Below are 72,089 nucleotides of genomic sequence, written 5' to 3'. Positions count from 1 at the left end.
GAAGGGAATATTTATTTGGCACAAAACTTGCAATTATTCCTAATTCTTGAAGCTTGGGGAGATCCTGAAATAAGATAATTTATATGTAGGCCTATATTAGAGATAGAAGATATCTTGAGTTTTGAAAACATGTTTCCCCAGATATGAAAATTTGCATAGATTCTAATTATTACTCAGTGTAGTATATAGAATACAATTGGTGACCGTTCACAAATACTTGTTAGGGGAGCTGATGCAAAAAAAAAGGGGGGGAGGAGACCTTAAATATTTTGACCCGGGGGGGGGGGCTAAAACAAAATGACCACGAATTTTACCGGGAAAATTGAGTTTATATGATTTTCTATGGGGTTGACCCATAATTTTAATGTTAAAAATTTTTTGCATCAGGCCCCCAACAAGTGTTTGTGAACGACCCCTAAATTTGTAAGGCATAAAATAAACGCATAAAGTAATGGCACTTTTTCTCTATTGTGAAATTTAAATGATAGGCCTACTATAATTATGCTATCTACTGAAGATACAAATGGAATCCAACATGCATTCGCTAATCACTATATTATGTGACACGTCACAGGGAATGAATAATGATTGATTGATTGATACGAGACGCTCCACACGCAGAATACGCTCTAATGCGAAATATCATATTATTTACTTTCAAAATCTCATCAATATCAATGAATTTCTCCTCTATCTATGAACCGATTTGCTTACTCGCCAACTTACTTCTCTAACGATGAAGAGTACGCTGCCGAGTAAATAACAATAGCTGCGGCGTAACTTTACTAGTTTAGTAACTTACGCATATTTGGAAGTCACGAAATTCTGAGATACTCGCCAACTTACTCCGCAAAGATGAAGAGTAAGTTGCCGAGTAAAATAACAATAGAACTTACTAGTCTAGTAACTTACGCCGATTTGAAGTCTCAAAATGCGAGATACTCGCCAACTTACTAAACTAGTAGCTTACTCCGAAGTTACGCGGATTTGGTGCACTCAGCGGATGATGTTGTGTGTGATGCCGCGCCTCATTGGTCCAATTGAGGGCATCAACCAGTCCCCTAATATCTTAAACATATCGGAGCGTGTTGACATTTTAGGCTTACTCGGCATCGTAAAAGAAATTATCTTAGCTTTAATTTGATTGATTTATCTTGATTATTGGTAAAAAAATCTATTAGTAGTTATACCAATGAAACGAACCCTCTCATTTTTCTATAGTTTTCCTCCTCGATTTCTATGTGTGAATACAGAATCATTCAAGTATCCTTGGTCTTTTTGTTACCGAATATGTGTGTGTTCAACTTTTTTTTTTTTATAAATGAGACTATCAGTGTGTTTATAGTGAATATACCGAGTTTTGAGTATACCGTATAGACGAATCCAACGAGCCAAGTGATGGTCATAATTCAGTCGGCCATTACTGTAACCCGTCTGCACCAAACAGGTGTTGTTACTGCACAATTGGGTGGGTAAAATCGATGTTGAATTGTGTTGTAAACTGTCATCATTCTTTTGTCTACGTGTAGCACGGGTGATGGAATGCAATTTAATATCCCCGCCTAGGCCACATCATTTCACGTATAGTTGTATTTCTATTCTATACCCGAGAAATGTTGGAGTTGCGTATAGCCTATATAGAAAAAATGAACCACTAACCGCGAAATATGGATATCCAACAAGCTTAAACTATAAATTAGCCCCCGAAAGAGGGCAGGGCTTGAAGAATGAGGGAAATTATGGGGTAAAAGTTTTAAAAAAGTAGAAAATATATTCTATGGTGATACTGGGCCCTTACCTTAAACCCTAAACCCCAACCCTAACCATAAACCCTAACCCTGAACCATAACCCTAAACCCTAAACCCTAAACCCTAAACCCTACGCTAACCTTAACCTTATCCCTAAACCCTAACTTTATACCCTAACCCTAAACCCTAAACCCTAACCCTAAACCCTAACCCTAACTGAAAACATTGTATTTTATATATTTTTATTTTATTCCGTTTTCAGACTAATGAAAGAACTGATTTGATTGGTTGATGTAAAAAGCCAGAATAAGCCAAGCGGACGGTCTATGACACACCAGATGGTCAAAACTGTAGCGCTCCCGTAGCGCTATCCGTAACGATACCATAGCGCTACTAAATACCCATTTTCCCGACACATCTACCATAGCGTTATGATGGCGATCCTGAATCGCAACTGAATCGTAGTTTTCCGACACATATACCGCCATTATATCAGCGCATATCTGGGCATGTTTTGAATGGCAGTGACAGTTTCTTATAACTGTCCAGGCTCTTACACAAGGTCCCGAGCTCACACTGTCCTAAATTTTGCGATCGGAGTAGCGCCTCTCTTAATTTAGTACTCTCAAGAGTTAAGTTAATGTGTTTTTTTCTCGCTAACATGAGCACCAGGAATGGCTCTAAGATCTCCTAACATCTATTTGCCTTTCTTTCCCAGGAGAATTAACAATTTGTGTTTTTTTATATAATTCCCGTCGATCATGCCACTGTTTTTCCAGAATTAACAATGTTTAATTGACACTTAAATCAACAGATGGTGTTCTTGTTGACCAGGCTTCGACGTAGTGGTCTTCCAGCTTTCCTAGCGGCCATCTTTGCTATTGGTTCATTGTTGACCTTCTTACATAACCGCAATTATAACAGAGCGCAACTGGATATTGAAGAACCGCCTACATGGAACTGCACAAAGCAAGTCACTCTTTTGACGCCATCTATGGTACCGTTTAACTCTTGGAGAGAGTATACACTACTGCAAGATATGTTCACGTCAAATATCAAAAATGATGTTCCAAGCTTTGAGTTATCCTGTCCAGTACAACGTTGTAATTTAACAATAGGTGCTACCTTAAGTGACAAACGCCTTTTGGGTAACAGTAATGGTGTTGTTATTAACATAGCTCCAAATTTATTGAAAAACAAATTAGATGCTACCATAAAGAAATTGAGTAATATCCTTCGTGATGACGTCACCTGGTTCTTTTTGGGAATGGAAAGTCCTCAAATGTTCACCTACTGGGATGCTCAAATAGCTAACATACAATATCATAATGAAATAGCGTATCATTCCCACTCATCTTTGTCAATTCCTTACGGACATTTTGTCGCATCCAAGCCGATGGACACTGTTCCTGGAAAAGACTGGACAAAAGACAAAACTCACCTGATAGCGTGGATGGCAAGTAATTGCGAGAACACTTTTTGGCCACGTAGCGAATTCGTGTATGATTTACTGAATTACATACCTATTGATATGTACGGAAAATGTGGCAACCTGTCCTGTTTACCCCCAATGTCTCCTGAATGTAACAATATGCTAAGCAAATACACATTTTATTTGGCTCTTGAAAATACAGAGTGTGACGAATATATTACTGAGAAATTTTGGGAGAATTGTATGAAACATAATGTTGTACCTGTTGTATAAGGAGGCCGAAGGGCTGCGTACGAAAAATTGGCGCCGCCTAATTCTTTCATTCACGTGGGGGACTTTGCAACTGCGGAAGAGCTTGCGCAATATCTTATGGCCTTAGATAGAGATGATCAAAAATACAACGAATTCTTTCAATGGAGGTTGAAGGGTCACGTACAAACCAACTATCCACCATTAAATCCAGACGTATTTTGCGAGATGATACCACTTCTAAGCTCTGAAACTCCAAAAACTAAACAAAAAGTATCAGAATCAAAGTATTTCAATTCATGCCGCGTTAAGGGCTGGGGTATGAACGTTTGGACAGTATTTATTTTGGGACATTAGAGCACATCAGACATATCGAATTGCATTCTGAATACGAAGAATGTCATTCTGATATCAAATAATTTTGATTTTTGAAATTCGCAATTTAATACACATTTTATGGCAAATCATTAAAAATTGATATATTTGATATTTAACAGTACTTGAAGTAAACTTTATAAATCTGATGATGTATACTTAAAGTGTATGTAGGTGGGATGAAAAGCCGACGATCAATTGAAAATTTTGACCTTTCGTATTTCCCAAAACACCCAAAAAAATAGGTGTTTTTGGGAAAAAATCCATATCTTCAATATGAAAGGTCAAAATGTTCAATTGACCGTCGGCTTTTCCTCCCTGCTACATACACTTTAAGAATATATCATTAGATTTATATAATTTACTTCGAGGACTGTTATATATCACAAATTTGAAAAATATCAAATTTTTATTATTTGTCATAAAATTTGTATTATATTGTGATTTAAAAAATGAAAATTATTTGATATCAGAAAGACATGCTTCGTATTCAGAATGCAATTCGATAGGTCTGAGGTGCTCTCATGTCCCACAAAAATACTGTCGAAACGCAATAAACGCTCATTTTGGATCCCTTAAGCTTACAGGACTTTTTGCAAAAGTAGGAAGCTACAGCAACTGGAGTCCGTGGAAATAATCAAAGGGCAATAAATACTTTGATAAATATAGTAATATATATATATATGTTAATTATGTAATTTTAAAAGTGGTCAATGTTTTGGGCCAACAATGGACTGTCTTCAGAGAACAATTTTCCCATTAGCCTTTTCGAGATATGGCGGACACTATAGGGTAGCGCTGCACGAAGTGGGTAAAGGCTTTTGAATTTGCCCGGTTTTACCCAGATTGAATACTGCCCTCCTATTGCTTGCGCCATACTTCGAAAAGACTAATAAGATTAGGCCTATAATATACACTTAGCTTACGTCACGAAAGAAGAGTAATAATTTAAAAAAAAAGGAAATCATCAATAACATTGAATACGGGTGAATGATCTTTGGTCTAGGTCAAAATATTCAATTGCATGGAATGCCCAATTCGGTAAAAATATTAGTTTTAGATTTTACCCGGGGCGGTCTCGTGTGATCAACTCCTCTTTAAGGGTGGTCTTAACCCTGGACACTTTCGGGCTTCATAACTGCTAAATTATTAGTCTAAAGAACATAAAAGTATACATTTTTAGAATGGAAATGACTTGATAAATTCATCTGTGAGGTCCAATTTGGGCCAAAATGCTCATTTTTGGAGAAAATAAAAAAAAAAAACTGGTTTTTTTGGCCCAAATTTTTTCGCGCAACGTAACAAAAATATTGTTTGGCCAAAAAAATTTTTTTAATTATTTTTAAAAACTAGATACAAATATTTAGGACCTGTATTTTTTTTTTTTTTTTTTGAATTTTGACCAATTTTAGGAAATTTGCACCAAAAATAGTCAAAAAATGCAAAATTTTCAAAAAAATCATAAAAAAGCCTGATTTTCGCCCAAATTTCAACCTGTTTTTTGGGATTTTCTCCAAAAATGATCATTTTGTCCCAAATTGGACCTCACAGATGAATTTATCAAGTCATTTCCATTCTAAAAATGTATACTTTTATATTCTTTAGACTAATAATTTAGCAGTTATGAGGTCCGAAAGTTTCCATAATTCCAGGGTTCAGACCAACCTTAATATGAAAAAAAATGGCGTCATTAATATGTTAATATTAATATCACTACGTCATACAGCATGTATTTAGTAGAGCAACAGCGCTAATGTTCCGTGACCATATCGTTGTAACAAATGTTTGAAAGTGTGACTTGCCTGAAGGTTACTGAACAAGATTTCTTTGGAGTTCTGGTAATTGTATGTAGTGGTCAATTAAGATTGATCAGGGGTCAAAAGTCGAAACATATTCCAACCCTGTGTACAATTATTTGTCTGGTCATAAGGAATCTAAAAATGTATAGTTTAATGCTGTATCTGCAAAGTTTATGGGCAGAACGTGTCAAAGGTCAACGCACTTTGGGCTGGAGCCAATTTACTAATACAGTTAACATTGTCCAGTTAAAATTGTACAATCTTAACCGTATTTGCCCCAGTCAAATGGGTGTTTGACCTTTGACACGTTTCTGCCAATCAGCGCCGTTCGCAGATAGAGCAAATTATTCTTTGGTTCACCTCAAATTCGGTTGTGACATCGGTGCTTTATCTCGGTTGCGTGCCGACAAACCGCCATTGTATGTGTGCCTTAGTATGAGAATCCGTAACCATTCTCCAGGCTTTTTTTTCTTATTACGGACATCAGTCGTGGAATTCTCCGACCGATGTCCGTATTAAAAAGATGTGAACGGGTATGGATGAACATGCATGTAGGCCCTACTCTCTACGCGATTAACGTTATGTGCGCGAGATGCCCACCTATACGTCACTACCACCAATGTATGTACATTTTTGGATTCCTTTATGGCCAGACAAATAATTTAACATACTTTTCAACAGGATTGAGACATTTTTCAATTTTGACCCCCTGTTTAACTTTAATTGACCCCCACCAAAAATTACCAGAACTTTTAACAAGTTGAGGGGGAGGGGCAGCCTAAGCCAAATTGTTCAGCATCCTTCAGGCAAGTCAAAAAATACTCTCGAACCTGAATGATTAAGATAACTATCTTGTCAAGTCGTGGCACTTAGACGCTTCTGTGCTATACAGTATCGGTCATTTCAAATGTTTAGTTTTAGTTTTGGTTTTGGTTTTGGTCACGTGGTTTCCTATTATCCTGCCTAACCACTTGACTCACAAGATATCGAATTATTTATTTCTACCTTTTGTTAAAAACTGAACATTTGTATCAGGCAGATTCGGTTTTCGTTTCAGTTTCTTATAAGTGGTGCTAAGAAGAAAATTGTTTGAAGTTACCTGATCTAAGTATACAAAAGAAATGTTTAAATTTCGTAGTGGAATATTCACGAGGAGAGAAATCGGGGCGGCAATCTACATTGAAAGACGTGGTTTACAAAATCGAATAAGCCATGGCTATTTGAGCTGTGAAAATATATAGACCTTCAAAATATTTGCATTCGACATTACAAAAGAGGCGACTGTTGTAATTGTATAGGTGCAGTAGCGTAGCCAGCGGGGGGCAGGGGGGCAGAGTGCCCCCCCCGACAAAAAAAATGAAAGAAAAAGTGCCCTCTGACAAAAAAAATGAAAGAAAATCAGGAGGGCAAAGGAAAAGAAAAAGGGCAAGGAGCCCCTTTTCTAGCAAAATTCAGGGCCAAAATAGTGTAAAATACAATTTTTTTCCGCGCTACGCGCGCAAATTGTAACAATAAAGCCGTTTTTTAGCCGGATAATGGCCGAAAATAGTGTAAAATACCATTTTTTTCGCGCTACGCGCGCACATCATCCAAATAAGGCTCTTTTCGGGAAGCTCGAAGACATACATTCTCTATGTATTGTATGATGCAACTGCAATTTTTTCGTCTGTGCCCCAAAAATTTTATTTTGCCCCCCCCCCCTGACCAAGAAAGCTGGCTACGCCCCTGTATAGGTGCTATAAACAAAATCGATTCATATCCTTAATCCCATGTACCAGAATCGATGGAAGGCCATTATATGACTTCTAATAACTGAAGCAATTTTTACTGGAAAAAGTAGAAGATAGAGGGGAGAAGAGATTGTGTGTGGTGCACAGTGTCATCGCCCCGATATCTTCATGGTAGAAATCGCCATGGTAGGTTGAATCCACAGCCACCCATGGCCATTTTATTCGGACCTTATGAGATGCATAATTAGCGAAGTGACCTGACTTAGGCTACTGACAATAGCCGGGGTAATTGATTTCTCGCTGTGTGAGTAAGCTTGTATACGACATTGCGGTCAATGGTTATACTGCCTCCACTTGAGTAGTGAGGGCAGCTATAGCCTACTGCGCGCTGTAGTCCATACAGGAAATTAGAGTTCTGGTCAGATTTTGAGTTCAAAGCGCACGGCCAATTTTCAAAGCGCACGCTAACGACTATCATATCTGTTCAACACGTATTTTCAAGAACACATCTGGTTTCTTGAGACGAAATCATTTACGGGAGATATTCATCATTTTCTAACCCGCTATCCAAAGATTTTCGTCTGATATCAAAATCGTGCATAGCAATTCACGTGTATCGATCCCGTGTATTCATTTTAGTGTCTCTGCTGCACCAAATAATTATTAGCCAGGCGATGTCGGTGTGTGGTGTGTGTGGGAGGGGGTGTGTGTGGGGGGAGGTAAGGGGGTAAGGGTAGGGAGAAAGAGAAACAGGTGGGAGAGAGCATTGGGAGCCCCTCTTAGAGAGGTATGGGTTGTGCTTACCGGGGATAATAAACTAATTCATAATCAAATCATCTCCATGCATCGTTTATGTTTCATACAAACAAACAAAGCCCCCACCCCCATCATTCAATATACGCGCATGTATATGATTTCTAGGCCTAGAACTCGGAGTGTAATATGCCACCTTCGACAGAGAGTATAAAATGTCGTCCGCGGGGATAGATTTTCGATATCATTCATGATAATAATTATGTTAGCACAATAGGCTATTGTATACTTCTGGTTATATACCCTATACTGTGTCATAATAGTGTTATGATTGCAGACCAGATCTGCTCTACTTTTTAATCCCTTGATTTTTGGTTTCTGAACAAAAGAGAAACCAAAACCTAAGATTTGAAATGAGGGAGTATGTTTGACAAAATGTTAAATGATGTTATAGGAATCGCAATAAACGTTACGAGTTGAAGTAGGCATTAGAGACCTTGCGAAATGAAGTTACTTTAACTTTAACTTTAACGTCTAGAGGATTATAGAGGATTATGTATTCAAAACCACCTTGGTTTTGAATACATAATCCGCTATAATCCTCTAGACGTTAAAGTTAAAGTAAAGTAACTTCATTTCGCAAGGTCTCTAATGTGGGAAAGAACGTAAACTTAATTGTTAATTACTTTTGATTTGTAAATTTCAGATATGTAAATAGAGGTGTTATGATATGACGAAGACGAAGACACTACAAATGTGAATGAAAAGTTTCTTTGATAAAAAAAATAATATCACAATAGCAATGTATATTTAAAATTAGAAATGGATTAGATGTCCATCGCTTTGACCGCTGGCTGTGCGGTAGATCAACGGGAGGATAATGGCGTATTTATTAATACGAATGTATGCTGTGTTCCGGAAAGAATAAAATAATTGTGAAAAACTTGATTTTTTGGCGAATGGGGTTCAGAATTTGTATGTAGGGTATCCAAGAAAAAGTAGTGTGAAGGTGATGTGCAGGTAGGGCTGTAGACGTCTAGAAAAATCTGGATATTTTCCAATATTTTTAGTTATGAAATACCGCGTGAAATGAAGCAAAAATATGTGTTTATTGTCAAACAATGATTAACTGTAGGATTAGCGTCACTTTTTGAATGAATGAGTTGTTAAAATATTACACATGGGACAGTAAATAATATTTAGCATAGTTTTAGATATAGTTTGTATCCAGCGGAAAATACCATAGAACAATAGAACTTCAGTGTTTTAGTGTTTCGTGTAAATATTGTCAAAAGCAGTCAAGTTAGCTCAATCGATAAGGCGTTCGACTATGGTGCGAGAGGTTGCGGGTTCGAACCCTGGTGGTGCCTAGTTTGTTCTCGTGTAAAAAATTGAGTTAGCTTGAAATTCCCCTGGACAATGAACTTACTGCTAATTTGTCTCGCTGTAACCCGTACGAAACTCGGGGAGCTGATCCTGGTTGCGATGGTTATTTGTGGAATGTCTATGGTGTGCTCTCTTGAAGCAGCAAAGTCCCTGAATTGTTGTTTAATGGTTTATGGAATGATGTGGGGTCAGCGATAACCTGTAAAGTGTGCTGAGCCTTGTGGATCAACGTCTAGGCGTTGTGCCTGTGCCTAGCGCACTAAAAATCACTGTGCTTTTTTTTAAAAATATTGTCTGGCTGGAACATCTGAGTATTCTTCTTTATCAGTGGTTTTTTTTAACTTGCTGGTCACGGCTACCGCGTAAGTTGGGTTATGATGTTACAGCTTGTTTAGCTTGGGCAAAGTTTGTCACTTGCACTGGGTGTATTGTAACTTGTTGTAATGAGGGATATTGTAGTGTTTTTGCCAAAATACTTTTGAATTCAAATTCTGTATATAGTTCTCTGGTAAAACACTATAACTAATTCAATATTGATATTACTTAAATAATTCTGATAAAATGTATGACTAACAAAAAAATAACAGAAAATTTACGTAATGTTAAATGTTTCGCTCTCACCTTCATCTATATAAATATAATGTGCATACAAACACCTGAGTTTTGAAAAGGGAGCACCTGGGGATTGAATGCTGCAAAATTGCAAACAACGCCCTCGAATCGCCACGACGAAATCATTTGATCTCAAAAAGTAACATTTTTCAGTTACAGTGTTTTGCCAACAAAGACCGCACAAACATGACGAAATGCTGAACGTTCGTGGACATTATTTCATGAATGGTCTTTTTTTCTTGCTGTACGTTTTTTCATCTGTATTTAACGAGGATATATACACAAGCACAGCCGTATGGAGAAATTGAGCAGGTATGTTGCATATCTATTAATGTATACTAAATCATGTATTGAGAACATATGTACATGTATTGAGAAAACAGGACAGCAGTCACTCAGTGTATTATGGTAATGATACATGTATATTATTCTATTTATCTGTTATTTCTCTCCTCTCTCTATCCCGCTCTCTCTCTCTCTCTCTCTCTCTCTCTTTCTCTCTCTCTCTCTCTCTCTCTCTCTCTCTCTCCCTCACTTCCTCTCTCTCTCTCTCTCTCTCTCTGCTTGCCAAAACATCTTTGCTCCCTTTGTACATACCCAATTTTTGACATCCATGATGCAGTCATGTCTACAGTAGAATTCACTACGACCTTTGCAGGACTTAAACCCCATTAAAAGCTATTAAACCAAGATAACATTCATTGAAAACAGCTCAACTGATTAAATCATATCTTCTCTGGTTAAATACACATAACATATGTTTCTGCTTTACACGTACAATGGAGCAATGAGCTGGGATTATAGTTTTAGTTGGGTGAACGATTATAAACCGAGCGCTTTATTCTGTGTGGGCTTTTGTTTACGAAATGAGACAATACGTGTTTATTGTTAACCAGCGTTCTTGAAAATGAGAAGCATGGTGGTTTGCAGACTTAACACGATTTGGAAATAATTTCTTCATATTTTTTGGTGTTATCTGTCGTTTACATATCCTTCCTAAAACACCAAAGTACGCATATTTCCAAAAATCTAAATTAGCTAAAAATTTAGGACATGTTACAAAACTATATTTTCTAGAACTTTAGAAGAGTACTTTTAATATTGGCCGGTTATTTTTCACACAGCGACGTTAACTAGGCAAATCCCCATACTTCTAACGTACGCTATTTGTAGAGGTCACGCGTCAATGGTAAGAGCACAGTAACTGCAGTATGCCCTATTTGCCAATATTGAAATGGTTTAGATACAAGCAGGAAAATTTGCATATTGACGTATAACAAGAGGAATACATTGTTACAGTTTTTAACAAGATTTGACCAACTATGAAATGTCTCCCCTGCATAAGCGGCCATTTGGGATTTATGCAAATTAGGCACTGTTTCACTACTTGGATTTTGGAGACTTTTAATATGTTTTTGTGTGAGCTTTTGGAAGATGGACGCATGTGAAATAGATTCTGTTGCAATTAGTGGTGGGTGATTTCATACATTGACTGGCTTATTTTTACATTTATAAAGAGTTTAGAGTTTAGTTTAGAGTTGTGCACCTAGGGCCAAAATATCATTTACCTATTAGCCCTGGTAACTGTTATTACTATTGATTGTTAAAACTCTTTGGACCCCTTAGGTTCAAATCTCCTTTTGCTTGTACAGCACAATGTCATTATATTCGTTTGTATTATGATTAGCGGTATTAAAATTAAAAAAAAAGTATTGACCTGCAAGCCATGTCAGCAACTGGTGACTTGCTGGCATCTTATTAAATATTAGTCAATAGTATTATTCCACAGACATTTAGATCGTTATAGATGTTAACGAATCCACTTTAACGAATGCACTTTAAAAGTTTATTTAAGGGATGGGGTATGAACGTTTGGACAGTATTTATTGTGGGACATTAGAGCATATCAGACATATCGAATTGCATTCTGAATACGAAGAATGTCCTTCTGATATCAAATAATTTTGATTTTTTGAAATTCGCAATGTAATACGCGTTTTATGGCAAATGATTACAAATTGATATTTTTGATATTTAACAGTACTCGAAGTAAACTTTATAAATCTGATGATATGTACTTAAAGTGTATGTAAGTGGGATGAAAAGCCGACGATCAATTGACAATTTTGACCTTTCGTATTGAAGATATGGATTTTTTTCACCAAACCACAAAAAAAATAAGGTCTTTTCCTCCCAGCTACATACACTTTAAGAATATATCAATATAAAATTTACTTCGAGGACTGTTATGTATCAAAAATGTGAAAAATGTCAAATCTTAATAATTTGTCATAACATTTGTATTATATCGTGAATTTCAAAAAATGAAAATTATTTGATATCAGAAACACATTCTTTGTATTCAGAATACAATTCGATATGTCTGTTGTGCTCTTATGTCCCGCAAAAAATACTGTCAAAACGCTCATTCCAGATCCCTTAATACGCCGATATTTTTTCCTGAAAGCATGATTTTGTTGGGATATTGTAACAGGGCGTTGGTCCGACACGCCGCCAGTTAGAATCTGAAATGCACTGCACCAGTCCGACACGCCGCTAGTCTGATTCTAAAATACACTCTGCCAGTCAGATACGCCGCTACTCCAAAAATGAAAACCACTGCGCTAGTCAGAAACTGAAAACCACTGAACTAGTCCGAATCTGGAAAACACTCCTTCAGTCCGACACTGCGCTAGTCCGAATCTAAAAAAAACACCACTTGCGCTAGTCAGAAACTGAATACCATTGCGCTACTCCGAATTTTTATTTAAAAAAACCACTGCGCTAGTCTGAATCTGAATTTAGGAAACACTGCGCTAATCCGATATTCGGACTAGCGCAGTGTTTTTCAGATTCGGACTAGTGCTGTGGTTTTCAGTTTCGGACTAGCGCTATGATTTTCTGTTTCGAACTAGCGCAATGCCGGACTGAAGAAGTGTTTTCCAGATTCGGACTAGCGCAGTGTGACGGATTTGGACTAAGGGCGTGTCGGATTGAAAAAGTGTTTTCATTTTCGGACTTGCGCATGCATTTTTCGGACTAGCGTAGTGTTTTTCATTTTCGGACTGACGCACCCCTAAGTATAAGGAATTTGTTTAATCGGCCTAGCGGCGTGTCGGAATAGAGCCGTGTCGGACTAGCGGCATGTCGGACTGAGCGGTTTACCCCGGAGTATTGATGGTATTTTCATGTCAAGTTTTAATCAATTAACGACTTCAAGAAAACTCTTTACATCATTCTATACGATATTTCCTTTTTTGGGTGAGTTTGGCCATTTTTAATCACGCTTTGGTTTATTTCGTCAGTGTGTTCAAAAATAATTTTACGACCACTCACACAAGTAAGAACCTCTTTCTATTGATGTGTACATTACCCAGTTTATGTTTTACTACATGTTATCCCCTCTCTTTTGTGAAATAAGCAGTGCCTTGGGCTATTCTATTTCAAATTCACACTACCCCTGTGGAAGATTTTAGAAATATCTTCCGAAGGGGGAGTATGTATTTCAAATGTTATTGATCAGGGTTAATTATTTTGAAAGCTATATCTTCCACAGCTGGAGTGAGTATTTCAAATAGAAGTTACCCAATTGTCTATTCTATTCAAAACTCATACTCCCTCTGTGGAAGACTTTAGCTAAATCTTCCAAAGGGGTAGTGTGGACATTAAATGGAATAACCAGTGCGGAGGCACGTCGCGGTAGACTGCATGGATTTGTGTACAACAGAGCATAAATCCTGAAAAGAAAAAGTTAACCTACTTTTAATTATATTCACTGTGCTGGGTCAGACCATGGAGGTATATAAATAAATGGAGAATGATCTAGCCAAGCATCTTTTGTACTACGTTGGTTATGACCAATTATTGTTGAATAGGCAATTTCAGGGGATATTGATTATGCTAAGCTGATTACATTGTTAAGTCTGTTTCACTGGTCATTTATTTCAATGGGGTGCTAAATGCAGTTACTTATAATGTTTATTGGAAAGTGCTCATGTTTCAGAAAATTTAATATCAAAATGTCATTTTCGCCAAAAAATTGCATTGAAATCAGTCTTTTGAATAAAATAAACACCCTATCTGTAGGCCTATATCTGTGGTCATATTGTGACCCCCTACATTTTGGTCATGATTCTTGAAAAATTAAATTAGGCTATGACCCCTATTTTTCTTTCCAAAAGTTATGACCCCCCCCGTATAGGCCTATTTGGAACCCCCCTCCAGAGAAAATGATGGCCCCTAATAATATTAATAATCATTTAGGCATAAATACTGATAATTATTTATTATAAAATGAGAAGTTTAATGATGATGAAAAGATTTTAGCTGAATTCCGAAGTACTTCCGGTAAATTTTACTCGCTCTTAACTCAATTGGCCCAAATTGGCCCAACATAATTTTTTCACAATCGGAAGGTAAAAACGTTTTGCTTTCATTTGCACTATATTTGAACTCCTCAGACCCCTTAAGAGCTTAATATATGAACATGAAAACTAAGTATATTTGTCAAGTTACGGCACAACTAGTGTTGAAAACAGTTTCATAACTTGAGAACAGAACATCCAAATTTCATCGGGTTTTCGCACAATCATACATTAAAACTATAAGCTATCAAAACTGGCGACTTTGAACAGCTAATTGACTAGCTGACGTCATTATACAGTCTCTTTTACAAGCCTTCCGGTACGGGTCAATGTAGGGTCAATTCCTATGAGGAAATTTTGGGAGTAACGATCAATGAACCATGGTAGAGTCTCATAACCATCGTGGAGATCAATAGCTTGGCTGAAGTGGCTAGTCATTCAAGTTTGGTGACTCATTGAATAGAGGTAATCGGATAATCTCCACTTAAGAGATTAGAATTCTGGCGATCATTCTCCATTTATTTATATACCTCCATGGTCAGACATACTCATGTAGGCGTATTCCTTCTTTTCGTAACAATATTAACCTTTATGTGAGGTAATCTACATTAAATTCAATTGACTGTGTAGTGTGGGGTCAAACACATTCAAATAGGCCTTGTCTGAGATAACCTACTTTTAATTCAATAATTATTAACTATGCGGGGTCAAACATTCATTATTCCTTCTTTGCGTGATATAAACACTTCTAATATGAAAACAGCAATGGGATAAACATAAGGCAAAATAAACATCTCAAAAAAGTAACTACCCCTTTTAAACAATGGCCATTATTCAAAAGCGGGCTATTGTATTTCATACGATAGCCCAAAATTAAAACATCGGTAAATTTAATGTAGTGAGGTCCAGATTCGAAAGTTGCACTTACAACAATAGAAAAACACTTAGATATCTTTATGTACACAGATTTCATTCCATTATACTGACTACAAATCAATACAATTTACTGCAACTTTCAAATCATGGGTTACATTGATTTGAATGCACGCTGTGACGTCAATATTTAGTCAATTGCTACACATGAGGTGTCAAAATGTGCAGAAATTCTACTTCCAATGCATTTTACAGATTTGTAATACAATAACCCTTTTTTGAATAATTGCAATTTTTAAAGGGAGTAATTACTTTTTTGTAGATGTTTATAATAATTGTTGTATATAGCCGTAACAGTCAGCAACCTGGACAACCGATTCTTTAGAAATGCATAGTCGCGCTAAAAGTCGATCGATACATGTTAAAATCAGCACAATTCAGAGATACACCTTTTTGCTATGAAATTAATTTTCTCGGTCAAATATAAAGCAATTTTTTTTTTCTTCAGTAATGTCAGTTAAAAACTTGGTGCTTGGATATATATATTTTTTTAAATCCTGGTGTTAAAATTAAGCATCAAATTGTGTCTTTTAGTGTGATATTTTTGATTTTTATAGGCCTTGAGTTCGCCCGCGAGCTTTTTACGGAATTCATTTTTTAGCGTCTCAAACTAATATAGTTTGCTAATGAAAGATATTTCCCACCTCTGTAAGGCACATCGTGTGGGTCTATATAAACTCATCCCAAAAAGAAAGTATCCAGTTTGATTTTATTCCATAAGTCACAGATGTGGCCTTAAATCAAAACCTACCGAAAGTATGTTACAGATAAATTTATTCCGCACAGTTTGATACCTCATGTGTTCAAATCAATGCAGAATTGATGACACAGTGACCATTTGAATGCAATCACCTCCATTTAAAAAGTTGCAATAATTCCTATTGATTTGGTCCTGCTACTCAATTATGGGCAGCGCGCAGCGATAGATCAAGGGCGCATCAGACGTCTCACTGAGAGCATGCACCGCAGCTGTCTGGCAGTCATTGATGCAGCAGGAGAAGATGTGAAGAGTGAAGGGCAAAACATTAAGGAAGGAGTAAAAGAGTATCTGTATTCATTCAATAAAACACATGAAGTGAAGTCAAACAGTCTTCATTCGTCTCTGTTATTGTGTACCTTTATGACTAATCTTGAGAAGCAGGAAAACCACACCAATAGGAATTACTGCAACTTTTAAAATTGAGGTCGTTGCGTTTAAAAGGTCGCTGTGTCATCAATTCCGCATCGATTTGGACAAATGAGGTATCAAACTGTGTGGAATAAATTTATCTGTAACATACTTTTGGTAGGTCTTGATTTAAGACCCCATCTTTAACTTATGAACCAAAATCAAACTGGATACTTTCTTTTTGGGATGAGTTTATTATAGTTTTGTCAGAATTTCCGTTTTTATTTTACCCTTTTTCCCTTCATGCTCCGAAAATGTCAAACTCAGTATTTTTATCTTTCGCGCAACCAGCAGAAATAGTCGATATTTCCATTGTTCAGTTCAATTTACCATTGAAAAGCAATATTGCCCGACCAGCGATTTGGTAGCCCAAATCCCAAATTGGGTGTTCTGGTAAATGAGGTGAATTTTAAAAATTTGCTCCCGTGATAGCCTGCAATTTCAATTTATATGGATTCCATGATTATGAAAACCATTTTGTCTGTCTGTTTGTTTGTTTACCTACCTAGGTTAGTCCGTATTAAGAGACGCACGCTTGAGGTCCATGGGAAAATCCACGGTCCAAACCTAGAAAAATTAGCGTGATATTATAGGGGATTTTAATCTTCTGCCCTCCTATCTCCAGGTGAATTTTTATGACCTACCCCCCCATCGCGGGTTGGCATTTTCATTACACCCTTCAGACTTGTGTTCGGGTTTGTTTTGAATTTGACATGTAGGCCTATAATAGGCCTAACCATATTTGTCAGAATTAAGCGCTATACCTAAATGTATAGCTATGCTATATGCTATATATTTATTATTATGTACCAGTATGTAATATCATGTACATGTAGGCCTATGGGGTGGGGTGGGTGCAGAGGTGTGTGAGGTGGGTAGTGGGTGTATGTAGGGAAACTTTGGGGTGGTACTCAACACACTTTAACCATGACTTTCAATGCAAGGCTTATTGTTGCCACAAATGTTTTTTTCCCTAAGGTTATTTAATAGGTTTTTAAAAACTTCCATGTTTAACAAAAAAAAAAAAAAAATGCAGATATTTATATAGCGCTTTATGCCGTAAACAGCCTCAAAGCGCTTTACATTTATTCCGCCGTCATTAGAATATGTCGGAACCACGTTTGCAGCCTACAAGTGGCGCAGGGTCCATCAGTACAACGACTGTGACTACCCCTAACAGCTTCCCATTGCACCTGGGTGGGGTGAGGCAAGCGAGGCAAAGCGCCTTGCCCAAGGGCGAAACACGGTGGTGGGACGGGGACTCAAACCCACTCACGTCGAGCAAGCTCTCAGATTATGAGTCCAAGGCCGTAACCACTGAGCCACCGTGCCCTCGTTTAACCTGGTATTGTTTTGGCTGCTTCATCAGGATAGGGCCTATGACTTTCGGTGGGTTTCCAAAAGCAGTTTCAAACAAACACAAACAAAAGGCACCATACCCAGTCCCCTTCATGACAATTCAAACACTACGTCAAGTATTAACATCCAAGTTATTCTGTTTTTAGGCAAGCAATTTTAAATAATTGCTTGAACAGGTTTTTGTTTAAAAACAAAAACCTGTTTAAGTTAACAATGATAAGGAATGGTTCTTATAAGGCACAATCTCTTCTGATGAGGAACTCAAAGCGCGTAAAGCACGACATTTACAAACAAACATAAAAACAATCAATTTACAAAGATTGGTTTTAAGCTGGCTTTTAAATAACGAAAGTCTGGGGGCGTTACGAAGGTTATTTGGAAGTGTTTTCCAAACAGTTTGCTTGATCATAAAACATACAGCGTAATATTTATGTTTTGTAAATGAAAGTTTTGTTTAAAATATTGCCCAATTGCATGTAAGATTGTTGGGCAAAGTTGTTTTGTGGAGAAGCAAATTTCAACACATTGGTCCGATGATCACCACGGTGATGATGAAATCAAATAATTAATCACTCACGTGATGAAAGATCCTCGTGCTATAAACATGATCAGTAGGAGCGCTATAGGCCTGGGAATTTCTTTGCTATATTGAAGTTCTGGCAATACTGTAGCCATGCCGGTATTCCTATTAAACCCAGGGATATCGATCCACAATGCTAGTATTAGCCTTAGATTTTCAGCCGGCAGTAAAAAATGGTGAAATCAAAACGGAAATTCTGACAAAACTATGATATATCGCTCACGGTGATGTGCGTAAGAAAGTTGGGAAAAATCCTTCATTAGCGAACTAAAAAAGGCTCGCGGGCAGAGTTTAAGCCTATCAAAATCGAAAATCTTACACGAAATGACTGAATTTCACGCCTAAGTTTAACACTAGGATTTGAAAAAAATTACAGTATCAAGCACTACAATTTTTCCTGACATTTACTGAAAAAATGAAAATGATTGCTTTTCATTTGGCCTAGAAAATAAATTTTACATTGAAAAGGTGTAACTCAAAATTTAGCTCATTTCAACACCAAATTCGATCGTTTGTATTGCCTCATTAAATGACTGAGTGAGCCTTGCATAACAAAAGAATCGGTTGTCCAGGTTGCTAACTGGTAACTAGTCCGAATAATCAGTTCCAGAACAAAATATTCACTAAGGCTGCGATCACATAGAAGTATACTATTCGGGTATACGGTGCACGTTTTGCAGGTGCACGCGTATAGCTTAAATCGAGCAATGCAATTTCATAGTACCGGGTCACATAAGGCTACGATCGCATAGAAGCATACTATTCGGGTATACGATGCACGTTTTGCAGATGCACGCGTATAGCTTAAATTGAGCAAGGTAATTTCATAGTACCGGGTCACATAAGAGCTATTCGAAAAGGCCGTATACCTGCATATAGTATAGTATAGTGGGAATCGTGCGTGTTCGATTTTAGTGCAGCGTATACCGTCCTAATTTTAAAAACCTAAACCATATGTGGGTAAATTAATTTTGTTAATAGATGCACTATCTAAATTTGCACATTATGACACCTCATTGAATGCAATGTGACCTCAAGAAGTAAAGTTACAAGCATTTGATAAGACGAAGAAAATGGGTAAACTGACATACTCGCTATTCGCTATACGAAATACGCTCATTCGATCAGACTGAGTTCACATAGTACACTCCTATATGAACTCAGCCTTATCGAATGAGCGTATTTCGTATAGCGAATACCGTATACCGTATACTTCTATGTGAACTCAGCCTAACGGCGTATTTATACTGAATATACCGAGTTTTGAGTATGTCGCATACGATAATCCTTGTACGTATATCGCAACTCTTGCTGTTTATAGTCAGACACAGTTACCGCACGAATTATTTTATTTATTTGTTCGTTATTTATTCAGGAAAATTCCATCAATACAAAAGTACTGGTCTCCCTGGAAGCCCTGATAACATACATAACATTCATATACAAATAACACTATATAAGAATATGAATAATTAATATACAAACATATAGAACACGTTCAAATTAACAAATTAATGAGGAAGGCTATAATAAGTTACTTGATGTCTTAAACACAAACAAAATTATAAGACATTCTTGAACTCATTTAAGCTTAGTGAATCCAAATTGGCACAGAGATTAAAAGGAAGTCTATTCCATGAAGTGGCAGCTCTATAATGAAACGTTCTCTGCCCAGAAGATAATTTCCACCTTGGAACAACCAATTTGTTATGAGATTGACCTCGAGTGTTCTTAGAATGTGTAGAGGAGGTGAAAGTAAATTGAGATGACAAATAATGTGGAGCAACCTTCTTTACCAACTAACAATATCGTACATTTGCAATGACGTCGTGGTCACACGGGGAATGTGTAAATATTGTGGTGTTAGTCCGACACGCCGCTAGTCCGACACTCCGACACGACGCTAGTCGTAATCTGAAATGCACTCCACCAGTCCGGCACGCCGCTAGTCCGAATCTAAAATACACTCTGCCAGTCCGACACGCCGCTAGTACGAAAATGAAAACCACTGCGATAGTCCGAAATTGAAAACCGCTGCGCTAGTCCGAATCTGGAAAACACTCCTTCAGCAAAACCATTGCGCTCACGGTCCGAATTTGAAAACCACTGCGCTAGTCCGAATTTGAAAACCACTGCGCTAGTCCGAATCTGGAAAACACTCCTTCAGTCCGACACTGCGCTAGTCCGAATCTAAAAAAACATTGCGCTAGTCCGAAACTGAAAACCATTGCGCTCACGGTCCAAATTTGAAAAACACTGCGCTAGTCCGATTTTGAATTGGGGGAAACACTGCGCTAGTCTGATATTCGGACTAGCGCAGTATTTTTCAGATTCGGACTAGCGCAGTGATTTTCAGATTCGGACTAGCACTGTAGTTTTCAGGTTTGGACTAGCGCCATGGTTTTCAGTTACGGACTAGCGCAGAGTGTATTTTAGATTAGGACTAGCGGCGTGTCGGACTGTTGCAGTGGTTTTCATTTTCGGACTAGCGCATGTTTTTTTTCGGACTAGCACAGTGCTTTTCATTTTCGAACTGACGCACCTCTAAGTATAGGGAATGTGTGTTGTCGGACTAGCGGCGTATCGGTCTAGCGGCGTGTCGGACTAACGGCGTGTTGGACTCCGGGTTAGACTGAGCTGTACACCCCGTATGATCATGGCGGCGAACATATAGCTTTTGTTTTGGTAACTCCTGGGGGAGAGAAGCGTTCCGAATGTCCTGCGCGCATCTTACGCATCATGAAAAAGCTGCTACTTCCGGTAATACATCACACAATTTATCCTCGTGTGTTTATAGTGCAAATATCTCGCCAATATCCTTCGGTTGAGAAGGATATCGATGTGCGATACATGCGAATACGGCTAGTGTTTATAGTGAGCAAATTTCCGGATAATATCTGACTGGATAGAAATGTACCGCACATCTACTCCCTCTATAAACACGCTATTACTGACATGATCGTGTTCTGGGTCTGAACTGTTTTCATTCGAAATCGTGAAAACAAATTGGACAAAAGAAACACATGGTAGTATTGTGGACCATCCTTCTGATACTTGAGTGTTTGTCTGTTTGTTAGGGTTATAATACCATTATAATTTTCGACATACGCCTTCTAGTTTGCAAGAGGCGTAAAATGAATAATGTATATTAAGTATTATTACTTTTAAGACAATAATAACAATAATAATTATATTATAATAATGGTTATGATGATGGTCCTTATGTCTCGTGAGAAATGTTCTTTCTGCAAATATTAATTTGCAATTAACCAAAAGGTTACTACTATAATATAAATATAGTATAGTAGTATTCTAGTACAAAAGAAGTCTTGGATATTCTTTTGCCAACCCGTTTGCGTGAATATGGTCTTAAATGATTGAGCAAAAAGTGAGAAATGTTCAGTGTCGATGTACCTTTGGATTGGTAAAACGTGACATAAACAATGGTTTAATTTGGCTGTTCATAATGAATTAACCTGATTACACATAGTTTCCAAACAATTAAATAAAGTTTGTCAGGACTAGGAAAAGTGGGTCAGGTCTTGCAGTTGTTGTACCAAATAACCTAGCTTATACATTTGAATGACACCTTTACATATCTGAGGGAAAATGCATATAAACTCAACCCAGAAAGTATCGAAACGATTATAGATGGTGATATATATCGTGAACTAAAATATTTCCCAAAAACTTATTTAATGTATATAAAGCGCAGCTTTCTCCTGCGCATTTTGATACATCTTTTGTTGCTCTACGATATCATTTGGTCGAGTTATGGGCGCTTGAGTGGCTTCAAGTCGGATTTTGAAAGTTGCACTTAGCTCCTATTCAAGCTTAATGCGTTCGTCGTGTACACACACACACCCACACACACACCCCCACACAAAATCAAGACAAAGGATACCGATGTGCTCTGTCATGTTTACTTAACCATGTACTTTATTTTACTCCTCCGACTTCCAACTTCAATACTTGCTACCCTTTACATATCTCTGACTTATCTCATGCACTCTTTCTGCTGACATCTCAATACTTGGTGTGCCCACCATCACTGGCAATCACTGCCTGGATTCGTCGTCGCATACTCTGAACAAGATGTCTTATCTTTACTTGGTCAATGTCTCGCCATTTCCTGAGCAGGATGCGCCGAAGGCCTTCTAAGGTGGTGTCAGGCTTGATTGCCTTTTTAGCTTTCCTCTTAAGAGTGTCCCACAAGTGTTCTAGTGGGTTAAGGTCAGGGCTCTTTGCAGGCCATTCGAGAGTATCCACCCCCTCTGTTTCCAAGAACTCTCTGGTTAAAGTACAACGCATTAGGCTTGAATAGGACCTAAGTGTAACTTTTAAAATCCGACTTGAAGCCACTCAAGCGCCCATAACTCAATCAAATGATATCGTAGAGCAACAAAAGATGTATCAAAATGCGCAGGAGAAAGCTGCGCTTTATATACATTAAATAAGTGTTTGCTATATATTTTAGTTCCCGATATATCTGACCATCTATAATCGTTTCGATACTTTCTGAGTTGAGTTTAGATAGCTTTCCAAGATTGGGAAATTTATTAGTACCAAAATAAGATCTGATATACTGGAAGCGGTAACAAATCGTGAAACATTTATCATGTTTATGCGCGTATCCTTCATACGAGCTTAGCTCGATATGCAAGTGTTATGCTGTCAGATTATACCGGAACACAATTACAGCAGCAAGATGGCCAGTAACAAAAATGTGACCCGAACTGATCCATTCAGGCTAAAGTGGGACATTTTGAAAATTGAGTTAATACAGACAAGTTCTCCGTAAATGTCTTATGGGCATTTTAAAGAAACCTTTCAATTTGATTACAGTTCTTATCTGCTCTAATTTTTCTCTGCTAAAAAGTAATGGTTTTTATAGCTTCTTTTTTTAAAATGATTTTTCCTTATGTCAACTTCAATTTAGGCCATCTAAAGTGACTAAATGGTGTGGTATTTTACGGTCAATTTCAATATTTAGTTTTAAACAAAGGATTTGAACCGGTGTCCTTCACCGTAATAGTGCTGCATAATGGTGAACCATAGTAAAAAGATACTTTAAATATAGCTTGTACCGTTTTTTTGTGGCAGTCTTCAGAAGTGAGCGGTCCGTTTACCAATATTTTCGGTCAAATCTCCATTCAATTAAGGGGTGGGGTATGAACGTTTGGACAGTATTTATTTTGGGACATTAGAGCACATCAGACATATCGAATTGCATTCTGAATACGAAGAATATCATTCTGATATCAAATAATTTTGATTTTTTGAAATTCGCAATTTAATACACATTTTATGGCAAATCATTAAAATTGATATTTTTGATATTTAACAGTACTTGAAGTAAACTTTATAAATCTGATGATTTATACTTAAAGTGTATGTAGGTGGGATGAAAAGCCGACGATCAATTGAAAATGTTGACCTTTCGTATTGAAGATATGGATTTTTTCCCAAAACACCAAAAAAATTAGGTCTTTTTGGGAAAAAATCCATATCTTCAATATGAAAGGTCAAAATTTTCAATTGACCGTCGGCTTTTCCTCCCTGCTACATACACTTTAAGAATATATCATTAGATTTAGATAATTTACTCCGAGGACTGTTATATATCAAAAATTTGAAAAATATCAAATTTTTATAATTTGTCATAAAATTTGTATTATATTGTGATTTTCAAAAAATGAAAATTATTTGATATCAGAAAGACATGCTTCGTATTCAGAATGTAATTCGATAGGTCTGAGGTGCTCTCATGTCCCACAAACAATACTGTCGAAACGCAATAAACGCTCATTTTAGATCCCTTAAAGCCATATTATAACATTTGCTGAGGAAGACGCCCTCACTGAATTTTTAAAATTCCTTTTTTTACACGATTAAATTGTACTTTATTAAACCAATATACCCTGCAAAAATCAAGACTCTAGGTGCTGTAGTTTGTCAAAATCCGAGATTTTGAATAAAACGCCGGAACTTACGATGGAATTATTAGTCGGTCGAACGCATACACAATGTTCATAACACACAGTACGTACACGGCGTGCGGGACGGTGATATACACAACAAAGGGTCGTACCACAACATGACCGAAGGAGTGGTAAGTATTGGCGACATGTGGGCCGGTAGTTGTGATGTGAATTTAATTTGATGATTTATCTTTGTTTACAAAGTTACATGAGTGATGACATTTTAAGGGAATTCCCCTCTCAAATTGAGCAAAACAAGTTGAATCATATCTAATTTGGAATATTTGGAAACCCCCTGAGGTTGTAAAATGAAAGTGATGTAATGGAATTCCCCTAAGGAAGTGATGTAATGAGAAAGGTTAATGGTATAATTAAGGCTTGGGAATTCCCACAATCACATTTGGCTAAATTAATATTTGGGGATTTCCAACTGCTTGGTATATAAGAGAAGGTAAACAATTATTGTCACAGTTGATAGTGTTGATCTGGGCTAGCTAGCTAATATGCTTACAGTCCAATTCCTTCAAAGAAAGGAAATTGCGAACCAGAATTAATTTAAGTAGTCAATGCACTACTACCTGCCAGTGAAGATCTAGAATACGTCAAAGAACGTACTTCATCCAAGAAAGGAATATACCCTATATTCTTCTGCCGAGTTGCTGAAGTCTGGTTAATGCAGCAACACAACTGTCAATATAAGTGGGGACAACTGCATCGCAGTCCTGCTTCCTGAAGATATTGTGCGAAAGGTGGAAATAGCACCATAGCAGCGCAAGGAGTTAAGTTGGGAGAAAGCAGTGCAAGGAGTTAAGTTGGGAGAAACCCACGCCATTTTTGTGTGAGGATTTCATACGCAAAGATATTTATAAACGTAAGTGTTCACTGGACTTCGCTGATTTTCGCAGGACAAGTGAATAAGGATATATTACATCAGTCGTCCAGAACATTGCAAGAACTTTATGATCACCAAGAAGAAGAATGCTGGCTAAGTACTAAATAGTTAAAGAGTGATTATATTTTATTATTGTGTATGTGCATTTGTTATATATTGTACCAATAATAACGTGCTTTCAATTAAAGACTTAGATTTTGTTAGCTTAAACAAACAGTGTATTTGTGTTGTGCATTTGTGTGAGTTCGGGTAAAAGGTGATTTTGGCCTTGAGTCAGGTACGACTCGTAACATAATAAATTCCAATTTTCTTTGCTTTGCCGTAGTTGTTCGGCTCATAAATAAAAGGGGATATATCTGACAGTAAAAGCTAACATTTTATGGCAAAGAAATGCTAATCTATATTGTTTGAAAATGTTATAATATGGCTTTAACACGGGGAGTTGGCTAGCTATGCCTTGCCCTCACTCACTATTTTACCAAAGTGCTAATATTTTTTAACATCTAAACTAGCTGTAATTTTAGGTCATGTTAGAGAAATATATTTGCTAGAAGTTTGGAGAGTACTAAAAATATTGGCCGGTTATTTTTCACACAGTGACGTTAACTAGGCAATGGCCTATACCTCTAACATACACTGTTTGTAGAGGTCACACCTCAAAGGTGAGAGCACTGTGTATTATGTATAGGAAAATGAACAGTAACTGCAGTATGATACTTGCAATGGCTGAGATATTAGGAGGGCGGCAGAACTTTCTGAATGACCCCCATATTTCCTTCCCTTTAGGTCCATTCATACTACCGCCGCATTTGCGATGCGTTGAATTGCGAAGCGGTCCAATGCCGCACTGCATCGTACTGCAAACTACAGCATTGCGATATCGCATTGAAGTTAAATACATTTTAACTTGCAAATGAGACGAGTTGCGTTGAGTTGCGGCAAAATGTAATCGATATATCGGCATCGCAAAGCAACGCATCGCAAATGCGGTGGTAGTATGAACGGACCTTTTCTATTCTTTTTCTATCCTTATTTCTAGGTTTTTGTCAGAGGCTTGTGAAATGTCGTAAGTTGGTAACCACATATCGACTGTTTTTTGAGATTTCTTCGGAAATACATATATATACATGTATTTTGAGCGTCTAATTTCAGGATGGTAATGAGAAAAATATGCTCTATTATACGATACCAAAAACTCCTTAACAATGAGAAAAATCTTACGATATTTAATAATCTGTAGACTAATACATTGTATCGATTCGAATGCGTATATCTAGAAAATAAATCGTGTAGTTAAAAGTTTACAAGAAAGGCTGTTTATTGTCAGTTTTGTGGTCTTTTTTCATTGTTTTTATTGTTACCTTGATATACAGGCGTTTTAACAATGTTTAATATTTTTTTATATTATTTCATTCAGGATTTTGACATAAGTCGATTACTGTGGTTCTTTTCTGCAATACGAATTGAATATGGTGCTCCTGTTGATAGGTAAGATTTCCAAAAACACAGGTTCTGTGCTTATTAGAACTATAATTAGAGAGGGCGGCCTATCTGCTGTGTCCTGGCAGAACATCAGTCAATATGAGACATTAAATATTAAATGCGAGGATCCAGGATACATGCCTGAGAAAATATATAATAATTAAAGAAACGGAGCTCAGACAAACTGGCATTATAATAAAGGAGAGAAAAATCAGAACCGTTCGGATTCGAACAAGCGTGCACTAACGATTACATGTCGTATAGCTCACCACACGCCACAACAGCTCATGGCGGATCTACCGGCGAATTGAACATGTAATGATTTTATTCTCTCGAAAATGTCTCACGGCCAATGGCTTATTAGAACTACGATTTTCTGTCCATCATAAAAAAAACCGCACGCGTTTACGCCCAAACGACCTAACCTAATAGTAGATCCATCCTTTGCGCTCATAGTGGCCCACCATTGTTTCTGGAGTAAATATGGTTTTCGTATCGCTCACATTATGACGTTATAGCGACATTACGTGGGGACTGTTTGTACTTATTTTGGTATCACTGGATAGAGGAAACCATAGCTATACATTGGTACCAAATAAATGAAGACCCTAGTGGAAAAAGGACTCAACCACCATTTTGGCGAAAATGAGTTATTGGTGGTTTTGAAGTCATTTAGGGACGATTTATTTTTTGGGAGATTTTTTAGGCATTTGACCCTTTCCCTGTAGGGGTCACGTAGGGATCAAAATTTCAAAATGATCAACCATGTATATCAAATTACTCGTTACGTTGTAAGGATCCCGAATATATATACTTTGCTATGTGTTAGACGTATGGTTATAGAGATAATGACGACAGGTCACTCAAAGGTCAAGTGAGAATGTTCTAATTGAAAATGGACATATTCTAATTTAAAACTGCATATCTGAAGGAACCATTTCATGACCCCCACCCCTGGGATTAGAACATTTTCGGTAATAATTCAAGAACGTTATGTCCTTGATATGTCAATCTATACATTGTCTGAATCTTTATGACCGGCCATGGTGACTAGAAAAATACATTGGAATGGTTTTAACACAATTTGACCAAGTTTGAAGTTTAACCCTATAGGCCTAAAGTTCGATGACTTTTTCCCGCCAAAGGCTACTCTGGTTCAATTGCTATCGGGCATTTTTGCATAGCCAATGATGTCAACTACCTATGGTAAAAAGTGCAACTTTGCTCCCACCCCCTCACCCCCAACTGTCACCAACTGAATTAGTGGTGGTGGAACTTCTTCGGATGAAATTCCCGAAATTAAATGAAATCCCATTTGCTATTTTAAAAAATGAAATTGTTTGTCCTGTATTTATATTGCTGCATTTTCTGTGTTGGTGCATTTTTGTATTTTGTTGCGTAGCGACGGAGAGGGAGGCAATGGGGGGAACGTGCCCTTAGCAGCGGGGTGCCGAATTGACCAATTCAGCATCGATTATGCGCCCCTCCAAACGATGAAACGCAAAATTTTCGCGCGTAATTTCAACAAAAAAAGTCATATTAAAAAAAATATTTAAAACCAATATTAAACTTCGTAATAACCAAAATTAATTATTTCAACAAAGGAGGGGGGGTATGTATCCTTAGCACTGGGCGCCACAACCTATCTACGCCAGTATTTATTGTATTTTGTTGTTTGATAATACTGCTATTATGCACAAATAAGAAATAAGAAATAAAAACCATACTTATAATAAATCCGATAATTAAAAGCATATTTTTAAATATAAAATATCACCTTGACGGTATCTGATATTGGTACCTAAATAATGGTATAAATAATAAATAAACATTCCATAAACATAAGCTGGTATTTAAAACACAATCCATGTTTTTTTAAATTTGTGATTCCGGTATTACATTTGGAGTAGGCAAGACTTTTATTAGGGCGTGCGTCAATAGACCTTTTCAAATCAAGATCAGAAAAGTTCGGAAACCGCGCTATTTATTCAGTAAGCTAGGGGGCCAAATTGTACCCACACTGGCAGACAAGAAATGTTATAAATTACGAGACCTTTTTGCGCGAAAATGCAGCTTATTAAGAAAAGGGGAACATGGGGTCATCGCGAGAAATACTTTTATAGCATATTGAGCTAACACCTCAGCTACCTGTTTTTTCACAACAAGATACTAATGGAAAGAAATGGACAATGTCCGTCATTTTTCGTCAGTTATTTTCTTTTTACAGAACGTTTTGTTTATGTGCATCACCTCTTTCACAGCCAGTATCTTACACAACATTACCATATCACGCTTGATTGCACGTTGACTATCCTTGGCAAAAGTACCCCTCTCTCGTCAATAAATTAACCGTCGAAAGTTCGTCGTAGTTTATGATGCCTGTTACAGGGGAGAGCGTGGCGCAATGGTTAGGGTACTTGCCTTTAGTGCATGAGGTCCCGGGTTCGATTCCCGAAGGTGGCGATTTGCTGGGATATTGACTTGGAAAAAAAAAGTCTGAAATTAATTGGCAACTTCTGTAGATTAAATTCATACTTCCGCTCTCCCCATGGCTCATTTAGAATTGGGTAAGAGGTGGTAAACTGGTTTTAAAAGCCTTACAAAGGTACAAAGGTCACGGATTATTTGGTGTTTTTACAAATCCATTAATTTTGTGTTTTAAACAAAGAATATACGCACACCATTTTATCCCGTGCATAACAGAAAACAATAATAAAATAAAATCCAAGCATATTGTGGTTTTATTTCTGAGCAAGGGCATAATTTTAGCAAAACAATTGCGGAGTAAATCTAGTAAGAGTGAAATTAGAAGCTACTCACAAACTCATGCCTATATTGTGGGACGCCTCCGTAGAGGGCGCCCCAAAAAGTTGAGGATTTTTATACCACTGGAAACCTCTGCCTACATAAATGTTTATGTACAAAAAAAATTCTTGCAGATTAATCCATTTAGCAAAAATAAATCAGCCTTGAGCAGTTGAGATAAGACGAATAAGTTGGTGTGGATTTTGACCAAATTTTAACATGTTGGAAATTTGACCTTTGATTGACCCCTACGTGGTATAGGGCCACCTTTTTAATTTTGGGAACATCTTTTTATTACCAATATTATTCCCTGTGCTTGGAACTGGTGGAAGGAGAAAACACACACACAGAGAACCACCAGTCCCAACGATCATGAACAATTACATTTATATTTACATTATTATATTTATATTTTTTTATATAATAATCAAGGATGTTTTTGGACCATCTATAACCTAACCAAGTTGCTTGGTTTAGTCCGAGAATGGGTAAAAAGTCAGTAGGCCTACTGCATACTAGCTACCAGTCTAAAATAGTAAATGTAAAATTAAAGAAAAGCCACATAGGACCTATTATTCAAGCAAAACTTTTTACAAACATAACCTTTAATACACAATTCCGTTAAAATTCTAGGGTCTATGATTTAACACTTTTATTATTTAATAGACACGATTTCAACATAAGCACTGGTACTACATTTACACATGTGTACAGTATTTTTAAGTGTTCACATTCTATAGTCTATAAAATTGTTATCACTTCCGCTTATCTTTAAAAATGTCCGTTAATTCTTTGCTGATTCCAGTTGATGTTGCCACATATAGGTTTACATTACAAACAATGCCAAATAAATCTGGTTAAAATCATTTAAAAACATCGTACATCATGTACACGTACATTATCATTTGATTATATTGCTTCAAAATAATAGCAGTAACCTACCACATAAGCATTAAAGTCATAATGTGTGATTTGCTCCACAGCGACGCCCTCAATTTTGCTCGAATTTCTACTTTCTGCATTATTGTAATGCCCAGTGGTGTAATACAATACCCGACTAAGCCTGAAGTGCGTTAATTACAACAAAATTTAAGTTTTTATATTAAAACCGGAGATCTCCGGTTTTATATTCAGGGTTCACCAATCGAATGTTTGCCAACACGTCCCGTTAATGTCATGTGTACACACGGATAAATAGTATGCATATTGCTATTCGTCGCACATCTTGACGTATAAGCTATATGTGCATATCGCTATTCGTATTACGTCTTGTTTGTACATTCCAGCTGCGCCATGCCCTGTGCAATATTCCATGTAATACGATCGGTGAGCTAATACATGGATTGTAGGCGCTGGAATGAAATAGCAATTTTCTTTGTTTTATCTCACTTGTTTGGCTCTAAATTAAAAAGGGGCAATGTGATCAGTGAAAAGTAACATTTAAAAAGGAATATATGCAAATCACACATTATGGCTTTAATAATAGGGCCTACATGCAGTATAAAAGATGAATCAGGAAACAAAAAATAAAAAAAGCTAAATCAACAATGACGTTTACAATAATTAACAGTATATATTTTCTTACAGGAAATCAGATGAATGTGTGCTGTTGCAGTCGGTGATTGGGAAATGCATTTTCATTCCCGGTGACTGCGGTAACCCCATACCTGCAGAATTCGGGGCTCGGGAAGACTCATCTGAAAACTCGGACAGTGATGACTCATCTGATGAATCGGATAGTGACAATGAAGAATATGACAATAGCGATGCGGAATCAGACTCATCAGACGGCCCATCTGATGATTCAGACAGTGACGACGGGGATCATGATTACATACCAGAATCAGAATACTACAACATGGGGTATTTAATAAAGGTATCAAACCATTTTGAACATGATTAAGTTATGTATAAAAAAAGATTAATACCACAGCGTAAAATATAGGCCCATGCATTGTAGCCACTGATAATTGGTTTATATAATATGAGGCACCACTTTGAACACATGAAGCCGTTCATGCTTCCCTTAGGCCTTCAGAAAGATGCTGCACTAATCTGTTGGAATTAAAAAACATCTTGTTTTGCCAAATAAAACACTAAACCTTTAGTTCATTTTAGCTGGATATTAAAATCGCATTTTAATATTTTTGCAATTTGAGGGGAAATGGGCCAAAAACATGCATTTTGGATGTATTCTTACAATTGTGGTCACAAAATGACCAAGACTTGGCACAAATAAATTATGAGCATTCACTCTTGAGTATAGGCTAAGAGTTATAGCTCATAATATTGTTATTTCAGATAATTGACTATGAAAAATATTACAAAATGTCGAGAAAGTACAAATTAAAAAAAATATTAGAAAATATGTTTTCCAACAATTAGAATGCATGCCTAACTTGACATTAGCCTTTGTTACAAGTCTTTGGGCTTGATTGTCACAGCATACCAAAAAGGCCCTAAAAACGCATGTTTTTGGCCCTTTATTTCCCAAAATTGACCAAATATTTTAATATTTGACGTTTATTGCCAGCTAGAACTAAAGAGTAAAATAAAAATTAATACCCATATGGATTTGTTTCTACATTTCAAAAAGCAATGCTTCAATTCAAAATATTTTTGACATGCATCATTTACAGACTCATAGCCTATCAAGCGGTTCTAATCCAACAGGTGTTCTGATGCATCATCATGAGTAATCACACATGAATGAAGAGATTGCTGATTTCAAAAGTCGTAAAAATGAGTATCCTTTTACATAAGGAACAGAATTTGACTATCATGGCCCGCTTAACTTGTCTGTCCAGAATCAATCGGGTAATGCATTCAAGTCAGGCACCCAGTATCAGGAAAACTTGCATTATAATCGAGTACTTGATATTATCAACGTTTTGCAACTTTAGAATTAGTGAACTCTTTGATTTAACCTGTGCTATTTCGAGCATGAAGTCACCTACAGGTATGATATCAGTGTCTTAGATGCTATAAGTCTGCTGATGATGCTTGCCAAAAATCTTTTCAATAGAAGAAATCTTTTTTGAATATAATTGAGAAAAAAATTCAAATGGGTATTTTTTTGTTTTACTCCTTTAGTCTAACTAACGGATTAAGATTTCGCTGTTTTATTTGGCAAAGCAGGATAATATTGTTTTTAATCCAAAACAATTAATTTTCTGAAATACTTTGAAATGCATACTTCAGTGTCAACTCATCTCACAAGTTCAGAACGAAAACCGGCCGCTCCCATCAGAAAACCGCGATGCCCGGGTCAACAGACTTTGGATAACATGGAAAAAGATATAGCATGAACAACGGGAAATAAATAAGATATGCACGTTTTTCACCAGGTTGGCCAAAGCAAATAATAATTTGCTTTGGATAATGCAGTGAACCATGCACTCTCACTGGATATGCTGCTACCTCAGTAATAATGTTTTATTTATAATATTGTGTTTATGAAATTTATTTGACTGTATCCAAGGATTGCAGCCGAAAGAGTACGCTGGTCCGAAAGATAAAGAGGTTTCGCTAGCCGAAAGTTATGGTTAGGATTATGGTAAGTGTGTTAGCGAAGTTTAACTAGTCGACCCTTTTTATTTTTCGGACTTGCGAACCTTTGAACTAGCAGATGTAGACAATGTGGTATTTTTTAAATGCGTATATGAACACATTGTGTTTAATTTCTTAACGCATGTCTGCAACACGCGTTCTGCATTCACAACGTGCTCATTTGTTCAAATACGTTTTAAGATATTATTATAGCTATAGTTATTGGATAGTTACTGGCAGTCTGCAGGGCTACACCAAGCTAGAGTAGACCTGCAGTAACTTCAAAGCTACCTCACCACCCCTCAGGGGTGGTGCAATAATTATGTGTACCCCTGGGGGGTGAATTTTCAAAATGGTCTGCCAAAAATCGCTTGCCCCCCCTTTCGACGCGCCAAAAAACTTTGCCCCCCCTTTTGACGTGCCAAAAAATCTTTGCCCCCCCCTTACACATGCACGATTTGGGGGAACCCGAATTTAAAACATTAAATTGTCTTATCATGCTGCGAGCGCAGCGAGCAGGAAATTTTGCATATTTGAATGTGTTCCTAATGTTTTCCTACGCCTTTTTAGGGCGTAATATACAAACAGTACCCAAAATATCTGTGCCAAAATTGCTTGCCCCACCCCTTTCGACCTGCCAAAAATCGCTTGACCCCCTTTTGACCTGCCAGAAAATGCTTGCCCCCCCCCCCTTCTGGCCTGCCAAAAATCGTTGCCCCCCCCCCATAATTCACCCCCCGGTACACATAATTATTGCACCACCCCTCAGAGCTACGGCACATTGGGTGGAGTAGCTGAGGAGTAGCTCTGAAGTTACTGCAGAGCTACTCCAGCTTATAGCAACTCTGCTATGGACCACCCAATAACTGATCATACGTTGGACGTTATTAAACAAAGTAGGCCTACATCTTGACATTCATTGTTCCAAATAGCAGTGTTCAAAGTGGCGTGCATGTCTTCACCTTCAGTCCTTCACAAAGGTGTTGACTTTAAAAACCGGTCAAAAAAAAACCGTGTGCAATAGATGTTCATTTCTTTAAGACCAGGGTCCTATTTCATAAAACTTTAAGATCATCTTAAGTCAGACTTAAGATGAATTAATTCATCTTAAGTCTTGAACTCCTCTTAACTTTAAGATTAATCTTATCTTCTATATTATAAAACAACTTAAGATGAATATCCTTCTTAAGTTGCCTCTAAACTTAAGAGGGGGTCAGGGGCCTCTTAACTTGGGGGGATTCATCTTAAGTCTCAGAGGTCAAATTTTGGCGGAAATTGTTAATCAAAACAAATGCACTACTAATAGGAAGGTTGGATTTTATTGTCAAATATGGCAATGTTTTTGGCGAATCACCTGCAAATTCTTGTAAATACGCGAAGGGAGAGAGTATAAGAGACTGCATTCACCCACTGGATAAATGGAATGGCCCAGAAAAATTGCTCTGTTGAGTCCCTAAGTGCTTCAATATTATCATCATGCATCACATTGAGTGGTTGACTGCACACTGCTTGCACTCACGTACGGTACAGCAGACTTGGAATTTCTTTTGGTTTCACTTGAACCTGACAGTTATGAAGTCGACAGTCTACAGCCATTATCAACAAGAAAGGTACTATTATTAAACTTGGTTATTAAACTAAATTATAAATGGCAAGTAAGCTTAAATCAGTTAAGCTTACTTGTACTTTATGTTGTTAAGCTTAATTTCAGTTGGGGCTTAAAAGTTTATTACACTGTTTTGCAAAGACCTCACTCTGGTGGACCGATTGCGTTTCGCATAAAAAACAAGTTACACCTGCGTCATGTCAGCGTGCGCGGGGGTCATGCGATGGTAAGAATTCCAATTGAATGAACGCAGCTTTCAATAGCGTGATGATTTTTGCGTACACTGCGCGATGTACCCCAGCGTGTGCGACTGTGTGTGAGTAACTCGGTAGTGAATCCAACCATGCCAACGCACTCGTGATTGCAGGGTTCGCAGGTTTTTGCCGCAGGTGGAAAAAAACGCGGTTTTAACCGCGGTTTTAACCACTTGGCAAAAACAGTTTTTGCCGGCAAAAATGGCAAAAACTAAGAAAGTGATTTATAATTAATTTTTTTCATCTCAAAACAAATTATTAAGTTACAAAAATAAGTTCCCGAGTGTAACAAGGCCAGATTTTGTAATTATAGCAATATATTAAGAAATTAAAGGCATGCGTTTTCATTGCTCAAGTGCATTTAATCGAAATGTGGCATGTATCAAATTCAAAACTTTTTCATTTTAAAGACTTGATGAGACAAAAAATATGTTAAATGATTCGTTAAAATATGTGTGTTACTGTTTATGAGCTTTCTGTGTCACTTTTTAATATTTGAGTGACTATATGCCAGTTTTTGCCAGTTTTGCCGGTTTAAACCAGGCAAAAACTGGCAAAAACAGTTTTTGCCAGGTTTTTGCCACTTTGCCGGCAAAAACAGGTTTTTGCCACCAAAAACCGAACCCTGCGTGATTGGTTAGCATTGTATCCAAGGTCGTGCTTTCGTGCTGTAGTTTGAAATACGCGATATTCGATCGCGGTTGTATCAGTGCAGCTGTTGAAAGCTGCGTTCATTCAATTGGAATTCTTGAATTTGCTCACGGATGGATTGTCCTTGCATTTGTGCGTTAGAGAATATGCTCGAACAACAACCCGCATGACCCGACTTCATCATGTTTTATACTACATCACTGAGCGATAGCGATTGGTTTTTAGCCAATGATAGAGTGCTTTTTATTGCGTTGGGAAAAGCGCACAACTTTATTGGTCAAATACCAATGGCTCGTCGATTATCGATGGAGGTTAAATTCAGCTGTAAACTGCACCATATCAGGGCAATGTGAAAGGTCTTTGCAAATAAATGTGAAAGAGCTTAAAACAATTTAATGCCAAGGCCTATTCACTAGCACGGTTCCGCCATTATGTATTATGTGCAAGGAGAGCCTCAAACCGGGCCTCAAACTGACATCACATGAAAGGAATAATTGTAACTTTACACACAATGTTGTATGACTGGTCGGCGTCACTCCTCATTCATGTGTGTTGCCAGTTCGAAGCTCTCCTTGCACATTGTGCATGCAATCATGCACAGTGCTGAAATTTTGGTTGGCCAAGCGAAGTGTTGTGATTGATAAAGCATGATTCTAGCGGGGTCTCCCCGTCAATGAGAACCACCATCAGTCTGAATTTTTTAGGGTCAGGAACCCCACAGAGCCATGTAGCTCTGTAACAAACCCTAACCCTAAAAATTCGGACTGAGTGACGGTGGTTCAGCGCATGTGCAGGACCTTATTGCGCAATTTGTGTATATTTGTACAAATAAAACACAGCTGAAGTGTTTTCGACCATGTGAAAATACATGTTTACATACATGTGTAATTGCTGTAAATAATTTTTGCTGAGAGCGTACCAGTTCCACGATGGTAGTATCATGGTACATGTATTTTATGAAAAAATGTGATGCCCGGGTATAAAAATCGGATGCACGACCCCTGAAGGACATCATAAAACAATTGATATTTGTACTTCAATGGTGTAAATCAACCACAATTTTATGCTGTGTACTTTTGACCATTCGAAAATGACGTCTTACAGTCTTATTATTATTTTTTTAAATCTTCAACAAAAAAAAAGTCTTAAAAAACACCTAATTCCTCATGTTTTTGAAACTGTCATGGGCTTTGAGACATAACTTTTTTTTTAGCCTGATTTCCTTCGGGGGGTTGTACATCCGATTTTTGTAACCGGGTCCCGGGCGTCACAATTTTTGAGTGGGACTTGATTCCCCTTTCCTGGGTAAGTGGGTATTATAAAATACTAGGCAGTTACCCGTATTTGGCGGTTCTCGGCTGAGCGCTATTACCTGGCTGATGGTGACTGCACCCACCAAGTTTTATGCCCATCCAACAGTTTTTACCAATTTGACCTCAGATGACCCTTGGTGACCCCGAAATGACCTTCCAAAAATTTGGCTCAAAATGTTGACTGTACCCACCAAGTTTCATGTCCATTATGACAGTTTCACTAATTTGACCTCAGATGACCCCGAAATTACCTTCCAAAAATTTGGCTCTAATTGTTGACTGTACCCATCAAGTTTCATGTCCATTATGACAGTTTCACTAATTTGACCTCAGCTGACCCCTAGATGACCCCGAAGTGACATTCCAAAAATGTGGCTCTAATTTTTTACTGTACCCACTAAGTTTCATGTCCATTATGACAGTTTCACTAATTTGACCTCAGCTGACCCCTAGATGACCCCGAAATGACCTTCGTTGACTGTACCCACCAAGTTTCATGCCCATATAACAGTTTTTACTAATTTGACCTCAGCTGACCCCTGGATGACCTCGGATAACCCCGAAATGACCTTCAAAAAATTTGGCTCTAAATGTTGACTGTACCCACCAAGTTCCATGCCCCTATGACAGTTATAGTAATTTGACCTCAGATGACCCCCTCGAATGACCCCAAAATGACCTTCCAAAAATTGGCTCTAAATGTTGACTGTACCTACCAAGTTTCATGCGCAAAATACAAAGTTTTTAGTAATTTGACCTCAGATGACCTCTGGTGACCTTGACCCACTAACAAATGCAAACTTTGTCTGGCTAGGACCAAGCTGCACCTACCCACCAAGTTTGAGGAATGTGCAATTCCTAGCCTCCGAGAAAATAGGCGGACAGACAGTCACAGACAGACAGACACCCACCCAGACAGACAGACAGAGTCACAGACTACCAGTATTATTATATACAAATGTAGATGTACCATATCAGTGTGCCATATGTTTCAGACCATGATTCAGATTTGCATGCGCAGTTTAAACGAATATCACAGTTTGCTTGTTGTAAAGTCATTGGATAGGCGCTTAGGGGCATGGGCTTTTAAGGGAATGAAAACTACATTGCATTTAAAGGATATGATTATTAATTTTTAATCTTCTCTAATTTCTCAAATACAGGAAAATGTACTCTCAATGTTCAACTTGTCTGCAACAGAAACAGAATCCTCAATGTAGTATGATGGACAAGCAGCACACAAACTTATGAGCGTCATATTTTGCAGGAGAGTTATCTTTTAAGCTTTTGAAAATGCTGTGAGAATGGATGCTTTAAAACCATGGCTGATTGATGACTCCGATTCAAAACCCACTCACAGAAGCAGAGGAAGAATAAAATAGGTATTGAATTTTTTTTTTCTATTTTTCCCAATTTTTGGGAATGGGATGATAATCATTCCTCAAATCTGTGAGATTAGAAAATTTTCCCAAAATTTGGCATTTTGTCTTCAAAATAGTAGAAGTTCTTAGAATGCAGGAGGATAACTGGCATTGGGGTCGGGAGACACTCACTAAAAATGGGTGACAGGGGACTGACAGGAATGTGTGCCCATTTTTCAACTCACTCTCACACCACGACCCACCTTTATTTGTTTCACCGAAATCCCTCTCACCCAATGACCCCCTCCTTTGTTTTCCTGTCACCAAAAGACCGCCTTTTTCAAAAATATTGGGAAAATTTCTGACTGAGTGACCTCTGTATTTTTCCATTATATTTCTTTAAATTTTTTTAAATTAAAATTTTTTTTTTTGTATTTTGACCCAAAAATTTGCCCGGTCTCATTGAATGACCCCCTTTTTTTGGTAAGATATTCCACAGTCTCACGGAAAGACCCCTTTTCCGAGCAGACAAATCCCGGGAATAACCTGTGAGGATGGTCATGGATTGGCAACCTTGAATGCTTTACGGCACTGCTACAACCACAACACTAACCCACTAGATCTCTGTGATATCAATTATGCATTCAAAATTTTTTTTTAATACCTATATTTAAGCAGCAATCAGAAGAGGTTAGAAAAATATGCGGAAGTAAATAAAATATTTAGAAATAAAATACAGGCCTACATGTATTGGTAAAAAGCTGAACGTCTATGCTTGAACTTGTCTAGTTTACACTAAAAATATTACCATAAATTCTGTGTAATTATATAAGAATGATTATATATTTTTCTCTCTCTCTCTCTCTTTCATTTGTTTCTAGGTGATACCAGCCTCTAAAGTGAATAAAGTGCCTGTACGCCATGGCAATTGCTGGGGGCTGCATTATTTTCAACATCAGACTGACTAGTAGTGCTGGAGAATTTTGATGCAACACACTAAAGAACTATTCAAATATCACTTGTGTAATTATTTCATACACTCATATATCAAAGCAGCCAATCAGAAGCGGTTAGAAAAATTTGCGGACTGCATTAATTGTGCGTACTATGCGCAGTGCTTTCGCATGCGTTCGCATCGCATAGGATTGATTAATTTTTCAGGCAGGTTGATGCATATATAGTTGTTTCTATTTTCCAACATTTTTAGTGATAATTTTGTTAAAACAGCAAAAATTACAGGTTTGATTTTCTCTTGTGTATGAAATAGGTTAATAAATGCGTATCACTAATTGTCTGCTGTACCGTACGTGAGTGCAAGCAGTGTGCAGTCAACCACTCAATGTGATGCATGATGATAATATTGAAGCACTTAGGGACTCAACAGAGCAATTTTTCTGGGCCATTCCATTTATCCAGTGGGTGAATGCAGTCTCTTATACTCTCTCCCTTCGCGTATTTACAAGAATTTGCAGGTGATTCGCCAAAAACATTGCCATATTTGACAATAAAATCCAACCTTCCTATTAGTAGTGCATTTGTTTTGATTAACAATTTCCCGCCAAAATTTGACCTCTGAGACTTAAGATGAATCCCCACAAGTTAAGAGGCCCCTGACCCCCTCTTAAGTTTAGAGGCAACTTAAGAAGGATATTCATCTTAAGTTGTTTTATAATATAGAAGATAAGATTAATCTTAAAGTTAAGAGGAGTTCAATGAATCATTTTCATTTATATACTATGGTATAGTAAATATTGGAGTCACGTGCACGTGGTAGCTGCGACCAGCGAGTTAAAAAAATAAACGACTCAAAGACAAAGGTATATACTTTAAATGTGGCGGTGAAAAACAACGAGCCACAATGCCTCCTGAATCAGGGGGCGTGTCCCTTGTGGAACTCAAACCTTAGAATATGATTACTACTGTAGGCTTAAGGAATAAACACATGCACTGCCATGCGAAATTTTGTAATATCCTGCACCTGCTTGCATATCCCAGATGACGTTCAAAACGGGTAGATACAAGTCCTGTAAACGAAAGAAATAACGTTTCATGACATAAGATCAATAGTGGGTCTACTGAAATGCCAGCCAAATATACGATGGCCATGATGGCATTGAACTTTGTGAAATATGTTAAGTTATGACCTTTATATTCACAGGGGTAGCCTACTATTGGAGGCTACATAAGGCTATCGGTCATGAAAAGGAAATTTACATTTATTAATATTTACTTAAATATTTGTGGCACATCTGCTCCATTCTTAAAACAATTGCGCGCGAAGCGCATTGATATTTGCACAAATAGGGCCTACCACTAATTAGAGGTTAATTACAATAGTAGTAACTCAATTGTCAAAAAACTCCTTTGGCCCGCAGCATTTAATAGTCATTTGAAAGATCAAAGACCGATATTCAATTTCATTATAACCGATATTATTTAGAGGTTAATAACTGCGCATCAGTTATTTGGAGGGCATTGTGAAAAATCTAAACATTTTGCCTTTGGAACCGAGGAATATCCCGAGGGCGCAGCCCCGAGGATATTCCGAGGTCCAAAGCAAAATGTTTAGATTTTTCACAATGCCCGACATATAACCGATGCAAAGTTATTAACCTCATTCATAGCCGTCACTTTGATCTTTTAACTTTACAAAATAACACAAAATTTTCCTCAAAGTTTGTAAAAATAAACAATTTTTACATCTTCCCTTTCCCAAAATCGATCAGGCTAAAACAAAACGACCAATAACAAAAGTGCGTATCAGAATCTGTGCAAATATGGTAGCGCGCAATCCAAATACGGCAGCCAGCGCGCGCGCAGTTCGTTGGACGCACAATACGGCGCACGCAGAAGTCAATTGTGTGCGACATTGGAACAATTACGCATTTTGCGGTCAATTGTGAGATATTAATGACCTCGATTTGCGTTCGCGTTTTCACAAATAATAAAATATGATTGGATCGCACGCATCGCGTTTATTAATGAGGTTATGAATATTAATTCTGCATGCGCCGTATTGTGCGTCCAACGAACTGCGCGCGCGCTGGCTGCCGTATTTGGATTGCGCGCTACCATATTTGCACAGATTCTGATACGCACTTTTGTTATTGGTCGTTTTGTTTTAGCCTGATCGATTTTGGGAAAGGGAAGATGTAAAAATTGTTTATTTTTACAAACTTTTGAGGAAAATTTTGTGTTATTTTGTAAAGTTAAAAGATCAAAGTGACGGTTATGAATGAGGTTAATAACTTTGCATCAGTTATATGTCGGGCATTGTGAAAAATCTAAACATTTTGCTTTGGACCTCGGAATATCCCGAGGGGCTGCGCCCCTCGGGATATTCCTAAGTTCCAAAGGCAAAATGTTTAGATTTTTCACAATGCCCTCCAAATAACCGATGCGCAGTTATTAACCTCTAATTCATAACCTCATTAATAAACGCGATGCGTGCGATCCAATTACATTTAGTTATTTGTGAAAACGCGAACGCAAATCGAGGTCATTAATATCACACAATTGACCGCAAAATGCGTAATTGTTCCAATGTCGCACACAATTGACCGGCGTTTGCGTGTTGTTGTGCGTCGAACAAACTGCGCGCGCGCTGGCTGCCGTATTTGGATTGCGCGCTTCCATATTTGGACAGATTGTGATACGCGCTTTTGTTATTGGTCGTCCTGTTTTAGCCTGATCGATTTTTGGAAGGGAAGATATAAAAATCATCTATTTTTATAAACTTTTGAGCAAAATTTTGTGTTATTTTGTAAGGTGAAGAGATTACAGTGACGGTTATGAATGAGGTTAATAACTTTGCATCGGTAATTTGTCGGGCATTGTGAAAAATCTAAACATTTTGCTTTGGACCTCGGAATATCCCTCGGGGCTGCGCCCCTCGGGATATTCCTCGGTTCCAAAGGCAAAATGTTTAGATTTTTCACAATGCCCTCCAAATAACCGATGCGCAGTTATTAACCTCTAACTAAATTTATATTGAAAACGCCTATAAGGTCTGGCCACAGAATTAGAGAAGGAGAACCGGGACTCCCTATACCGCCACGTACAATCGCGCCGTCAGCTATGGGGAGAAAATTGAGGGTATTCGGGTCCTTGCCGACGGTGCGCGGAGACGAAGTTGTGACGAACGAAAACAATTCTGCGTCTCATCTGTAGCGTCTTGGTACTCGCGTGCAGGTCGCATCAAGTGCGTCTCTCAAATGCGCTCATTATCTATGTCGCGCCTGCATGACAACGAATACCTCGAGTGCATTCCGAGGGAAACCGAATACCCCCAATTGTTGCTCCATGCCTGTATCAAGATGGCGGTCGAGTCCTGGTTCTCTGGTTTTAATTCTGTGGGTCTGGCATATATAGGTGGCATACTGATTCTCACGATTTTTCTCATTTTTATTGGGTTTTTATTTTGAATACTCCATATTTCCCCCTTCATCTCAATTTTCCGCCCGTGGCCCCTATGAATTAGATCATGTCACATTTAAAAAAATCAAAATACTGTAACCCTTTTTAGGGGCACTCGCGTATTTTGTGCAAGGAAGAGGACAGACCTGATCATACCTTAACGCTGCATTGTCCTCAGCTTGGCCGTAATGACATCTTTCACGGATTGAATGTTCATGAGTCATGACTCCCCTTGTCATCAGATAATCTGCAATAAGTTATAATAATCATAATGTAATCAAGATTATATGGTACTAGATTTCGCGGTTCTCGTGTTGGGTGGTTCTCATAATAGGCCTATCTCTAATTACCAAACACCCGTTACCCATATACCTGCCCTGACCTTTTAAACTACTATGATAGGCCTGCGTCTCTTCTTAGTGATCAAGACCAAACTTGACACAACTCTGTTTTGTAGCGGTGACGCTTACTTCGGTATCCATAATCTGGAAACCAATCATTCACCTCTTCCAAGCCCTGAGTGCCCTGCTACTACAAAATTACCCCGAAAATACCCCGGTATCTGGATGTAGGCCGTTACTACTCAAGTAATGAAATCAAGCGGCAGAAATGTGAATTATGGACGCAATAGGGCCGTCCTGGTCCGATGAGATGCACCTGTTAGTCACATGCACACTGTAATGCTTTCCGATGCCCGCAATGCGCCCGTCGGTACTCCGCGAGCACGCGATAGCTCCGCGCATACGCGCTCTGCGTGCACGCGATAGATCCGCGAGCACGCGATAGCGCGCGGACAGACGGACAAACTCTCTATAATTAGTATTAAGATATCAAAATTTTAGCCGTTAATGAAAACATGCAATTAAGTTTTTGTTCCACTCGAGAAATTGATTAGCAAACTAAAATAATGCGAACTTGATTAAGGGGTGGGGTATGAACGTTTGGACAGTATTTATTGTGAAACATTAGAGCACACCAGACATGTCAAATTGCATTCTGAATACGAAGAATGTCCTTCTGATATCAAATAATGTTTTTGAAATTCGCAATGTAATACACATTTTATGGCAAATTATTAAAAATTGATATTTTTGATATTAAACAGTACTCGAAGTTAACTTTATAAATCTGACGATTTATACTTAAATTGTATGTAGGTGAGATGAAAAGCCGACGATCAAGTGAAAATTTTGACCTTTCGTATTGAAGATATCGACAAAAAAATAGGTCTTTTGGGGGAAAAAATCCATATCTTCAATATGAAAGGTCAAATTTTTCAATTGAACGTCGACTTTTCCTCCCAGCTACATGCACTTTAAGAATATGTCATTAGATTTATAAAGTTTACTTCGAGTACTGTTAAATATCAAAATATCAAATTTAAATAATTTTTCATATAATCGTGAATTTCAAAAAATGAAAATTATTTGATATCAGAAAGACCATAACTTTGCCATAACTTTGCAATTATTCACGCAAGACATATAAAAGTATACATTTTTATAAAGGCAAGACATCAATGAATCTCAATATAAATTACAGATTTGGTGTAAAAACAACAAATATGAAGAAAATCACAAAAAAATTATTTTTTGGCAATTTTTGTTTGGTACATCATAACAAAAAACCACTCTTTCCAAAAATGTTTGTTTTGGGTTTTTTCTTAGTCTTGAGGCAACATTTCAAAAAGGTTTTTTTTTATAGTTTTTTTTGATATTGGCCTTATTTTTTGAGATATAGACCATATAAGGCATCAAAATGAACTTTTTAAAATTCACAAACGCCTATTTACACAAAATGATGCCTAAAAAAAGGAATAGGCCAAAATATAAGAAAATGAGAAAACCGTTTGAAGTTGATCATGCTTTTTATGATGAACATAATTGCTTACCTATTATAGATGCTGTATTTATTGAGTTATCGTGTACCTAAATCGTCATTTTACCGAGAAAATGTCTATGGTTGCTCGAGTATACCCCGATGGTACAACAAAGATTTTCTTTCCTTTTAAATTGCGGAAACGAGTGAAATGGCCAATTCTATGCCAAAAGTGCCTTTTGGAAATTTTTAACAAAATTTTGGAACATTATTGCTCAAAACAGGATCATTTATTTCAAATTTGCTAATCATGCCTCCATAGATTGATGTCAGACCTACTTCAAGATAATAAAGAAAAAAATATGAGGAAGCACCTTGACAGTTTTTTTTTCATTATGAAAAACGTTACGGACGTTACATTTGACATAAATTGTAACGTCCGTAACACTAAATCAACAGTGTAGGACGATACAGGAGTATTAATTTCAAACTTACTTTTCATGTTTACATAGAATGGAGTCAGGGCTTGCTCAATATAGTTAACAGAAAAAAATAAAACACAGAACTGAGTGGAGATTTAAGGATATGTACCATCTGTCAAAAAGGCAGGCACTTTTGCGTAACGTCCGTAACGCTCGTTTCTAATTTATGTAGCTAATTAACTAAGAAAGCCAAAACAAAATTGCTTCATTATATTAAACATTAGAGTGTGTACCAGTAGCATACTAAGAAATAAAGTGTTATCCTAACAGCAAACACGTGTGCTATTGCAAGTTGCATGTATCTGTAACGTCCGCAACGGTGGAATTGGCTAAATAGTGAAATAAAATCCATAATATAGAGCAGTTAGAGTTAATAAATCTGGATTGTCTTTCCTTGTATTTATAAAAAACATAACAAAGTAAATACATTTGAAAAAAGCTCAATTTCGCGAAAGAATTAATGTCTAGAGTACACAGCCACATTAATACTACACTCTATATTTTATTCCCGCAAATGTAGCACTCTTAGAAAAAAAAGTGTTCTTGGCTTTCGTGTATCAATGTGTATGCAGAGCCCGTAACTGTACATTATTGAAAGATTTCCAATCTGTTTCCCTCTGACCTATTTAGAACTTTTTATGTGTAAAATTGTTCTTCGTGCAACAATTTCAAACTGTAATTACCAAAGATTAGCATTAGTCGATCTTCGTTCAGTTTGCCAACTATTTTTTTTCTACTGGAAAGCGATCTGCCAAGTAGGTTACAGTGTTTTAGCTCTGACGGGGTGTAGAGGCTTTCCAGTAGGAACCTCGTAATCTCTCCTACGTCTGTGAGGCGGTTGGCATGACTGTGCCCTTATCGAAGATGGAATTTCCTGTCAAAGTTGGAGGGAAAAAAGTAAAGTAAGAAAAAATCAACAAATTTTGCGCAAAATTACCGCAAAAAGTGGAAATTTTCCGAATTTTGTTTTTTTCTGGGAGGGGGGGGGGCAACAGGGAGGCAAGGGTTCTGACTGGGGTGGAAATTGCCCCATGCCCCCCCCCGGTGCCGCCGCTGATCATATCTCAAAAGTATAGCCTACTTTGGCGTCGTGATCTTAACTCAAAATTTCAGAAATGGCTTTTTAGGGTTTTGCGATGCATGAAACTCTTCATGATAATTATATAAGTATACGGAGAGGGGATAAGTTAGCATTTGATTTTATACATGTACACAGGCATGTGCCAGGGATTATACGTTATACCCAACTGTTAATCTGGCAACGAACAATTGGTTGTTTTCACATAAGCATCGGCTTTACCCAGTGCCTATAGCTTGTTCACACAATTGGGTTCAAATGTCATTAAGGGGGTATTTTCCGGTATATATCGGGTTTATACAAACTTTTAAGACCTGTACATCACTTTCAACATGTATAGAGCACGTCATTGTTGTATAAAGCATGTGAAAAGGGTTTGGAGGTTTTTGCCGCAGATGAGAAAAAAAACGCGGTTTTAACCACTTGGCAAAAACAGTTTTTGCCGGCAAAAATGACAAAAACTATGAAAGTGATACATTTCTTCATCTCAAAACAAATACTTCCTTGAGGCCAGATTTTGTAATTATAAGTAGGCCCTAACATTAAGAAATAAAAGGCATGGGTTTTCATTGCATTTAACTGAAATGCGGCATATATCAAATTCAAAACTTTTTTTTTTTTTTTAAGGACTTCATGAGACAAAAAATATGTTGAATGATTCATTGAAAGTTTTGTGTTACTGTTTATGAGCTTTCTCATGTTCCTTTATAATATTTGACTGACTATTTATGAGTTTTTGTCAGATTATGCCAGTTTTGCCACTTTTGACGACATAAACCGAACCCTGTGTGAAATGATAGCCATGTAAATAATACGATTTGTATATATCCGCATACCCGTATAAATGTCTCATATATTATATTATATTATATTATATTACTAAATGTTGTAGAAAATAATAATAACATGAGTTTAAAAATGTTAAATACTATATACCCTATGTACTAGGCTATACAAAACTTACCCTTAGACCCAATATAATCTTGTCATGGGGTGATTGTGGTGCAATTTCTAGCGGTAACATCCCACACAAACCTTCTACCTCTTCTGGACTTAAACTCCGACAAGGGTTTGGGGTCATGGGGACATTACTGGATATTGGAGCAAGAGCCGGTATAGCATAATTATCGACATACTTTTAAAGTATGATGTTTTGCATAGACTTTTTGTATCGAGTTTGGTGATAAATATACGTGTTCGTAACTATAAAAATATTTGTCAACTTGTGAATCAAATGTGAATTAAGAAATATATTGCATTATATCCTTACAATTTTGATTAACCTTTTGCGTGGTTCGCAAATAATTTGAAGGATTTTTGCAATTTTTAGGAAATATTCCACCCAGTTATATATCACCACGTGGTCATTTTAATTCAAGGGCTTATACCACTAAATCAGACTTCTGCCAGCTTCTGCCCAAGTTTATCAGTCATATAGTGCCATCTTTACATTCAAAATGTGACAAATTGATATAATATTAGCAATTTTAGTGTTCAAAATCGTGTTTAAATACAATTTCTTAATGTGAATGTCACACAGGTTAAAAAGAAACGGGAATATTCGGGCAATATTTAAGACTATCTGCGCATGAATACACAAGGGGAAAATGTAGTTAGCAGTCGTCAAATCGGTCTTTTTTTTATGTATCGCTGATTTTCTCAACAAGTAGCCGAGCAATGTTAAAGCTTATGCATACCATGGTATGCAAAATGTTCTTCTCTAAGATGATATACATAATTTATACTTTAAAACTGGGAAAATATCTACTTTTGCACATAAACGTGAACTCTACTTTCATAACTTTGCGTGTATAAAATCAATGCGAAGAAGGTTTTTGTGGTGTGTTCTCTTTATCATCACACAGCTTGTCTCCCTTCGCAATGATGAAAAATTTCCACACGACGGTGTCGCTAACGCTGAGTTTTGCAGTGTATTCGAAAACATTTCATTTTCTCAAAATTTTTGAGAATCTACAGTCAAGCCAGAGAAGTAATTGGTGTGGTTGATGCATTCCTAGCCAGGTAAGCGTTTGAGTTTCTTTGCAAATTAGCTATTTTAAGCTCATAGTCTATTAGTATCATGTCATGACATGGTTTGTGTACAGCTATGTACATGTAGGGGAAGGTGGGGCATAACGGACCCCCGGGGCAAAACGGAACCACCTGGAAAAATAGGCCTTGCCAATACTGCCGTCTATGCAAATTATATTGAGGAACACAAGTATGGCTACGAGGATTTACAACAAAAATTTTATCTGAAACAATCCACTGACATTCGAGCAAGATCGAGTCAAAAATTACTACCCGTCTGGTGTAAGATATGTAGATGTTTAATGCGCTGAAATTTTACTTCATTAATATCGGATTCCCAAATAATTGTGTATATTGTAAACACGAAGGTACTAGCCATGAGCTGTATTAAGTGCATGGCCTATATGCTACGATGTATTATGCATGCAACCAATTTCTAAAAAATCGGGTATGGGGCAAAACGGAACCCTCTAGGTGCGGGGCATAACGGAACAGGGTTCCGTTTTGCCCCGGGCGTTTTGTCCCACAGATGGGTTCCGTTTTGCCCCAATTGGACATAACTTGTCTTCACTCAAGGAAATGTAGGCGTTATCTAGGGGCCTACTCGAACATGGTAAATACTTCGCTGAAACTATATATAACTAGACCTACAGATAGAATTAATGATTAAAAGTTAACCACTTACTCCACAGAGATGGTAGGCCTACTAAATATTTCTTGTTAATCAAATATTGGTCATACATATTATAGGCCTACTAGGCCTATAAGACGTTAACCACTCACTCCACAGAGATGGTAGGCCCACTTAATATTGTAACTGAATGTAGGCCTACATATAACTAGGACTAGGGCCTACCGATGGAACAACTAATATAAGTTTGCACCCAGGGTGCCGTTTTGCCCCATAGGGGGGTTCCGTTTTGCCCCGATAGTGGGGCAAAACGGATTTTTTTTGTTGAAAATATTTCTTCATTTTTACAAAAAATTGTAAGATTCAAGTTATATTGGTTAATGGTATATTAAAGGTAAATACAAACTTCAACTGAATATATAATTTTTACAGTCATATTACTTATGGTGACGTCACAGAGCATCCTCAAAGTTAAGTGTTCCGTTATGCCCCACCTTCCCCTACAGTACACCCATCGTATGCATGTATGGCTCGACATTACACAATTGTCACACTATGTCAGGCTGACGAGGCTGTGTCAGTGTTCATTCAATTGAAAATGTATCCTTGCTCGAGAAGTCAAGTCACAAATTTGTGCACCGCAGTGACCGATGAGCTTCACATTCGAGTCTACACTGGATTTCAGAGAACAACGGCAATCCCTTGCTCAGATTTGTGCGAGCGCCCTGTTAATGATCGACGTACGCGGAACTTTGTGTTCACTTCAAGGGCGCCGATCTGCGATGAGTAACGATATGATGCACAATCAGCTAATCAGATTATCTGTCTGTTGCTACGATTCAGCCAATCAGTACCCCCACCTCCGTAAATACTCTAGACTGTGCACACGCTCTCAAAATGTAAACAAGTGACATTCATACATTTGCTATATAACGCCGCGCGCGATTGGTCGCGAGCCGGACATATTCAGCGTTCATACATTCACACTATGTAACAGCGCGCGTGATTGGTCGAGTGCCGGGCATAAACAGCGTTTATGCCCGGTGTCCCGGATGTGCGATCGCCAGGTAGGAAAAATTAAGGAAAATCACGATTTTTGATATACGGTAATGTTGCTTGTACGTTTTTGTTATTATTTATATGAAATAAGAATCACAAAATGTACTGGTAGGCCTATGTATGAACTGGGTTCATTCATATATTTTCATGACTAAAAACCATTTAGTCATGAAAATATATGAATGAACCCCTAATTCATGCACGGCTACTTCAGTGTGATGATTTCGGTATAGAAAAGAATGCAAGAAAATCGCGTTAAGAATTTTACATCTTATTTTTTGTTATTATTTGATGAAAAACAATCACTGAATGTTTGGGAATGTATGAAAGGGCTTATTCATATGCCTCAGGCATAAACAATCAATCATGCGGGGCATTGCGGGCCCTCAATTTCATGAATGAACCCCTAATTCTTCTCTGACAAAAACTTTACGAGACCATTGCATTTGAAATCTAAGCATGAATGCCATGCACATGTACATTGTACTAAGCGACAGTTCAAAATAGCCAATTCTCTCGGTCAGGGTTGTTCCATTCATTGCACTTATTGCGATTCTGTCGGTCAACATGATGTCACTTTTGCCATGATTGGGCTATTCCATCTCGCCCCTAGTGTGACACAAAGGGGACACTTACCGTTGCACTCAATGGGGAAATCACAAAACATGCAACAAATAAATACTCTTGATGAAATAATTTTATGCTCGATTTCTTATCAGGGAAATCAATTTTTAAATAAATTACCATACTAAATTAATTGGTATTTTCTGTGCTGAGAAAATTTTCTTGAACTGAAAGGCCCTGTACAAACCAATAGGGATTTCATGAGGGTGTCCGCTTTGACAGATGTGGGAAGAAGTACATACTTTTACTAAATTCCAAAAGTACGGTATGTGTTTTTGTATACAATTTACAAAATTTATGTACATACTTTTGCAACATACTTCCATGTGTGTACGTAGTCGTTCTCCTGCATGCAATTTTACATACCGTAACCACTCAGGTATAAGCCCACCCCCATTTTTGAAGTGAAATCTGCCATCTAGGGGGGTGGGCTTATACCCGAGTGGTTACAGTATATGCAAAATGCATACTTTGCATAATTCAAGTATACATTTGTATATTATGTCATTATTGACTGAAAACTACCTCATGTGCTGTGTGCAAAACTACAATGTACATAGTATTTAAATACATACCCGGAACTTTGGCAAAAGTATGTGGTTTTGCATATGTATGCAAAAGTATACAGTACTTTTGCAAAATACGCAATATATATAGGCCTATACGCCATATAATGCAATTTCTACACATGTACCGTATAAGCACCCAGGGCACTTACATGTAACAAAGTCATTTTGGGTGGACAGTTATTTTTAACCTGGTTTACCTAATCTTTCGCAAGGGGCGTTTATTAGAGACGAATTACGTATGTTATAGGTCCTGAGACGTTCTAGTAGCTTTTCTGGTGCAGAAAATGCATTGCAAGTTTACACTAGACTTGTAGTCCTCCAACTATTTCACTGTATTGACGACTTGACGTCTAACTGTCACTTCAACATTACATGTAATGTTACCCTTAATTGAAAATACCCTAGGTGGGTGCTTATTGGGGCATGGGAGCTTATTTGGAACAAATTTATACGGTTTATGCAAAAATACATGCTAGTGTTTTTTTGTTTAGCCAGGGCTGAGTATCCACATTTTGAAGGACTTTTTTTTTTTGCACCAATTTTCGCTCAAATTTTGGGACTTCAGGCAGAAATATGCCTGTACAGTGTTATGGGGAAAATTTTCAAGTTGATAAAAAATGTTTATGTCAGATTCAGTTTCTACACAAAATTTCACCCTAGAAAATGTTCCTTTTTAATTAGGATATCTTTCACTTTAAGTTTCCACCATTCTGGCTGCCTAACGTATAGTCAAAGCTTGAATGCTGTTTTATGAATATTAATTACGGTACAAATCAATGCATCAACCAAAAACACGATGGCAATGGACTCTAGCATCGAATGCGTAACTATGTGCCAATTTGAAGATATATATGCAGCAGTGAGATATCTAACTTGAGGTGGACATAGAATATTAGCCTCATTTCCCATGAAATTATTTATAAAACTGTGTTGTAGCCCATAGTGGAGGGGTTTTTTTAACCTGGGGATGATATTAATCATAGGTGTTGACAGATTGATAGTGGTCTGGAAGTTCAAGTTAGTAAATTACATACTGCTCATGATAGCCAAAAACCATATTTAGCATTAGGGTTTATATTCATAAATATGCCAATAGTAGGCCTATATGATGCAAAACTGTACAGCACATCGGGCCACCATGCATGTATACTATCGCAATATACCAAGAATGAAGTTGATTGGTTGTTGCGATGTTGTGTTAAATCTGCAGAGTGGATTATTAATGAAAATGTGGGTAAAATATGCAATAAAAGCTGCTGAGTAGATTTATGAAAATGTAGGCAAAATATGCAAATTAGCTTATTAATATTCATAAATATGCAAATAAAACATGACATAGAACTATAATACAGCACATTAGACCACTATGTCCTATCACCATACCAAGTTTGAAGTTTAAGCTGCAGAGTAGATTAATGGTTTTGCTTCCGCCCGGACAAGCCAAAACAAACATCCATTTGGATGATAACACAAGCTCCATATATGTGTGGAGGCCAAAAATTCTAATATGGAGTCAACAGGTTTACAGAGAGAAACTCCTATCTTATAGCTAGGCAAATCAAACAGTCCGCTGCTGCTCAGAGATAAAAGAGAGCTTGCGAAATGACGTTACGTTAACTTTAACTTTAACTTCTAGAGGATTATAGAGGATTATGTATTCAAACCCATCTTGGTTTTGAATACATAATCCTCTATAATCCTCTAGAAGTTAAAGTTAAAGTTAACGTAACGTCATTTCGCAAGCTCTCTAAAATCAAACATGTATGAATATAGTTAAAGGCAAAAAAAAAAATGAATGGAAGACTACAAACTGTGGATGGTAACATAAATATATGAGAAGTTCTTCTTCAACCTATTTTTTTTTTTCTTTTTCAGATTTTGCTTGCTAAATATGTGAAAGGAGATTACAACAAGAGTGCTGTAACAGTTGCAAAAATACTTTTCTGTTCTCTCTGCCGAACCCCACAAGAGCTGCAATCAGACAATGTTGTACATTTTACAGGTATTTGGCTCAGGTAAGGTGTTCATCTAGCTCTATGAGCAGGGCTGCAAGCGGTCCTATATTTCCTATATTTTTAAGATTTTCCTATATTTCCGTAGAAAGTTTCAAAAAGCCCTATAATCCCTATATTTTCATATTTGGAATATTTTTTGCTGAAGGTCTTTGTATTAAATATAAATGCCTCCCTGGGCCCCACCAATCAGGTTTATTTGTATCCATTTCTATAATTCCAGGTTGCATTTTTGCCCTGCAATTTCAGTTAATTCTCTAACTTCTTGGGGCTTTGCCATATGAACCTACACTAGACCTTTTCATAGTTCATGTTGAGATTTTGCATATAAAATAGAGATAATCAGTGTGGTGTTGAATGCTGACATCTTGTGGGTACACGCTGCGATGGCCGTTCGTCGTTCGATCTCCATGAGTGAACAGCAAAATCACCGTGTTGATGTGTGGTCGTGCGTCTTAAACTCGCCACTCAAAAAAGGTGGCAATGTTACATTTTCCCAAATTCGACTCAAATTAAATGATGATATCTCTGCCAAGCAAGAAGTTATTGTCACGCTTGTGGTCTCATTTTATTGCTAAATAAAATGCACTTTCAACCCAGTAAAAAGAATTCCGTTAGCCTTTTTAATACTGACACTGCTTCATAGAATTCAGAATGGGCAGAGTGGCGGAGGTGGGGGATGTGGAGGTGGGGGATGTGGCACACACAAACTCTATGGGATTGATATTTTTAGTGCATAATCTGCTTCTGTAAAGACTGTAAATTGGATTTTTACTCTATTTAGCATCTAAAAGACTCATGAACTTACAGCTAAACAATTCTACTTATTGGTTTAGTCTAGAAAATACAAACTTTTCCATACAAAACTACCCGTTTTCATATCAAACACTGTAGGGTGTCTTCAAAATCTAAAAGTTACTGTAAAATTTTAATTACCCGTACTGACGCGAGTATAGTCCCACCCCGTTTTTGGGTGAACATTTTTCAAAATTGGGGGGTGGGACTATACTCAAATTTCAAAAAAAAAAAAAAAATTTGAATGCATTTTGAAATCATTAATAGAGTATGACATGAATACAAAGTATCAATTTTCATATTAAAAATACAAAACATCTTGAAATTTTTTTAATTTTTTTTTAGGTCAACCATGAATGATCCTACCATGTAGGTCTAGGTCCTGGGACACTCCAAAGCCGAAAAAATAAATAACTTAAAAAAAAAAAAAAAAAAAAAAAATCTGAAATTTTTCGAAAATTTGGGGATGGGACTTTACTCGAAGGTGGGACTATACTCGCGTCAGTACGGTACTTATCCTACCACAGTCAAAGTATAGATTTTCTGAAGGGGAATTTGATGAGGAATCTAAATATGGACTTACTTTTTCTGTATGGGGTAAGGGAAAAATGTTTCAGTTTAAAATATGTTGAATTGTAAAAAAAATCTAACATACTTTGGGACACCCTGTATTCTGAGATTGCCAAACAGCTGTGATTTTGGTTTCTTCTAAAAGTCAGTGGGCTCCCCCATTTTGCATTTGTTTTAAATTTCTCGTGAGCTTTGAGACAAACCTTTTTTTTTTTGGCCTAATAAGCAATGCATTAAGTAACCCATTTTTATCTGAATCTTTTTATTCCACCCTGTATAACTTGAAGGTCACCCTGTATAGTGAATTGAAGTGTGTGTATTTGAATTGCTTATGCCTAGCACTTGTTCAGTGCCTGTATGGGACCATGACAACCCCTCTCTGACATTACACTGCGCGCCTCGCTTCTCGGCGCTGCGCGCCTCGCGGCACGTCTCGGCGCTACGCGCCTCGATCCCAGCCGAGAAACTAGAGCTAGTTCTAGCTTATGCCTTCAGCTTTCCAAAAAAAATGTATACTTTTGCTAGTTTAGGGTTGATAATTATGGAGATAATTAGAAACACGATTGGTGTAAAAAGTCATAATATTTGTGATGTAACGTTAAGGGTGGCGAGTCCAGGACACATGGCCGTGTGGCAAGCTGTGACCTGCGCGTAGTGTCTGATGCATGAACACGCAGATCAGTTGTACCCACAAGATGGCGAAATTGGCTGACAGCCTCTATTAATCCCTAGATAGTTAAAACTATTTCTTGCAACAAGACAAAATAATTTGAGACTATAGTTTCATCAAAATCAGAGCAAGTTCCATTTTAGCCCATAGCGGGGAAAAATTGGACCTATGACGTCCCAATTTTACTCTTTTGCCCATAACTCCATAACAGTACATCATAGATTGGTCAAAGTATACCTTTTTTGAATCAGAATTACCAGTGAGTCACGATAGTGTGAGTTTTGAACTGAGTAATTTTGAACTTGACCCTTTGTGCAAAGTTCAATGATCCTTTTCTACTACATGTACATGTAGAATGATAGTAGGCCCTTCCTATTGTTAAATTGCCTCTATAGCCAGATTAATTAGCACTATAAGGCCATGTGTTTTGAACTCACCACCCTTGGCGTTACATCACAAATATTATGAATTTTTACACCAATCAAGTTTCAAATTAGAATATCTATCAACCCTAAACTAGCAAAAGTATACATTTTTGGAAAGCTGGAGGCAAAAGCAATGTAAATATACACATTTCAACTCATTGTACAGGGTGACCTTGAAGTTATACAGGGTGGAATAAAAAAAAATCCAAATAAAAAATGGGTCACTTAATGCATTGCTTATTACTAACTTGCAGTTATAAACTGAAAGTAAACAACATTGATTTGGTTAGAGGTTAGGGGGAGCCTACTGACTTTGGAAGAAAAAAAAAATCACAGCTGTTTGGTAATCTTGGAATGCAGGGTGTCCCAAAATATGTTCAAATGTTTTTACAATTCAACATATTTTGAACTGAAACATTTTACCCCTAACCCATACAAAAAAAAGTAAGTCCATAATTAGATTCCTCATCAAATTTCCTCTCAGAAAATGTAAACTATGACTATGATAGGATAAGTAAATAAAAATTTAGGGCAACTTTTAGATTTTGAAGACATCCGCATTGCTTACTACAGTGTTAAGTATGAAAACAGGTAGTTTTGCACATAAAAGTTTGCATTTCATAGACTAAACCAATCATAAAGAGTTCAAAATGATTAAAAACAATTAGCAGAATAAATAATTTTTCAAAAGAGCTCTTAACCATGCCTGTAGCCCATATGGATGCAAAGATATGATCAGTTGATTCAACACGCACACACAAAATCTTTATTTCCCATAGACTTTGCACATACCGCCACCGCCTCATCCGCCACCGCCTCATCCCCCACCTCGGTCATTCTGAACTCAAACAACTCTAACTCCACTATCTTAGCTGATAAACAATTCTCCTTTGGAGGTCTGTTAGGGCACACATTTAGCTACAACATGACACCAAACACACTTCAATACCTGTTTAAGCAGAGATATAGCAATTTGAAGGAGTCTCAAAAACCACCATTTTTGGGTGGTGAGTTCAAAACGCGTGGCCATAAATACTATTCATCTGCCAAATATGACAACAGTAACATGATTTGCACGATTGTAGTGCATGTAAACTGAAATCTCATTGCACTAGTTCATGTCCTAAACCATAATCCCCCGAAGCTGTAAATAAAGTTTTAGCTCATTTTGGACTTAGCGTACATTATTCTCTTCCAATTTATTTAATATGGATTCCCCAGAAGTAAATGACTGCCCAATTTACCCTTTACTAAACGTTTGTTTTATAGTTATTGTTATATGCAGTATTTTTAACTTTTTTTTTTTTTTTTGAGCCCACCATATGCATATGGGTGACCCTGCCCTGCTTCACAAATTTGTTTGTCTCCTTTACTATTGTAAGGCTTGCAGTCCTGAGATTAGGTTTGTATGTAGCCAAGACACATGGCTTTCATATGGCTCAGTCAGGTCCCTTCTAACCTTAAAATTGACATCCCTAGACTAGTCAGAAAAAAGGGCAAACACTGCTCGGTCACCCCTATTGCACTATTTGAAGTTGCTTTGTCCAATAAAGCCTCGAAATTATTGTATTATTCTTATTCCAGTTATATTAGCAATTCTGTAAACAATATTATCCAGATACGCAACACAAATATTCTTATGCATGTCATTTTAAGTGTCCATGTGCCATTTTCGAAAAACTAGGTAAATGTAATACAAAAGCAACCCGGTTCCAAATGCTTTTGAACTATGTTTATTCAAACAAAAGAAAGGAATTCCACTATTGCTGGAGTGTGGCTAACATGCAGTACAAGCAGATCAGGAAATAAAGTTACATTAATTATAACTGTTCCAAAATGCTAATAACACATTCATGAGTATCCACAGTCAATTGTACAAATGTATGTATTTCTTACTATCTTCTCTTTCTGTGACTCTTTTTATCCATAGAATCATTTGATGCCCTCGTTGATGCTACAAGGGAACAAGTGACAACATCCGCAGCGACACAGTCAGTCATGTTAGCAGAGGTGAAACTTTCTCAATCGTCAACATCCACAGATGCGTATAAAAATGAATGATACAAGCTGCATAAATATGATGAACAAATACATTCACTTTATCTATTTTAAATGAAAGGCTTTTAAGACCAGCACATTTACATGGATTTGTTTCAGTGACTGGTCATTTCATATTACCAGTGTTAGCAGAACTTATTGTAAAGCTGACAATGTGGCTATAAATTCAAGTCAAATCCCTACCTTATTAGAATGAGAAGCATGTTCTTAAAACATATGGAAACTATATTTGGCAAATAATGTGAACTATAATATAACCTTTCTTAAGATTTTGTGAATGATTAGCAGTGTTCGAAATATGCCTCAAAAGTTACAGGCCAGCCGGGCTTGACCTTAAAAGGTTACCGGCCAGCCGGGCCGGCAACTAGATGCCAGTCAGAAAAGTTACCGGCCAGGCCAAAAAGTTACAGGCCAATGGCCTGCTGACTGGCCCTATTTCGAATGCTGATGATTAGCCAAGTCAAGTCCAGACAAGTCAAGTGTACTTTATTATACTATTCAGCAAATTATTTCAGCGGTGTCGATGCCCTTCTGCTTTGTCTGATTATCACATAAAAAAACTACAATCTTAGAAATAATTATTCGAACACTTTTAAGGGCTTATTGGAAATGGTTGACCTCTCTACCCCTGTATAATGTTTGCATGCCCAATATGCTCATCTTCACCATATCTTCTCCCAACATTGTTTGGTGGGGAAAGGGGAAGGGTACATATGTTGAAGATGAACATTGAGATAACACTACTATAATCCTTAGTTTCCAGTGACTCATATAGCGTGCGCACTGTACTAAGAAGAACAGGGGAATTGGGTGTTCGAACACATTTGTGACCGTACACCACGAATGAGCCGTAAATGTCCTCAATTGTATTCTGAGTTAGAGTGTAAAATGGGCATGAAGGTCGTATTCATAGGTACCTCAATTTGGTGCTACGTGTACCTCATTTAATGAGATACACGTAGCACCAAATATAAATACCTATGAATATGACCTTCATGCCCATTTTACACTGTAACTCAGAATACAATTGAGGACATTTACGGCTCATTCGTGGTGTACGGTCACATTTTGTCCGGGATTGTAGGTCACACGTTGCTACGCAGTTTGACTAGCGAATGAGGTGCCAATGTGATTCTAGAGTTCAGTCTTTGATCAAGTAATCTCAGGGGCGTAGCAAGAGCATCAGGGGCCTATGGACAAGGAGCAGTACGGGCCCTTTTAACCAGGGCGGGATTTAGCCTACCTTATTGGGGCCCTGGACCAGGCCAAAATTTGGAGGCCCCGAACTCACATGCCGAGGAAGGTATATGCACTCAAGTCAGTGGCCAAGTTTTGGTTTAACTGGGGGACTAAGGGGGACTAACATATTTTGTTGAATTCAATTTCAGACTATCTTGGCCCCAGATCAACATAAATTTTTGAATTTGAATGAGCGCGAAGTGCGGAAAATTTTACAATTTTGCCCTATTTTGACCAAAAAAGATGCTGTTATTGGGGTTACAAGAAAGATGCATAGGGCAATTTTGGGGGCCCCCCAATTTTTTTTTTTTTTTTTTTTTGGGGGGGGGCAAAATTGCCCTGGACCCGGGCCCATCTGACCCAATGCTATAAAAATCCGGCCCTGCTCTCCATTATCAGCCCTTATTTAATTTTCGCTTTTGTGCTCGGGCCCCCTGAACCCTCGGGGCCCATGGACTTCGTCCATCCTGTCCCCCCACTTGCTACACGCCTGAGTAATCTTCATGTGTATGCCAATTGAGTTTGTCATCAAAATAAATTTATATAGCGCTTTTTCCAGAGGATGCAAAGCGCTGTAATTTCGCTGCGTGGTGAATCATCACAATCAGATCGCATCAACTAGGCTAGTTGCAGCCGAACCTGGCGCAAACCTATCCGCACTTAGATTGTAACATCCACCCATTTTCTGCAGCTCCCCAAATTCCATTGGGTGAAGGAAGTTTTTGATAACGAAACAACTAATCACCGATTTTGAAAGCAGGAGGAAACCGGAGATCCCGGAGAAAACCTGCGAGAGCAAACATGGATCGGGATAAACCAAGTGCACATGAGTCCTTGGGCCGCGCGGGGATTGAACCAGGGACCTCAGTGGTGCAAAGCGAGGGAACTAGCGCTGCGCTAACTCGCCCTCCCTCAATCATAGTGCCAAGATATTTATATGAGGACACATGCTCCACATTACTACCCTTCACCACTAGGGTTTGGAGTTGTACTTGACGTCCTAAAATCAATTATCATTTCCTTAGTTTTGGAAACGTCTCAAGCTATGCAATGTTATTTTGCGTATGTATACAACATGTCACATTATCCAATTCATTCCAAGGCATAGGTTTTTAAACCTTTAGACACATCTGCTTCTGCTTGAGAACATATTACTGTAGCACTGAGTAATTCAATTTGATCATTTATCTTACAATTTAAAGCTACTTCATGAAAGTTGGGAATTCCCTTTACCGTGTAATCACAGTAAACAAAGTCAGGACTATTTATGTACTCGGAATCCCCTAGAATGTAAAGTGGATATTACATCATTTTGGAAATTTCCCAGGAAGTGGTGTAATATGAAAGGTTAATGTTTAAAATTAGTCTTGGAAATTTCCAGATTACATCTTATTTTGTAAAAGAGTGCTATAGAACGGGACATTTATTTATGTTTATGTTTCAGAAGATTATCATGTTTTACTTTCATTTATTCAGATACTGTTAACTTTTCAAACAGTGTGTTTTCTTGTGCACTCTGAAGTGAATTTGGGTGAAAGGTGTGTTTGGCCTTGACGACTCGGTAACAATATTTGACTCACGTTGCTGTTGAATCGCACCTGCTGTCCCAAATCTACAGAGTGTATACACATTATACACACATACAGATAATACAACTTCTTTTGTATAAATTAATGTAGTTTTAGCCGACAGAAAAAGCATAATATAAAAAACATGTTGTGCATCTTCAGTGTTTTAAGGAAATCCATTCAAGCTATTTTAAGTTAAGAGCAGTCCTTCTGATTTCATGCCATTGCAACTCAAGTTTTCAAATTTTTGTTAACTGCTCTGAAACATGGGAAGCATCATTACATAAAGGGTTCACAAAAAATAACCCCCCCCCCTTATAATTACAAAACATTTTTTTGCTTAACTTGACATACATTTCGTTGATTTGAAAAATTTAAAAACATGTGAATAAAGGAATTATTTTCCTACCCTCCCAAAGTTCTTTTTAATAAAAATCTGTTTGTTTTGGCCAAAAATAATCACATTTTCCAAAAATGATGCTATCAGAAAAAGTTGCACTTTTCCACATCCTATACATGTAACTTACAAAAACATTCTCGATATCAATGTTTTGATTGATTTAATGGTGTTTTTGTGTTCTTTCATTTTTATGTATACGATAACCCAGTCACCCATACAATCATCTTGCAATTTAAAACAATGATTTATTGACATGTACGGGGTATTTCTAGAAGCTTTTGAGCCAGTGTGTCAAAAATGGTAAAATCAATTACAAAACATTTCTTTGCATAACTTGACATTCATTTTGTTGATTTGAAAAATGTATAAATCTGTGAATAAAGCAATCTTTTTGCTACCCTACTAAAGTTATCCCTTCTCAAATTCCTTTTTTTTGGTCAAAATAATCACATTTTTCAAAAATAATGCTTTAAAAAAATTGCACTTTTCTACATCCCATACATGTAATGTACAAAACTTTCTCGATTTCAATGTTTAATTGTTTTGATTTCCTTTACCTTTCTGTCTCTGATCCCTTAATCACCCATGTAACCATCGTTTAGTGCAAAGTAATGATTCGTTGAAGCTAATTTTGACATAAATGAGGATGTTGAAAAGTGCAACTTTTTCTAAAAGCATCATTTTGGAATAATGTGATTATTTTTGGACAAAACAAAAATATTTTTAAAAGAAAAAACATTGGGAGGGTAGAAAAACGATTCCTTTATTCACAGGTTTTTGAATTTTTCAAATCAACGAAATACATGCCAAGTTATGCAAAGAAGTGTTTTGTAATTTTAGGGGGAGTTATTTTTTGTAAACCCTTTATTTAACACTGAAGATGCCCAACATGCCACAATTACCATGATTACATAATCGGTTTAAAAAACATTTATGAGGGGAAACTGTTAAAAGTTGTGTTACCTGTATGTACAAGGGCACTTCGTGAATACACATAATCCTGGGCCATGTAAAATCACGGACGTCACTTCATTACCAAATACAAGGGGAAACAAAGTATTACCTGCAATTTTTTGTCACATTGTGTCAATCAACAGTGATTTGAGAAATAAAAGTTATTAAGACATAATGTTATTTGTGAAGTGTTTACTTGTGTGATTCAATGAGTAACATTAGTAGTTCCTGGTTATTTGAATACTGTTCTACTTGTCAGTGCTTTGAAAGAAATGAATAATATAGCTGGCTTAAATCTTTCAAGTGGAAAAATGCACAAGGAACATAATTTGTGAGAAGTGCAACTATGGATTAGCTCACAGATTTATTTGGTGTTTGTTTAGGCTAAAAAACGGCAAATTCATTTTTTAAACTTTTGCTTACACAAACGAATATATAAGACCCCATTTTTGCCAAAACCATGCAAAATTACATACTTTTCCAAAAGTGTGTGCTTTTGCTTATACAACTTAGTATATACTATATATTAATAAACGTATATAAGACCCAATGTCTTACAGTACATTATGCTTTCGGTGGTGGTTTATGCACCGCTTTTTACCCCATTTTGCCAAAACCACATACTTTTGCAGAATATGTCATTTTGCATGATTATGCAAAATTACATACTTTTCCAAAATTGTGTGCTTTTGCTTATGCAACTAAGTATATACTATATTAATAAACGTACAAGACCTAATGTCTTAGTACATTGTATTTCTGGCGGTTGTTTATGCCACCTCCCCCCCCCCAAAAAAAAAAAAAACCTACATACTTTTTCAAAATATGTCATTTTGCAGGGTCATAATGGTTATACAAATTTACATACTTTTCCAAAAAGTGTGTGCATTTGCTTATGCAAAGTATATTCTATATTATTGAATGTATATAAGACCTAATGTCATATAGAACATAATACTTCTGGTGGTGGTTTATGCCCCCCGTTTTTGCCAAAACCACATACCTTTGCAAAATATGTCATTTTGCGTGGTTATACAAAATTACATACTTTTCCAAAAGTGAAAAGTGTGTGCTTTTGCTTATGCAACTTCATATATACCCCCCCCCCGTTTTTGCCAAAAACACATGGGCTACTTTTGCAAAATATGTCATTTTGCATGGTTATACAAAATTACATACTTTTCCAAAAGTGTGTGCTTTTGCTAATGCAACTTAGTATATACTATATTATTAATAATAATAATAATAAACGTATTATAAGACCTTTCTTACACATTATATTTCTGTTGGGGTTTATACACCGCTTTTTACCCCCCGTTTTTTGCCCAAACCATGTACTTTTGTAAAATATGTCATTTTGCATGAATATGCAAAATTACATACTTTAAAGTGTGCTATCTGCATATATTATATGCAATATGCTTAGAATATAATATATTAATAAATGTATAATAAGACCTTATGTCTTATAGTACATTACATTTCCGGTGGTTGTTTATGCAGCACTTTTACCCCTAATTATGCCAAAACTTAATATACCGTACTAAATTGCAAGATATGTCATTTTGCATGATTAGGTCTATGTAAATTTTAACATATTTTTCCAAAAGTGTGCTTTGCATATGCAACTTGGTATAAAGGCCTACTTTATTAATAAACGTATCTTTGGCCTATAAATAGTACATCATCGTGGTTTATGCACCCCCAACGTTTTTGCCCCGATAGTTTTTTACCCGTAGTCCGGGCCCGTAGTCTTTCACACAGCGTGCCAAATCTAATTAGTAAAATTGGAATGAGAAAAGTATTACATGTGTAGCCAAATGTCAGTTTGGAAGGGATATAAGCGAGAGATGAAACTGTTTTGAATCGTTTCAAACACCAAATTGCCTGGAATACCTCCAGCTACCTGCAAAAAGCTCCGTGAAATGAATGGTAACGGCGCATTATTAAGTGGTGTGCTCCCGCTTTGGTAGTATGCGCCCTGATTCCCTATAGCCAGCCCGTGTGCTTTCTATACAAAACATCTATTTTTGTATACGTACTGTAAAGTACGGTAAAGTATGATGTTTTGCATATGCAAAACTACATGTTTTTCGTAAGTATGTGTTTTTGCATATGCAAAAGTACATACTTTTATAAAGTATGTAGTTTTGCATATGCAAAACATCATATTTTGCGTAAGTATCTGCTTTTGCACGCAGCACCGGTCGATAGCTAGCCCCCTTATGCTTAAATTTGGACTGGTTTGCGATCCAGATTGGGGCATGTGGCCGATTGGTCCATAGCCCTGTCCATACCTGAAGTTACCTATCAAATGAAAATATTATAATACAGTCAGTCAATGAGCAGTCAATATTATTTTGTATCATCATCGTCGTCGTTGTCATCATCATTGTTTATCTGAACTGAACTGAATTGCTGTTAATTGCTGACAAATGTATATGAATGCATGATGTATAAATATCACTTCTTTCAGTGAGTTGCCATTGCATGACCTTGTCAGATTGGATATGAGCTTAGATTATGCGGTAGCTAGCCCCCCCCCCCCTCCCCTATATAGATATAGACTTAATATATAGTTAATCAAAACAGCTGAAGATAGTGCTCGATACTAGGTATTAGATAGTAGAGCGTGTAATAAAATACATAAAACAACGTAATTATGTTATAACAGCATGATTTATTACTCGGAGTTTCACGCCTAAAACGGCGATCATCTGATAAATAGCTGAACACTGAACTGTAACTCCAAAACAAAACAAATAAATTCACAGCGTATATAGACTTATGTTTTAATTATTTCACGATCGAACGAAATTTTCGTAGGCCTACCTTGTACAACATTCAGTGCGTTAGTCATTATCGACTTGTGTATTTTGGCACTGCATTTGTATTAGTTGCTGCAAGTGCTCCCCTTGCCTTTCCAACAAATCGACCCTATCTTCTAAGGTCTGCAAATTAATTTTCATAATAAAAAAACAAAAACATAAAGCGCTATAAATATAGGATTTAAAGGGTTACACAAATCAAGGCAACACAAATGAAAAGATATTAAGAAGAAACATTATGAATAAATAAATAAATAAATAAATAAATAAATAAATAAATAAATAAATAAATAAATAAATAAATAAATAAATAAATAAATAAATAAATAAATAAATAAATAACCTGTGGGATGGATTCTTCCCAAAAAGAGACACACAAAGAACGTAACATTACCTTTCTTCTCTTGGACTTGGTTTTCTGCGGATTAATGCACACAGTAAAATTAATTAAATCACTAAAGGGTCTACTCTATAATGTTATTGTTGCTTCGGGCCCCCATTATAATTATTCAACATATATGCGGCCTATCTATTATAATAATACTAATATAAAAAGATACATTATACACAAATTAAAAAATAATAATTATGATAATTATGATAATAGGCCTAATGATAATGATAAAAATAATAATGATAACGGTAATGATGATGATAATGATAATATATACTAATTATGATGATAATAATAATGACAATAATGATGATGATATTGATAATACTAATAATAATAATAATGATAATACCGGTGATGATGATAATAATGATAATAACACTGATGATATTAAATGATAATTAATAAGGATGATGATAATAATAATAATAATAATAATAAATGAAGAAGAAAGCATAATAATAATAATAATAATAATAATAATAATAATAATAATAATAATAATAATAATAAACTTGAGTTATATTGACAGTATAATTTGGATGATTCAACATGACAAAAATGAATATTAAATGCACTTTATAAAATGTGATAAAAATGTCCAGTTTTAAAATCTATATAGGCCCCTACTTACAAATTTCCTGCTGGTTTTGGCTCGTCATCTTTGCTCCTTCAAGATAAAATACGAGCAGAATCCATATGTCAACATTATACCGTTCAATTGTCAAGAATAAATGATATACCTTCGAAGAAAAAAAACACAAACGCCCATCCAAAATACTTTTTCAGTTTACAATACACCATAGCTCTCCCTATATGCGGTATCCTATAGGACATTACAAGGGTAAAATAACATATCCTACAGAAAAGAATACGTCTTTACTTACTTTATAATATCAATAAAACTTGACATAACGAATGTGTAGAAGAATTCAAATATCATAGATATACTTTTGTAGGTCCTGTGGTTCCTGAGTTATGTTGTAAAGAGGGCTGAAACATATCACTTTTGTAAAACGTACATAACTCATTAACAACAATTATATCAAGCAAATTTTCAAAGCATGTTATTTGTAGAATGAAATTTTGCAAAACATCAAAGTGTTATTTTCAATAATATATTGATGATGTTGAAAATCGATTTTTTTTCTTGGCTGCTTCGACCAACAATACCTAGTCTATCCTTAAGATTACACACAATTAAATTATTTTCTATAATGCATAGCCTATATTTGTAAACATACGTCGTACTATAAATTTGTATGCATTATTATACTGTTTACTATTATTATTAAATTATTGTAATATTGATATTATTATTATTTGTATTGATTATCACAATCTTTAATATAAACGGAATAATATATAATTGGTATTATGAAGGGCTCCGGTATGAGCGTTTCGGCAGTATTTTTGTGGGACATGAGAGCACATCAGACATCGAATTGCCTTCTGAATCCGAAGAATGTCCTTCTGATATCAAATAATTTTGATTTTTTTACATCGCGATATAATACAAATTTTGTGACAAATTATTAAAATTTGATATTTTTTAAAATTTTGATATATAACAGTCCTCTTAATAAATCTAATGTAATCTACTTAAAGTGTATATAGGCTATGTAGCTTGGAGGAAAATCCGACGATCAGTTGAAAATTATGAACTTTCATATTGAATATATATAGGCCTACATTTTTTCCCACAAATTTCTATTTTGTTTGTTGTTTTAGGGATAAAATCCATATCTTCAATACGAAAGGTCAAAATGTTCAATTGATCGTCGGATTTTCATCCCAGCTATACATACATTTGAAGTACATATCATCCGATTTATAAAGCTTAATAGTTCGAGGACTGTTTAATATCAAAATTATTTGATATCAGAAGGACATTCTTCATATTCTGAAATTCAGAATGCAATTCGATATGTCTGATGTGTTCGCATGTCCCACAAAAAATAATGTCCAAACGCTCATAACACATTCCTTAATTATATTATGTTTTTAATGCTATGGTTGTAGTGTATACTAAAGTAATCATGTTGTGATACAATTTACAGTGATTAAATGATTATTTATGAATCTGAATAAGAATAGAAGATAAAATTTTAGTTTTGACTGTCTACTTTCGTGTCATAGAAAATATGAGACCTGTTCCCACAAAATGAGAGGAAAGTTTCAAATATATAATTTTCAGTGGCCCGATATAAGATTTCAAAAGATATACATCATGTAGCCTATATAACATGGATTGCCCATTCACTTGGTGTTCAAAGGTCAATATAATTATCAAAGAAGAATTCTTTTGTTTTCTTCATGCTCAACGGATAGCTTATTTACCTAGCCGGGGGGGTGTTACAACCCCGAGCTAGGTACTGTTTTTCTATCCGATTCTTCTTTCTTTCTTCTGCTTCTTACCTAGCTGGGGGGATTTACAACCGCCCACGCTAGGTCCTGTTTTTCTATCAGATTCTTCTTACCTAGCTGGGGGGTTTACACCCCCCCAGCTAGGTACTGTAATGCTATCCGTTCTTTCTTCTGGCAACAAATTGCACATTTTTTGCTCTAGCTCAGACATGCTTTGACCGATTTTGACCTAACTTGGTCACAACCATCATTGACCACGACCATACACGTCACCTGACTTTTAGTAGGTTAAAGGTTACAGAGGGGTCAAATAGGCTAAAAATGTGATTTCAGCTAAAAATTCTTCTTCTCCTACATGTAACATTCTACAATGACGTCACTTGTTTCTTCTGCTTCTGGCAACAAACTTCAAAATGCTTCTCCTCCTACACTCTACAATTAGGCCTACGTAACTTGCACAATTATGTATCGGCTATATCCAGTGCCCATAGGGTGCAAACAGAATTGGGGTCAAAGGTCATTAAGGGGGCATTACCGGTATATAATAAAATACCTTCAAAATGCTTCTTCTGCCACATATTACATAGCACAATGACGTCACTTACACATGTGCATCGGCTCTACCCAGTGCCCATACCTTGCACACAGAATTGGGGTCAAAGGTCATTAAGGGGGTAAAATCTATTTTGCCTTCTCTCGATATCTGCAAGGGTTGTGGGCTCACCCTCAGTGACAACAACTCTCATGACCAGGGGAACATTTAACAGGGGTCAGGTCAAGGTCATGCAGAGGTCAAATTTTAGAAATGTATTTTCTGGGCATCTGTAAGGGGTAAAGGGTTCAAACTCTGTGACAACAAACTTAATGACCAGGTGAATATTTTGGAACAGTTTGCAGGGGTCATGTCAAAGGTTAACTTGGGTCTGATCATATAATTTCATTTTCTAGAAATACATTTTCTGGACATATATATGGGGTATGGGGCTCAAACTCAGTGACAACAAATCTCATGAACGAGGGAACAGTTTGCAGGGGTCAGGTCAAAGGTCATGCAGATGTCAAATTTTCGAAATGCATTTTCTGGACATCTGTAAGGGGTACGGGCTCAAACTCTGTGATAACAAATTTACTGACCAGGGGAACACTTTAGAACGCTGTACAGGGGTCAGGTCAAACGTCATCTGGGTCTAATCGTAGAATGTAATTTTCTGGGCATCTGTAAGTCGTATGCCAGTAGTTTTGTAAAATACTGCCTTCCGCTAGTACTAGTAGTATAGACTATTTATGTGTATACGTGATGTTATTATAAATACATGTTTTACTTACAAATCCACAATTGTCGTGGGTTCATCTTCTGTTACATGATCATCAATATGATCCTGCTCTCCATTACCACTCCTTGTGAAAGATGAGATTGAATAAATAAAAAAAAATACATCGATTAATTATTTAAAAAAATTAATCTTGAACACTATGCCATTATAGAGTTAGTACACATGGTACAGGTACGCAACAAGAAAACGTGCTCGGGGAACTTTGCAGTGAGGATTTGACGCAATTAAAGGTCTATTCAGTGATCCCAGCGCAAGTGTAAAAAAAAAAAATTGTTTATATAATTGCTTAAAAGTGAATGTTAAGTCATTCCATTTGTAATTTGCCATTTTTTAAATAAAAAAAAGGCCAAAAAAACCCACGAAAAAACAAAAACGAGACAGCAGCAATATTGACGATGTTGAAGCCCCATTCAAATACATGTAGCTAATTTATATACTGTCAGTATATAAATTTCAGATTCATGTAAATGCCTTATTTTGACTTATGCATGCATGGCTTTCGGCTGAACCGCTAGCAGGATTTTCGATCGTCCGGATGAGCAAATCACTGAATAGGCCTTTAACAAGCCTGATAGGCCTGCATTGTGCACAGGCAAGCCCTTTTATTTGATGTTTTATTGGAAGCATATACTTCTTCCAAATGCAATATTGAATACTTTCAAAATGTCCAAATGTACAGTTTATGCATTAGACCAGGCTGTAGATGAGCTAGGTGTCACTTGGAGCGTAAACTTATCCCATATGGTTTTTCTAGATCAGAATTTCATGAGGAATAAGAATATCTTGGGTAACAAGCCCCTATCCTGAAAAGGCTTCCACAAAAGGGGGGTTCTTTCCGGGGGGTCCATTTTTAAGGATAAAATATCATAAGTTACGTTTAAACACAATAGTGTAGCGCAAACTCATATAAATCTCATAGTGTACACCCAATTAGTAAATTAAGCCCAACATATTTGATGTGGTAACAATCTGGAGGGTGAAAGAGTAGTAGGGGGTCTCTAAAGGACCCCTATTTCCGGGGGTCCATTTTAAAGGAAAACATGCCCTAAGTTACGCTTAAACACAAAATATTATAAAGTACACTCTTTTTAATGCCAAGATTGAACCCACTTATTTAAATAAGCCTTTTATATTTGATGTGGTAACAATATAGGGGGTGGGGTGTAGAAGAGGGGTCTCTAAATGGCCCCCTATTTAAAAACAACACCAGTGAAATTTGCCTAAAGTTTATTCTTTGTTTGGTATGACCAGATTTTTATGAAGATTAAGTATATCTTGACCAAGAAAGTCAAACTCCTTCATACAAACATCCAGCCACCAACTCCCCACCCCACCCCCAAACAGGGGGTGCCATTCAGGCGTTATGAGCATTTTGAGAATATAATGTGTAATAATGTATGATACTGTAATTTCAACACATCTTACAACCTAAATCCAAAATTAATGTTGATATGTTATTCCAAAACTCGATGGCAACAATACTGTATGTGTGTGGGGGGCGGGGGCTGGAAGAGGAAGTCTCTGAAGACCCCAAATTTAATAGACGGGATGGGGTCTTTAGTCTTTTGGGGAATCTTATATTATACGGTTCCAAGCATTTGGGTCCGTAATTTGTAGGAAAATACTTCATACCATTATGTTACCCTTTGGTTCAATTAGGACACAAATACTTGTTTGTACTATAAAGTTTGCTTTAAAGTTCTACCAATTATGCTTACTTAATCCTCTGTATCGCTTTCATCGCTGTTGCCTACAAAGTCTTCACAATCATGATCTATAAACAGTTCTTGCATATCATCAGGCATAACCTTCTCGAGCCATCTCAGTTCTAGTGATTCTGTCCATCCATTGTCAGCAATGTTTCCAGCCTCATAACTACAAAGGACTGCTGAGCGCCATTCTCTAGCGATAAAGTTTGATCTCAAAATATGAAGTCTCAGTGTATGCTGGCATGGTGGTAGCAATGACACATCAGTGATCTTGTTCTGTTTGGTAAATTTCCGATCAAAGAGTATATACCGGGCCTCGTTGACGCTTTTACACTTTATGCCATACAGCAAGGCAACATATTCTTCAAGGTCTGCCTCCAGGGTTTCAGCAGAAGACACCCCAAGATTGGAGAAGGTATCCAGGAATTTAGGCTTGCATTCAAGTAACTTCCAACAAGTTTGTTTACCTTTACAAAAAAAAAGGAGGAGTTGTAGTCATTGCCTGTGAAGGCATGAAATCCTATCAGCGATGTCTTCTGTGCTGGTGTTAGGTCTATGTCGCTCATTCTAAAAACCTTGCGATATGTGCTTGTGTTTGTATCTAGTATGTTGACTCTTGCACCATCATCAATGAAGTGTGATAACGCTAGGATTGCAATATCTATGTCACCAGAATGAGATCGGATGATGACTGTGCCACTATCATTATTTCTCAAGACATGCTGCGCGTGCAAGATAACCTTTGTGTCAGCTTCTTCTTGTTCTGTGGTAAGTTCTGGGACCTCTGCAGTACCTTCTTTGGTCACGAGAGTACATTTCTGGTATGAAGAGAAGTAAACCACTTCACTCTTAAGACTTCCCAGGATAGTTTCTCTCTTGGACTCCAGCACACTCTGGATAAGGTCAATCAGTCTCGTTTTGTTCTCACCATTGGAGAGGAAACCTGTGAAGTCGCGGGGCAACTTTGATTGGGCTGACCGCACTATTATTTTGGGTACCGTTCCACGTCTATCTCTCTCAGTGATGATGGTGCAAGAGTTGTACTAGATACAAACACAAGCACATATCGCAAGGTTTTTAGAATGAGCGACATAGACCTAACACCAGCACAGAAGACATCGCTGATAGGATTTCATGCCTTCACAGGCAATGACTACAATTCCTCCTTTTTTTGTAAAGGTAAACAAACTTGTTGGAAGTTACTTGAATGCAAGCCTAAGGATACCTTCTCCAATCTTGGGGTGTCTTCTGCTGAAACCCTGGAGGCAGACCTTGAAGAATATGTAACAAGATCACTGATGTGTCATTGCTACCACCATGTCAGCATACACTGAGACTTCATATTTTGAGATCAAACTTTATCGCTAGAGAATGGCGCTCAGCAGTCCTTTGTAGTTATGAGGCTGGAAACATTGCTGACAATGGATGGACAGAATCACTAGAACTGAGATGGCTCGAGAAGGTTATGCCTGATGATATGCAAGAACTGTTTATAGATCATGATTGTGAAGACTTTGTAGGCAACAGCGATGAAAGCGATACAGAGGATTAAGTATTATATTAAGCATAATAGGTAGAACTTTAAAGCAAACTTTATAGTACAAACAAGTATTTGTGCCCTATTTGAACCAAAGGGTAACATAATGGTATGAAGTATTTTCCTACAAATTACGGA

General features: G+C 37.0%; 2 long non-coding RNA genes across 2 annotated transcripts; both read left to right on the top strand.

Annotated features, from left to right (window-relative positions):
• The first annotated feature begins 34,560 nt into the window (after positions 1–34,560).
• LOC140145961 (uncharacterized) lies at positions 34,561–39,670 on the top strand. The gene is made up of 3 exons (XR_011858157.1): positions 34,561–34,808; positions 38,186–38,404; positions 39,265–39,670. It is a non-coding gene; the product is annotated as an uncharacterized lncRNA (long non-coding RNA).
• A 7,853-nt stretch (positions 39,671–47,523) lies between these two features.
• LOC140145964 (uncharacterized) lies at positions 47,524–58,097 on the top strand. The gene is made up of 3 exons (XR_011858158.1): positions 47,524–48,199; positions 52,967–53,106; positions 57,494–58,097. It is a non-coding gene; the product is annotated as an uncharacterized lncRNA (long non-coding RNA).
• Positions 58,098–72,089: the final 13,992 nt, after the last annotated feature.

The sequence above is a fragment of the Amphiura filiformis genome, chromosome 2, assembly GCF_039555335.1.
Source record: "Amphiura filiformis chromosome 2, Afil_fr2py, whole genome shotgun sequence".
Taxonomy (NCBI): domain Eukaryota; kingdom Metazoa; phylum Echinodermata; class Ophiuroidea; order Amphilepidida; family Amphiuridae; genus Amphiura; species Amphiura filiformis.
This window is presented reverse-complemented; position numbering and strand designations above follow the sequence as displayed.